The 72,089-nt window shown below is 40.7% G+C and overlaps 2 protein-coding genes across 3 annotated transcripts in view; both read left to right on the top strand.

Moving 5' to 3' along the window:
• The first annotated feature begins 1,344 nt into the window (after positions 1-1,344).
• Positions 1,345-57,785, top strand: MRTFB (myocardin related transcription factor B). Its single transcript, XM_070955330.1, has 16 exons — positions 1,345-1,498; positions 30,268-30,333; positions 31,896-31,951; positions 33,238-33,313; positions 34,251-34,412; positions 35,807-36,002; positions 37,716-37,839; positions 39,407-39,654; positions 40,034-40,187; positions 43,064-44,086; positions 44,854-44,997; positions 45,695-45,850; positions 47,503-47,640; positions 50,053-50,113; positions 52,334-52,924; positions 56,221-57,785. The coding sequence occupies exons 1-15, from the start codon at positions 1,345-1,347 to the stop codon at positions 52,864-52,866; spliced, it is 3,291 nt and encodes a 1,096-aa protein (XP_070811431.1). The 3' UTR covers positions 52,867-52,924; positions 56,221-57,785.
• Positions 57,786-70,000: 12,215 nt separating this feature from the next.
• LOC139325179 (WW domain-binding protein 2-like) overlaps positions 70,001-72,089 on the top strand; it is a 17,531-nt gene continuing 15,442 nt past the window's right edge. For both annotated transcript variants that reach the window (XM_070954950.1, XM_070954951.1), the window contains exons 1-2: positions 70,001-70,321; positions 71,508-71,616. In XM_070954950.1, the coding sequence (XP_070811051.1) occupies positions 70,257-70,321; positions 71,508-71,616 (174 nt within the window). In that variant the 5' untranslated portion in view covers positions 70,001-70,256. The remainder of the gene's footprint in view (positions 70,322-71,507; positions 71,617-72,089) is intronic.

The raw sequence follows: 72,089 nt of genomic DNA on the forward strand, positions 1-72,089 counted from the left end.
TGCAAAGCATTTTGGAAACAACACTTTTGTGTTATTGTATTTTTCTGGCTATAGCAAGATTTTCCCCATAGAATCAAAGCTGTGCTCAAATTTATCCTGAAATGAAGGAATATCATGTATGAGAGGTTTCCCCCCCTTCTCTCTCTCTCTCTCTCTCTCTCTCTCTCTCTCTCTCTCTCTCTCTCTCTCTCTCTCTCTCTCTCTCTCTCACACACACACACACACACACACACACTTTTAATTTTGGGCAGCAGAAGGATTCTGGGATTTTTATTCCAATCCAATGCCCCTTTTTGCTAAGCTACATTCTTTCAACAGATTCCTAACCTCGGCCTTATAACCAACATGGTTTGTTTTTAATTAGTCACAATTTAGCAAAAGCCAAGAACTCGGTGTTCTGTCAAGGCTGAATTATCTGTATTATGTTTATAGGAGGTCCTTTGACTGGATTGAAGAGGAAGTATGCTGACAAAGCTGCTAAAGAAAAATTATAGTACCGATGTTCCGTAGATACATATAGTATTATTCATCAAGAGATGATAATTAAACACAATTTATTTTCAGCTGCGCTATTTGACTATTTGTGCATTGTTGGTTATTTTTATTATAAAATGGAAGAAGATGCAATACTGTATATGTTGCACATTGGACTAATCTGAAGTAATCTGCTAGCAGGATCCACATGACAGAATTTACTTGTTTTGGGGATAGTTTGGTACCTATCCTCACCTTTGGTTTGTATATCATGATTGATAGTGCATTAATCCAGCCAACTGTGTCTTAATCAGACCATGGTTTAGTGCAAGGAAACAAACCATTCGCTTACTGGAAGGTGTGTTTAACAGATAAGTCCATGTGAAAGAATAATTTTAATTAACTGATTTGAAGAGATAAATCACATGTTATTAAAAGATAATAAATTCATCACAGAAATGGATTCTCCTACCCATTAAGATTGTAAGCCTCAAAAAACTGAAACCCATAGCCACAAACATGGAGTTTGGGGATAGAGTTTGTCCACATGTACAAGCAAGGCAGAGGACATGGGCTAGCATCCACAGGATTGATTTTAGTCATAAAAATGAGCGGAGCATTTTCGAAGCAAGAACATATTTTTAAGTGGCTGAGATTGTTTGAGCTGGAGAAACAGAATTTACAGCCATTTACTATCTGCATACAAGAGTAGAAAAATACATGGTGCAAATCATGAAGAGTGCTGGCTCTTAAACTGAAGAGATTCTCCTGGATCTGGTTGAAGTAGCTGAATATTTGTAATTATTCTTTGTGAACAGCTTTGCCAATAAGTCATTTTCTGTTGTCACTATCTCTAGTTGCTAGACCACAATGGAACATAAGGGGACAGTGGACCCGGAAGATGATTTGACATTATTACCACGCCTTGCGCCTAGTCCTCACAGTGAAGCAGTGGCCCACGAATTTCAAGAACTCTCTTTGCAACCAAACCAATATTTACCTCCTCTCAATGAAAGGAAGAGTGGTAAGTACGCCGTGTGGCTGATGCCATGCTTAATATTTTGATCTAAGTCAGCCATTCTTTGGGTTTATGCCCATTTCCAAGATCAATGGCTCAGTGTTCTATAATGTTGCAGAAAATGGGTCACATTACTCTGTCATAAACATGGGGGGATTTCCAGATGCAGCGATCCTCCAGTGCTTATATATAATGTATTAATTACTCATGTAGGCAACACTCAGCTAATGAACACTCCCTATATTTTAATATCCAGTTTTGGAATGTTCGTTTCATTGGTCATTTATAGAACTTAACGGATGTTTGTTTTCATGTCTTCCTTCACTGTTTCTTTTGGCAAGAAAAACAGGAGGTTTAATCAGGGCATGTCTAGTCTGAAAACTCAACATGTTTCCATTTGGTGTGGTCTTCATTCTTCGCATCTGTTTGGGAAAACACACACTTGCATATGTGGTCTTTTACTGTTGCATGCTTATCTGGTGATTTCCTATGAAATATCAGGGTTTGTATTGGAAATCTCCATGACATCAGATCTTCCAACTTTGCCTATTCCTAATAGTGAATTTAATTCTGTTTAACTACCTTTTTAATGTATCTCATGGAGGTAGCTGTGGAGGGAATTTCCAGGGAATTGGAAATGATGTGTTAAAGAGGAGTAATAAACTTCAGTTTCTGTATCAGCTCAACAGTGGTGAGACAGTAGTCTGCACCAGTGTGGCTGATGCTTTCATTAAAGTCAGATAGCAGTAGTGCATGTAATGTAGTAACTGTTTTAGATTGTGGGACCATGATTTTATTTATGTCCCATTGAAAACATTTTAATGCAGTCCTCATTCAGACAGTTATCTTCATCTTCTCAGATAACACCAAAGATAATATAGTTCTAGAGCCTGTTTTTAAGGAGTCAATATTTACTTGAGAATGAACCATTAAAACAATAGTCCTGCATAACTTATTGGGAAGTCTAACTAAGCAGAGGGAACCAATTTGCTTATAACTGCAGTATTTCTAATATTCCTTGGCTTTGTCCTCTTCCAGCAAAGGGAAATTGGCTTTGCTCAAAGAAGTTCTAACAAGTCCATTCAGATCTTGAAAATGTTTGCTTAGAATGTATAGCTTATAATTGGCAATGTATCCTAAACTCTCTGGATTTCTTCCAATAAGCTTTTCATCCTAGTTTTCAAGCAGGTTTTATTATAATCTCTTTTGCAGCCTGAAATGGATTATTCATCCTTTGCTTGTTGTGACTTGATTTTTCACTTCATATTAAGAATCAACAGTTTATTATTGGGGGAGAGGGGCGGTGACAAAAAACCAAAAAAACCCTCAAAGCCATTCTTTATAATGTTGGCAGAATTGCTTGTGTACAAAAATTTTGATTAAAAACTACAGGTCAAATAGTGACAGGTTCCATTTTTTTTAAAAAAAATCATTTTTTATACTCAATATTTACTTCTTTCATTTCAGTCTTCCTATTTGACTGAAAATCTATTCTGACAGGAATCTCTTTATGTCTTTAACAATACAAATAGAAATGGGCAAGAAATGGAGGTAGTGACAGATTTTATTTTCCTGGGCTCCAAGATCACTGCAGATGGGGACTGCAGCCAAGAAATTAAAAGATGTTTGCTCCTGGGGAGGAAAGCTATGGCAATGTCAGACAGCATACTAAAAAGCAGAGACATCACCCTGCCAACAAAAGTGTGTATAGTCAAGGCTATGGTTTTCCCAGTTGCAATGTATGGCTGTGAAAGTTGGACCATAAGAAAGGCTGAGCGCCAAAGAATTGAGGCCTTTGAACTATGGTGCTGGAGAAGACTCCTACAAGTCCCTTGGACTGCAAGGCCATCAAATCTGTCAGTCCTAGAGGAGATCAACCCTGACTGCTCTTTAGAAGGCCAGATCCTGAAGAGGAAACTCAAATACTTTGGCCACCTAATGAGAAGGAAGGACTCACTGGAGAAGAACCTAATGCTGGGAACGATGGAGGGCAAAAGAAGAAGGGGATGACAGAGAATGAGGTGGCTGGATGGAGTCACTGAAGCAGTTGGCATGAGCTTAAATGGACTCCAGAGGATGGTAGAGGACAGGAAGACCTGGAGGAACGTTGTCCATGGGATCGTGATGGGTCGGGCACAACTACGCAACTAACAACAAAAGTATCAGATGGAATACATTGTGTGAAGCCCAGCTCTTTTTTTTTTTTGGACCTGATTTTAATACATCACCTATTATTGCAGCAACTCATTGATCAGCTCTGTCCTTTGGGCTTCTTTAATGGAGGTTGATCCAATGTATTTTTTTCCATTGCTGCCTTACTTTGAAATACAGAGTGTGAAAACAATGTTGTATATCTTGCCAACGGGAATTCATTGTGTCATGAGGCATTGCCTTGTTTTTGTCATAAAAACGCAGGCTTCAAGTTCATTTATCTTCTCAGCATGAACTTAGGAAATGCAGTATGTTAAGTTATCCAGAGTCCATAGGGAATTCTGCACAAATTAGAAGTGGTCTAAAAGGAAGTATGACATTTTCTGGCCTCTGAGCTAGTTGTTGTTTTATATAGTTGAGTACAAATCAACTGTTGGTGAGGCCAGTCTTCCAAAAATATAATTCCTCTAAAGTCTTTCATCAAAAAGCTTTTAGTACTGATCCGAGATTTTGATTTTGAAAGTGGCTTTGCTTACAGTTAGTCTTCAAATTCTTTACTCTCCAGCTTTCATTTTAAAAATCACTGTTTTTAACCTTTATAATCCCAAATCCACAGAGACGCAGTTCTTCCCATGGTCTTTAAATGTGGAAAACAAAAATTGTTGCAAACAAATTGATAACCTGATACGCAAGGCTATCTTTTAAATCCAGTTCTGTTGTTTTTAAAGTTTTGATTTTTTTTAAATTATTGTTATTTAAGCCATACTTCTTTGATCAATGCTGTTCCATGATATAAATACAAAATCGCAACATGTAGTGAAATTCACTGTAAATTAAATTCACTTGGGGTCCAGTATGGTAAAAATCGACGGGAAGGAAACTGTGACGTGTGAATCATTTTGTCAATTTGTGTCTTTTATCTAAGCAATGACGTCTCTTAGCTTATAAGAAATGTGGAGGCAGATCTTGTATGTACTATTTCCCATTTAGCCTGTCATTGTCCTCAGGACTGCCAGTTCCCACAATTCCAGCATTCCCTAGGCATCTGTCAGTGTCTGCAAGGAACAAATTTCAAATATTAAAGCATGTGAAAAGACCCACAGGCCAAGCTCCAGTGGTCTCCAGAGAACTGACCTCTAAAATCAACTCTCTGCTGACATTTTCACAGGCTTCTTAAAAGAATTTCTGTAGAGTCATTCCTTTTGGTAAACACTTAAGCTAAATCTCTGTCACTTTTAGTGAGATTTATTATGGACTCTGTCCCTTTGCTTTAACAAAATAACTAGAAATGCAATTTGATGTCCAAATTTTAACAGTAAAAAAGAAAAGAAAAAATTATATGGATATTAATATTCAATCTTCATGTAAATTTCCAGACCTTTTTTGTGTGTGGATAAAAACATTGTTTATTTGGAGATCAGTTTAGCATTTCCCCAAAGGATATCTCTCAATTCAGGATGTTCCTTTTCCTGAAGTATTAAAAAAAAAAGCTTGAGTGTAGCGATTGGATGAATGAAGTTTCAAACATTTTCTGTAAAATGGCTTTTAAGAATGCCATGATATCCTATAAATGACCTAACAGAAAACAGTAACAGGAAATAAACTTCCAATGAGTTGGATTGTTTTTACTTCATGTGAAAAATGGGTTGCAACTTAATATATTTAACCGAGGCAAGTAAATAAAACGCAGAAATAAAATAGGGCTGTGAATAAACTTGTCATGAAGATTGCTGGATATTTATGATTGGGCAGAATGGAGAAGCTTGACGTTATGTTCGGTAAGCAAATGTGAGGTATATGGTTTGTTTGTAAAACACTTATGGGGAAAGCCCATTTAAATGCGACATCAAAGTGAGAGTGGCAGTAGATTTTTTAGACATTTGTCTCACACCATGAGGTCATTGGAATATCATCTTCCTTAGGGCAAATAGCAGCCTGGAGGAGGGAAGATTTTAAACAAGAACTCTGTGTGTGTGTGTGAGAGAGAGAGAGAGAGAGAGGGAAAGAAAGAGAAAGAGAGAGATTCCTTCTGCCCACAGAACAGGTCTGATTTGTCCTATCTATATGTTATGTTTACTGCTTTGGAAGGAAAGCGGGATATTGAACTAACGCCTAGGTACAATAAGCTTTGAAGCCATTGTACTCTTAGTTAATAAAACTAAAATGTTAATTTTTAAAAGCTGAATATTTTTGGTTTCTATCACTCAGTCAAACCAAGAATCTTTTTAGGTTACATTCGTAAGACTTGTCAGAGAAATATTTTTAGAATGTCCCTCTTCCTCATCCCCAATTGAGGAAAGGATGCTGGGTTTTTTTTCATATCGGCCTTGTAAAACTTGTGAGTAATATTGTTTCCTTGATAGAAAGTCCCATAATTGGTTAAAAGAGAGAGAGAGAGAGAAATTGATAAGCTTATCTGTTTGGAAAAGAACTTCAAGTATCGGTTTATGGATTCTGTCTAGGATCAGCAGTAAGGTTTGTGTCCTAAGAAGTGGAGCTAATTAACTCACAATCAAGAGGTATATAAATCTCCTGTCTGCTGTGTCATCTTTAGCTTTAATTTCATTTAAAAGAGTCTTCTATCAGAATCTTTAAAGCGCTGCTCAAAAGTTGGGAAGTCAGTTTGAGCAATCCTGAGTAATCTCTTTATCTGGAAGGACTCAGTTAGTAGTTTTCCAGCAAATGTCATAGTTGCTCAACCAGTTTCAGCATCTCCGGATGGAATAATAGGTTTCTTTCACGCAGCAGGGTAATCTCTCTTTAGATTGTATGCCTCCAAATAAATTCTATTATTAACAGACCGAAGCTCTTCTTTGCATGATGTAATCTTCATTTCTGCATTCTATGAAGCTGAGCTGTGTGATCTGATGGCATTGCAAAAACATTTTACTAGCCTATTATCTAGCAGCTATGTAAATGTTTTAAATGAACAAATAAATCTTGAACAGATAGGAGATTAGTGGCATGTCAAGATGAATACTGTATTAATAAGCTTCTAGGACAGACAAGCATTGGATATAGTAGGATGTGATATAGCAGTGACGAAGTTTGGATACAATGCATTTTAGAAACATGTTTTAAAGTATTTTTGCCACCACAGAGCAAGCAAGAGCCTTGGTAGTACAGTGGTCTAAGGCATCCTGTTATTAAGCTGGTTATTAAGACCAGCTGCCTGCAATTACTGCAGGTTCGAATCTCACCAAGGCTCAAGGTTGACTCAGCCTTCCATCCTTTCTAAGGTAGGTAAATTGAGGACCCAGTTGTGGGGGCAATAAGCTGACTTTGTATAAATATACAAAAGGATATTGCTGAGCACATTGTAAGCCGCCCTGAGTCTCCGGAGAAGGGCGGCATAGAAATCAAATTTAAAAAAAAAAAGATAAGAATCTAAGATGATACCAGGGCAATTGAAAAGCCTTTCCCAACACTTGGTATCCTACAGTGGCCACTGACATAAATCCAGGAAGCATGGAAATTATTGCCATTTCTCCCCAGTTGGTTCCACACAACAAATAATTAAGAAATTTTTTTTATTATGGAAACATTATTGTAATCACCACTGATAGCCCTATTTTCTATCAAATGAGCATCTATAATCACCTTTGGTGGCATGAGATTCTCCTTATAATTTAGTTTGGGGGGGGGGATTTTGAAGAAGAGAGACAGGAAATCCATGTAAATACGTGTTATGTGTCATACATGGTTCTGTACAATTCTAGCATATTTCCTTCCTTCTTTCTAAGCAAAAAAACCCCAGCATTTAATTGTGAGGGAACTCGATTCAAAACGGAAAGGGGGAATGAGTAGCTGTTTAAACAAACATGATGCTGTTGTTCGTAGGAAAGCAGAAATCCTGGGGAATTTTGCGTTTCTGCTCTCGCTGTCTCTATTTTTTAGAATTCTACATAAAAATCTAGTGTTTGTGATTGAGCTAGGTAGCATAAGAGTATTATAAGTAAATAAATAGAAGCCCTCCAACAAGTATGATAGAGAAATAATATGTGTCAGTGCTATAAGAACAAGTACAAATATTGGTAAAAGACTTTATTCAAGACCTAAACCTGCAATAAACACATTTGATTGGTCACAATTATGTTTAGTTCCTATTTTTTTGTTTGCTTTCTTTTTAAAACCCACCAATTTGAAACATTGTTCCTCAGTGAACCTGAAAATTCAATAGTGTACATATCGTCAGTCTTTTTCAGATACTTTCTTAACTTTTTCCATAAAGCTGTCCTTATTTACTTAACTGCATATTTATATCACCCCTTTCCCTCGGGGAGTTCAAGGCAGCCTACCAACCAGAATGACTTTTCGTGTGCGATGGGCAGCATATAAATTTAATAAATAATTAAATAAATAACAAAATCATGTCCTCTTCCAATTTTTCAATTACCCTTTGAAGTCAGATGGACTGTGAGTGACTTGCCCAGAATTACCCAGGATGCTTTCATCAAGGGAGAACTTCAATCTGCGTCCTTTTCTTTGCCTCCAAAACTACTATATCACAGCGGTCCTCACTTGTCTCTCATCTTCAGCTGCAAAAACAGATAAGGCTTGGCCAAAGAAAAACCCTACAGTTGTGAGAATGAATGATGCTTAGAGCCTTTGCTCTGAAGAGTGATGCTGCTAGAAATATCTCTTTAATTGTTGTTAGTTGCGAAGTCCTATCCGACCCATCGGGACCCCATGGACAACGTTCCTTCAGGCCTTCCTGTTCTCTACCATCCTCTGGAGTCCATTGAAGCTCATGCCGACTGCTTCAGTGACTCCATCCAGCCACCTCGTTCTCCCCTTCTTCTTTTGCCCTCAATCGTTCCCAGCATTAGGCTCTTCTCCAGTGAGTGAGTCCTTCCTTCCTTCTCATTAGGTTGCCAAAGTATCTGAGTTTCCTCTTCAGGATCTAGCCTTCTAAAGAGCAGTCAGGGTTGATATCTCTTTAATACTTACATTTATTATGGCCTGCTGTTTCTAATAGATCTCTGTTCTCCTTGCCCAGCAGTTAAAGAGTTAAATAAACCATTTTAATTGGAAGGTTTAATTTCATTTTAATTGGAAGGTTCCAGGGCTTGACTTTAAACTTGAGTGGCCCTTCAATGATGCCTTTTTTTTTCATGGGAGAATTTCTCTGTGGCTGGACAGACAATATTGTCTGTATCTTAACATTCTGAGCAAAGACAGAATTGATCATTATTTTCTAAATTGCATCATCCTGGTATATTCAGAATGATTCATCGGGTTCGAGGTATCTGCTGTTTATTTAAAACGCTTTGAATTCCATTATTTCTCTTCTCCATAGTTTTTGTGCTTCTCAGCGTCTACATACTTTGAAAGTATGTCATTATCCCTGTAAGTAAAATCTCCAGGCTTCTTTCCTCTCCCAGATAAATTCCACTTTCATTTTCGTGGTTAAAAAAAAAGAGAGAGCAAAACTTGTCTTTATTTTAGGACACCTGATGGAAACTCATTTTACAATTTCTTCTTTAAAATGTATTTGAAAAGATACTTCATGTTTTTTTTGGGGGGGGAGGGGGGAAGGTCAATTTTGAAATGGCAGCATCTCTTTGCACTAAGCAAGCAGTCAAAAGAAAACTCTTCGGCTGTTGCAATTATGCCAGCATTTCCATTAAGGCAGGAATAACTTCATTTGCGCGAATGCCAAGCCTTCTGTCAAACTGTGCTGTTAATGTTACTTGATAAAATGTTCTTGCTTTGAAACGGTGTGGTGAAAATTGGCATGCCTGGGGTCTTTTCAAAAGACGGCCTTCTTCCTTTAAACATGTCTTCTGTAGGGTGGTTTTTTTTAAAAAAAAAATACCTGTACACTGGAATACTTAATGAAATTAGCAATAGCAATAGCCCTTAAACTTATATACCGCTTCACAGTGCTTTACACAGCCCTTTCTCTAAGCTATGTACAGAGTCAGTATATTGCCTCCAGCAATCTGGGTCCTAATTTTATGGACCTTGGAAGGATGGAAGGCTGAGTCAATGGCAACAGCAGTAGTACTTAGACTTATATACCGCTTCACAGTGCTTTACAACCCTTTCTCTAAGCGGTTTACAGAGTCAATATATTGCCTCCAGCAATCTGGGTCCTAATTTTATGGACCTCGGAAGGATGGAAGGCTAAGGCCAGAGCTGGTTGAAACCCTTTGCTACATGTGGCATTCTTTTTTCTTAGATTTTTTTCAGTGTAATAAAATATACAAAACAAACAAAAGCAAAGACAGAAAATAAGAAATAGAGAGAGAAAAAAAGTTTTTATTTAAAGGGGGGGGGGAATCCATACAATCATGCTTTCCATCCTTCTTTCTATCAAATAAATATCATTTTAAACCTTTCCTCAACCTCTTTATCCATATACGGATTCCAGTCTTTTTTTTTTTTTTAAGTCTATCCTTTTTTTTTTCTCTGACCAAATCAGCTTCACTATTTCTGCAAGCTCGGTTAATTTTTACAAATGTGACATTCCTAACATGGTAACAAATGTATTGCATTTAATATATTTAATTATCATCTTATTCTGTATTTTTTTCAAGAGGACATTAAATGTGAAGGAGAATTTAGATCTAACTATGTCCTGCACTGAACCAGGCGCTCTTTTGGTGATAACTGCCTATGTTTGTCTGTCCTGTGCTTGAATATATACAGAAGAGTTTCATAGCAGGAAAATAATCTTGTTTCCATGGAGACTTTGAACTGTTCTTCTGCAAATTCTGTTGCAATCATTCTGTGAATTTTACTTCAGATTTCCTTTATTTATAGTGTTTTGCTCAATTGTCTGATTTGTTTATAATTGCTAAGATTTAAATTATAACTCTTGAGTGTCTAATGTTGATTTCCCAATGATTATAAGATTTTTTTTTACTGAAGAATTTGTTTGCAAGTTATCATTGTATATAAATGCACTTGTGGGTTGGAAGCAAGAGGCTGAATTGAAAAATCAATGCATTATGATGTATTTAATGACTAACAGAGTCTAAAGGAACTCACCTATATATTGAGAAAGCTAAGAGAGGTGGATCTAATCAGAATATTGGCTAGACTTGTAGTGAAGCATGCATAGTCATTAGTGGTCTTATGTATGCATATTTTGGTAAGTGCCAGCCTCTGATCCCAATTCAATTCTAATTTTATTTGTAGAAATGAGAAGCTGGCATTGTTTTTATTAACATGAAAGGATCTATACTTACGTATTTTTAGAAAATTGAACATGGGTGCATGACTGCCACCCAAAACTGTAGAATAAGGATCTGGTAATATCTCTCTGATTCAGAAACTCATTGTTTTGGAAATTCTGAGTTAAACCCTGAGTTAAAGAATACTAGGACTTTCACATAAGCTAATTTAAGCTTTCTGCTGTTAAATATAACATATTTCCTCTGAAAAATATTTTTTGCTGTTGGTGCTCTGTACTTTTTATTGCGAAACAAATAAATAAACCACTTTATGTAGTTGGAGACTTAGCCAGTGATGATGAGTTATCGTGGACTTAAGAGTTTTATTCTGGAATTGATTCTCTTGGAGGAGCCTTTCTTATTAATATGCATTGGTTGTGATGTCATTTTATGGTTCATAAATTATTGTCTCGTCTGCCTTCAGTCAATGAAATAGGCCGTCTACAAACAACTAATAACTAAATTCCAGGTGACTTCAGGGCATTGCTGTCAATCTACAAAATGACCTATTTACAATATACAGTACGAAGAGTTGAATTAATTTGTTGCTAGTGAGCTATGTCTTGCTTGTAGAAGCCCAAACATGTCTGAAAATCTCTTTAGCTCCCAAAATTACTGACTTAACAGTTTTTACAGAAAAGAGTTGTTTGTTTTGCCAGTAAGAAGTTAGCTAAAACAAGCTTCTTCTAAGAACAAGACATCTCAACTCAACCAGCAGCTACTCAATTGTAGCCTCGTAGTGTTTACCTCATGGATGATTATATGATTTTAATAAAATATCTGTCCATAAATTCATCTGGTATTTATTGACATTCCTTCTGGGAAGCCTTAGAAAAGACAATAAAAAATGAACGCGCGATTAAAGGATTGTCACTGTTGCTTCAGTTTTGGAATGGCTTCATAAAGGGATCTTCATTTTGATCTTACTATTTATACCCACTTTGAAAAACATTTCTCTTGTGTTTCCTGTTTCACTTTAAATTGTTCTGGCAAAGCTTGATGGTAACTCCATTGGGATAAAAATAGCATTAGCTAATTTGTAGGTGATGACCTTGGTTAGAAGAAAGTAATTATTTCTAAGTTTGTAAAAAAAAAGCTCTCTGAAAAGAAATAGCTACATTGAAAGATATGTGTGTAAAACTGCAATTCCTTTTCAACATTCCTTGTATCAGTCCCAAGGCTTTCCAGTCAGTACATTCAGATAATACATACTTTATCTTAATATGCTAAAAATCTTGAAACCAGAATAGCTAATGTAGATGTAAAAAGAGATTTAAGATAATGCTAGATTTAAATTTGTCCTACTAATCCAAAAATGTCTGTTATAGTTTATTTGGGGGGGGGGGGGACTGTATGGAGAATAATTACTTTAGTTTTTCTAGAGAAAATAATGGTTAAGGCTGACTTTTAAAAAATTCAGTGTTCGCTCCGATTAACTCTTTAAGAATGGGCTTAAATGTAAATATACAATTTATTATAGTGATCCATACAACACTGATTTATTAGTTGAATTAAAATTTGAACCCAGAACATAGGTGTAGTTGCTTATTGTATACTACTATAATTTTTTTTACATAACTCAAAAGTATATAAAGACTTGCATCAGAGTTTACTTTAATAATTTCTATGTCTTTGATGATGGGACATTAAAATCTAGAAAATGCAATGGAATTTTTTTAAAAAAAGTGTTTCCTTCTTCCCTTCCCTTCCCTTCTTAAAACATGTTAAGAACCCAAGTTTCTGTTACATTACCAAATTGTTATTTTTATCTGTTGAAGATAGGCAAAGCAGATACGTTACTTAAAATCAACACTATATGCATATCTCTTGCAATTAAATATCTGGGCCAACAAATGCTTTCCTTAAAAAATGAACTTGTAAAAATAATCATTTGGAGTAATTGTCTCAGCATTACACTGATCCTGCCAAATTTGATAGAGGTCCCTGGGGTATTTGTTTGTTTGTTTGTTTTACTGCAATTGCCAGGAAGACTTTTATTTAGGTCTATTTCTAACTTCTCAGCAGTGAGACTTGTTCTTCTCAAGCTCTAGTGAAGTAATGGGAAAGCGAAGTTGATTTATATACCAAAAGTGTTTTTGATGAGTAAGAAATCACCCTACGGTATACAAAAGAGTGTTTGTGCACTGATTCATCCCTTTAGGGTAGAAAGATGAGATCATCTCAGACACATATACTTGGTCAACATACGTTGTTCATGTTGCTAAAGGGGAGAATGAGTTCAAAATATATGACATGCATATTCCATATAGATCTATCAAGGCATTGTTCACAGTGATGTATGACCATTTCTGTCATGATAACCATAATTAAAGCAAATTCATATTTTAGAAATGCAGTATTTGAAATCCAAATTAATGCTCAGTGGAAAAATCTCTTGAATTTGTGCAGATGTTATATATATATACACACACAGAGAGAGACAGTAGAGGAAAACCCTGTAAATCCATAGTGGAAGTGTTGTGGCAGAGAATACTGAACTTAATTTTGAGGGTCTGGGGATATTTTGTATTATAAAAGTTGCCCATTTTTGCATGTTTTCAAAAAATATCTCTCTCTCTCTCTCTCTCTCTCTCTCTCTCTCTCTATCTATCTATCTCTATCTATCTATCTATATATATACACACACACACACACACACACACACACACACACACACACACACACACCTGTTTTCTCCAAAATAAGACATCCCCTGATAATAAGCCCAATTGGGCTTTTGAGCGCATGGCAATAAGGCCAAGCACTTATTTCAGGGTTCAAAAAAATATAAGACAGGGCCTTATTTTCGGGGAAACATGGTATATATGTCACACACACACACACACGTGTGTGTGTGTAAAATTAGTTACTCTCAAATTATTTGTTGTCTGATGGACATCATTTACTATTATTGACCATCTGTTAAACTCTTGAGTTGTTATGAGCCCGAGTCACTTTTTTTTTGTTTTTTTTTTGTTATCCAAATTTTCATTTGCCTCTAGTTTTTCAAAGTACAGGTAGTCCTTGAATTACGGCCGCAATTGAGGCCCAAATTTCTGTTGCTAAGTGCAACATTTGTTAAGTGAGTTTTGCTCCATTTTACGACCTTCTTGCCAGTGTTGTTATATGGGAACGACAGCAATCGTTAAGCTAGCAACACAGTTGTTAAATATATCTGGCTTCCCCATTGACTTTGCTTGTCAGAAGGCTGCAAAAGTGGATCACATGACCCCAGAACACTACAACCGTCATAAATATGAGACAGTTGTAAATCATCTGAATGTAAATCGCGTGACCATGGGGATGCTGCAGCGGTCGTAAGTGTAAAAAACGGTCATAAATTTCTTTTTTTCAGTGCCGTTGTAACTTTGAACGATCACTAAATGAACTGTTGTAAGTCGAGGACTACCTGTGTTAAGTCCTTCCCCAATGACTCTTGATTTCACAAGAGATCTGGAGGGCCCCGAGCCTGTTAACCTATTGGAAAGCTTTGAAGGGGCCGGGCTTTTAATGGTGCCTAACATGTTTGGGATTCTGATACAGTTTTAAGTGCCTGGGTTCCATTGAAATTGTAAGGGGGTATGGAAATTCCCTTATGCAGGAGCTCTTAAAGGACTGAAACGCAGACAAAAAGGCGAAAGTGTGAGGAACCAACTCAAAACAACCCTGCCTTGATTCTGTTTATTGTTTACTTATTTATTTATTGGTTCGATTTGTATGCCGCCCTTCTCCGGAGACTCAGGGTGGCTTACAATGCGTTAAGAAACAGCCTTCATACTTTCGTATATACCTGCTTAGTAGGGCTTTTGGCCCCCCCTAAGTGGTGTTCTTTTTATACAAAGTCAGCTTATTGCCCCCCCAATCCGGGTCCTCATTTTATCTACCTCGGAAGGATGGAAGGCTGAGTCAACCTTGAGCCTGGTGAGATTTGAACTTGCAGTAATTGCAGGCAGCTGGCAGCTAAGTGCTACTTAACAGCGCTTTAGTCTGCTGCGCCACCAAGGCTCCTTTTGATATAAGAGGGGCAAAGGGAAACTCTAGCAGGCTTTCAAGTTTCTGTTATTGTATCCAGAACAATAAAGAAATATTTTTGTGATTCTTGCGCTTTCTTTTTCCTGCTCCAGTTTATCTTGAAAAGCTAATAGAAATATTTTCTGAGTTACCCATAGCGTTCTCAGGAGTTTTCTCCAACATCAAAGTTCAAAAGCATTGATACTTTTCTCTCCAGCTCTCCAAAGATCATAATTTACATTTACTAATTATAACTGGATTGATTAACTTGTACGGAGAAGAAACCATGAATTTACTAAAGGGATTGGATCAACGTGTAGCATATTATATTGCTCCCAAAGTAGCAATAAAAATTAGCTGGCAGTAGAGCAAAAAAAAAAATAATTAAAAAAAATCATTTCCTTTTCTCTCAAAAATTGGTTTTGGTTGTACCACAATAATAATAAATTCCAGGGACCCATTAAGGAAAACTGTTTTCGCTGATTGGATGGCTTATTTTGGAAACTGCTTTTGATTACTAACTGAAAAGATTAAAAGGATGCTTACACTGAAAATAAGAGATTAAAAAGCCCAAAGAGGGGGAGGAGGTAGTTCTCTGGAGTGATTTAATGAGGATAAGTGCTGCAGCACAAAGAAAGTATTAGAATTTTTCTGCTTAAGAAATGTCATACAAAATTTTTTTTTAAAAAAAGAATAGAGGCACCATGAAGCTCATCCTAGAAGAGAGTTGCAAACCGTTTTATGTTACTTAGATGTCATTCAAATGTTGGAATTGCCTATTAATTCCTGGTCAACAAGATGGATTTTCGGCTAAATTAAATAATACCTTCCTTCCTCTTTATTATTTGTTTAATTTATATCTCGACTTTCAATACGGTGCTCAAGATTGTGTGTGTGTGTGTGTGTAAATACATACATAAATGCATAAATACATAGATATAGATATACTTATAGAGATGGATGGATGGAGAGAGAGAGAATGAATATATCCCCTAATTCTACTTTTCCCCACAATAAATCTGTAAGATAGATTGGTTATTGAGAGATGTCTATGGAGATTCTTCATTGTCCAGGTCATGATTGTCCCAAAGGTGCTTTTCCAAAAGACAACTGGACTTCCTTGTTTTTTTTTCCTTGAAAACTGAAGAAGCTTCTTGGATGGGAAGCAAAACCTTTTTAAGGAAAAAAAGAAAAACTAAGGAAGTCCAGTGGCCTTTTGGAAAAGCATCTTTGGATCATTGAGAGAAGAGAGCAACCTGCCCACGGGTGGGCTTCAAAATCTTTAGCAAGGGGTTCTCTGCCTGGTTGCAGGGTGGGCATGGCCTAGTCGGCCTCCTGTACCATGGGGGGGGGCGTTTTTGTCCTCCCCAGGCTCTGGAGGCTTTCCTCGAGCCTCTGGGAAGGCGAAAATGGCCTCCCCAAGCTCCAGAGGCCCTCTGGAGGCTGGAAACGAGCCCATTTCCAGCCTTCCCGAACTTCCAGTAGGCCCGTTTTTTGCCCTCCCTGAGCCTCAGTGCATGCCCTGCACTTACCTGCATCCAAAACGGGCATGGGGACTCCTGGGAGGGGCGGGGTGGGAGGGGCCAGCCAAGAGTGGGATTTGGGGGTTTTCCGAACTGCACAGAATCTTAGCTAGAGGTTCTCCCGAACCCCTGCGAACCCCCAGCAGCCCACCCCTGAACCCGCCCAAATTTACCCAGGGAGCTTGTGTGGCTGAGCTTAAAGGCTTCCTACTCCTTCCCCAGTACAGCATAACAGCTCTCCTCCTTTTATTTCTCTAAATCGCCTTTTCCCACCTGATCTAATGTTCCCGTGGCTTGCAACTGGTTCCTCTGCCTCCTCTGCAATTGGTGGTCCCCGTCTTATCCATAGCTCCATTTCCTCCTTTATTTTCCTTAATTTTTTTTTTTTTGCTTCTCCCAGTGGTGGGTTGATCCCTGTTCGGTCCGGTTCTAAAGAACCGGTAGTAAAACCGGCGGGAGGCTCCACCCACCTGTCACGACATCATCATGGGTGATCTGCGCATGCGCAAAAGCGCACACGTGCTCCTGCTGCAAACTGGTAGTACAGGTAAGTGGAACCCACCCCTGGCTTCTTCCATATTTTCTTTCCTAGGTCGGCTGTATCCTTTCCCCTCAGCTTTATGTTTTGCTTGGCTAAAGTCTGGATCTGTTGTTTTCTTGCGGACATTTCATTACCTGACTAGGTAACATCATCAGGGCTAGAAGGGAGTGGTGTTTGTTCTCTGTTGATATATAAGTGGCTTGCCCTCTCCGTGTTGGTGGGAGTGTTCTTGATGGTTGCTTGTTTAGACTGTTTGTTTGTTTGAATTGGTGGTTCCTTGATTGGGTGGTTGGTAGTTCCTTGGATTTATAGGTGTACAGAATGACTGTTGAAACAGAAAAAAAAATGGTCAGTGCTTGTACAATGAGCAAACCTCTGGGGTGGTAGCATATCTCTGTAGTGGTTTTTTTTTTTTTGTCTTTCAATATATTTCTATTCTAAGTTATATCACTTGAATCTGTATCCATACCGGAGCAGCTGTTTTGTTTTGCTTTGCTTTGCCTCTGAATAACAACGTGGAGCTTTTTTTGTTGCACAAGGGACATTGAAATGAACCAGGGTTGTGCGGGAGGAAATCTGTTTGTTGTTCTTGAGGGTCCCTACACGTGCCTATATTTCCTACTGACCGTTTTGAGGTGTGTTGATTGAGTGGGATGGTTGTCTACTCTCCAGGGAGGTTTGTAGAAAAAGGACTGTTTTTGCACAAAGGTGGTGAAGATTTTATTCCCATGTTGCTTTAAACAAGGGTGTGCGTGCGTGTGTGTGTGCATGTGCGGCTTCTTTCATTCTTTTTTGAGATTATTCCAGATTGCTCAGGCATTTTCTTTCCCCTGGTCCAGGTCAGCAAAATAGACCAGGAAAAAATGACCGGTAGATAGGTAAACACACAACATGTTAATACTCTATAATTGGCTAATCAGAGCTCACAGATCTGTGTCAATATAGTTTTAACTTATAACTGTTTTGGCTTATGTACAACCCTCTTTTCTATTAGAATACGTACAAGTCCTTTTTCTATTAGAATATTAATATTAGTCATCAATATTAGAAATCAAAGAAAGAACGCAACGCACCAGGCAGCCGAAAGTGTTTCCAAAAAAACCTTCCAAAAGAAGAGTCCCCAGTAGGAGTTTGTCATCTTAGGTGCAGCTTCGCCAAATGTTGCTCCTTCTGCAACAAGGCTGGGATTTATTTTTAACTGCTTGACTCAGTGTTTGTCAGATGATTCTGACCATCAAACTGCATATTGAATGCAAAGCAACCGGGAGAAGAACCAGGGTGGCTGAAAAGGGGAGGGATCCAGAGCAGTTGCCTGGGAAAGGAAGGTGGGGTTTGGGAGCTCAAGCCTTCCGCCCTCTCCAAGTGCTTTTAGTCATTTGAATATACTTTCGGGTCAAGCTGGGAAGCAAAGGCTAATGGCTGCTTTCAGATGCTCTAAAGACATAATTGCTCAATTATTGCCAAACTGACTGAAAGGAGCAGCATAATACCACCGGCTGGCTGGCTGGTAGATTGGTTTCTTTCCTTCGCTAGATGCTGCCTTTCTGAAGGAATCCCATCATGATCGATAGCTCCAAGAAGCAGCAGCAGCAGAGTTTCCCAGGGATTTTACCTTTTGAAGATATCGAATCCTTAAAGGGAAAGGAATGCCTTGACCCAGACATCCCGAAGTGTCTTAAGGAAGGTCAGTTCTGGGGGACGAGGAAGAAAAATACCCCGCATTAAATACTGCTTTATTTTTGAGGGGAGGCGTGTATCGATAAGCAGTTATGGAATTAATCTCTGCAAACCAGTAGTTATACAGTAAATGTGAAGAGGGGGGTGGAGGCATGGCTGTTCTCCAGTTCCAATTTTTGAAGCACAATTAATCTTTCAATGATGTACTTGCAGGGGTTTTGATTTGGTTTTACAGCCGAGACCATCCAGAGCAAATAGAACTTGAAGTATTTTTGTGGTATTGTGGCTGTTGATTTCTATTATAGCAGCTCCTGTTTTGATATAGCTTGGTCTTTTTGTCCGTGTATTATGCAGTTAAATTTTGTGATGCTTAGAGCCTTCTTACGTTATACGATTACAATAAAAATTACCAAGTAGGAAGATCTATAAATATTCAGTGATGCCATCTGAGCTAATGAGAACTGATGTGCAATAGTTTCAGGAGTAGGAAAATGTATTTTCATTCCCCAAATCAACATGTGCATGCGTTATATTTTGCAAGCTAAAGCATTTTTAGACGGTGGCAGAATTATTTTATCAAGTATTGGTCTTTCAGTATTGAATGCGAGCTACCTTGGTCTTCCATTTGTAATGCAAAGTTCTGATATACCTTTTCTCCTCCTCATATTTCCTCCAATACAGCTTCCTTTACAAATCTCAGTCTAGTTTTCCCTTTTGGAAAGGGCTGTGAAGTATTTGGTAGTGAGCCAGAGAACAGTGTTTGTTTCCTTTGATATACAATTGGCGCTTCCCTCAAACCAGATAATGTTTTTTTTCTTTCCTTCTAATCATACAAATATAGAAAATAACTCTGGCAAACATTGAGGAAACAGCAGCTGTGTTGTGGTCCATACTAGGCAGAAATATATATCTTAATGTTAAATTTTGCAATTGCATCCATTCCAATATTGAAAATTGTCTTCTATTTTTCATTGTCATCTTCCTTCAACATTTTTCTCGTATGAGCGGAAAGCAATACAAAAACAGGATGTCTGGAATATCCATAATTTAGTTCAAGACAATAGCTCTGCCTTACCATAGAAAGACATAATACTGTAGTTAATAAAAATATCAAGAGGAAACCTGCACTGGGAAAGTTGGAAGTAGTTTTTACTGGTTTTAAGACTTCTCTTACTGTTACCTTATATCTCTTCCTTATTATTACAATGGGGTATTTACTGGTATTCCTAAAATTTTCCTGCTAGAAAACCCAATGGACAGAGAAATAATTTGATTCGTCTCAATTTTTTTTTCCTTTTCTGTGACTACTGGTTATAGATAGATTGTGGAGATGATAATTAGATTGCAGCTGTCATTTCTTCCTGTCTGTTCTTGATAATCACCATAGCATCTCATTCTTTGTCCAAAGAGTTCAGAGTAGTATATTTTTCATGCAGTAGGTTAGACTGAGATGGGCTGATTGACCAAAAGTTACTTGTTGAGCTTCAAGATTGACCAAAACTTAATGCTGTGATATGGTATGTTAACACCCAACATAACAGAGCAAATAACAGAGCATTTCTCCCTTCAAACCATGAATGCTAGTTGACTGACAGTTCTTGTTTCAGGCTAAGTGGCAGGCGCTTCTTGAAAGATTTGCTGAGTAGCTGTAATAGCTTTCTGTCTTTGAGGTAAAATTGAATGTGTTGGCATTCGCAAATAATTTTTTTTTATTGTTTTGGGAGGTATGCAAAGATTAATGCATGCATTCTTCTACTAAGAGAGAATTTCATTCCCTAGATGTCATTTCTCTACCATCTTCTTTGTAGGATTCAGACAGCCCATCTTAGGATACCATGACTTTACTCACACATTATGTGAAGTCAGGTTGTTTGAATTTGTTTTATTGAAAAAAATAACTGGCTCAGTTCACGCAAGAGAACATGGCAATAAAACACAGGGAATAGGTTCATGCAACGCCTTGAACCAAAATCAGTAATTGTACAGGTTAGTGCAGTGTATAACTGTACTCACTGCTTTTCATAGTTAGATAATTTTAATCTCTTATTAACTATTTTACAACTGTTTTTAAAGGACTGTGTTAGTCATACTTCAATGCAATGACAGCTAATCTGTAGCTTCCATGCATTTCCATGTGTTTGCTTTGATTCTTAAAATAATCTGTGTGTGTGTGTGTGTGTGTGTGTGTGTGTGTGTATGAATTCTTGTTGCAAAACAGCAACAAGATTCTGGAGCCACAAAATCTAAGGGGAAAAAAAAGATTCAAATGATTGTCGCATTTCATATTTTGTATCCGTTTGGAGCTGAGTATTTCTTAATAGCTCATGTCAGGATTGTTTTCATTTAAATATTTTTCTTGCAACAATTCTGCTTTGAGAGTAACAAAATCAATCCAACCTATCAGCTTTCTGTGGCTTGTCATTTACTTCAATTGTGTAAACATTTAGCAGATTTCTTCCAGTACCTTTGTAACACGGTTCCATCGTGGTCCGTTAGCTTTGGCAACAAGTTACCGACTGCATATTCCTCCCCTACTTTTACGACATTTCATCTTCCTTTTCTTTTAGGCACCAGAGTAGAATAGCTAACATTTAATAAAGGATTTATGCGCTCTTACCATTCTTTGCAGTACATAGGAGGCTTTTTTAAAAAAAAAAAAAAAAATCTGTTGCTAAAAAAAATTGGGAAATAATTCTATTTGCATATTTTATAATGGGGCTAATAAGGGAGTGCAGAATAGTAGGCGGAGAGTTTTCTGAATTTCTTTGCTGCCAGTTTCATGATCAGCTGGATGCAAGGCAACCCAGAAGGCTTGTTCTCGATTCCCACTGTTTGTCCTGCTGCTGAAACATTTGAATCTGTTTCAAGCTTGTTTTGGACGAATCATGAAGCACTGAATCAGGGCAAACTTCATTCATCCTATAGAATTTCAGCCAGCCCAGAATAGGTTGATGGAACCTTTAGAGCTCAGTGTTTTGTTTTGAGCTTGAAAGAAAACGTTTGTGCACAACTCTAGTTATCCCAGTGGTGCTTTTTCAACAGTCTATAATTCTCTGACTCTGCATCAGAATTTCATAACATTCTCTATCCAATATAATTTAGTGATTTAAAAAAAAAAACCTATTGGTTTTAGAGAAGAACATATTCATTCTTCATTCAACTGCCAGAAAGCTGGGAGCAAAGAATGGTATCTTATCAGATATGTTTGTCACATCCTATGTAGTAAGTATGTAAAGGACGCGGTGGCTCAGTGGCTAAGACGTTGAGCTTGTTGATTGAAAGGTTGGCAGTTCAGCGGTTCGAGTGCCGCGTAACGGGGTGAGCTCCCATTACTTGTCCCATTGGTTGTCCCAGCTTCTGCCAACCTAGCAGTTCGAAAGCACATAAAAAATGCAAGTAAAAAAAAATAGGGACCACCTTTGGTGGGAAGGGAACAGCGTTCCGTGCGCCTTTGGTGTTGAGTCATGCCGGCCACATGACCACAGAGACGTCTTCGGACAATGCTGGCTCTTCGGCTTTGAAACGAAGATGAGCACCGCCCCCTAGAGTCGGGAACGACTAGCACATATGTGCGAGGGGAACCTTTACCTCTACCTTTATGTAGTAAGTAGAGTTAACTAGAGTTATGTCTATGGTGATTCTCAGCCATCCAGGTCATGGTTGTCCCAAAGGTGCTTTTTCAAACTGGACTTTTCTTTATTTTTCCTTGAAGACATTCTTGGATGAGAAGTGAAATGTCTTCAAGGAAAAAAACAAAGAAAAGTCCTGTTTGAAAAAGCACCTTTGGGACAACCATGACCTGGATGGCTGAGAATCTCCATAGACATCAACTCTAGTTACTACATACTGGGTGACAAACATATCTGATAAGATACCATTCTTCGCTCCCAGTCTCTTAGCTTTCTGGCGGTTGAATGAAGAATGAATATGTTCTTCTCTTAAACCAATAGTTTTTTTTTTAAAAAAATAACCAAATTATATTGGATAGAGAATAAGTTGTGAAATTCTGATGCAGAGTCAGGGAATTATAGACTGTTAACAAAAAAAAGGTTATGTGCTTGGAAAGTAGAAACTGTGAGAAAGAAATTCAAGGTAACTCTGTCTTTACTGAGTTAGCTATTAATTGAAGTAGAGAGGAGGTTTGAGAGGTTTTCAGGATTCTGTTGCAGTACGTCTTACTACGATATCTGTTAATTCCTATTTCCTGATTTTATCTACTTCAAAAGGCTGGCAAGAACCATACAGTGCAAATAATAAATTTGAGGTAAATAAAAACAAATCGTAAGGTGTTAGAATGCAAAAGCAGAATTTATCACTTTAATTTTTTTTTTATAATTTCAGATACATATCGAGAATAGAATGTTAATGGGCAGGTGGCCATTTTTGTCAGCCTTCTGGGTATGGTAGAAAACAACAGACTGAGGAGGATTGGATGAAAATGTAAAAAAATATAAAAAGTAGTTTCACTGTCTGGCGCCTGGTTAAATATATAAAGATGGTAATTTGGTTGAGTATCTTACAAAACTGCGAATGTCTTTTAAATGTTTGGGTAATTTATAACTGCATCTACCAGTGTTTATACTGAATCTGTTACAGCAGCCTTTTCTCCAGCTATATGAATGATTTTTAAATATAACAGTAATCCAATAATTATTTTCAATTTATTGCTACCAATATTTGCAATATTTCCTCAATAAAATTTGTTCTAATATTAAAAATGAAAGCCACCGACAGTAGGAAGAAGAGTATGTTCTAGAGTCCAAATACAGAATCTGTTTTGCTTCTGAATTAAAGATAACCCATTACAATAATATTTTGTACATTTTAAAGTAAAAATACAAAACATACAATTCAATCCCTTGTATATTTTATTAGTATCAGAAAATCCATGATAGCAATTAAAAGACCCCTGTTTACCCAGCTTTTGAATAATATGGGTAGATGTTCCCCATTCCATCTAGGTGAAAGCGACAGTTGTAATTCATTTTATAAATCAGAATAACCATGTCTGGTATCTTTTGAAAGTTAGTCAAGGTGATTGGATGTTCCCTTTTGAATGCTACTATTCCTTTCAACCAGTGGTGAAATCCAAATTATTTTTATTACGGGTTCTGTGGGCGTGGCTTGGTGGATGTGGTGTGGCTTGGTGGGCGTGGCTTGGTGGGTGTGGCAGGGGAAGGATACTGCAAAATCTCCATTCCCACCCCACTTTTGGGCCAGCCAGAGTGGTATTTGACAGTTCTCTGAACTACTTAAAATTTCCGCTGCTGGTTTTCTGAACTGCTCAAAATTTCCGCTACCGGTTCCCCAGAACCTGCTGGATGTCACCCCTGCTTTCAACAATAGTCAAAATATTGTGTTTGTTGTGTGCGATGTAGCTGGAGAAAGATGACATCTTGGCAATTATAAAGATACAGTAATTGTTTGGAAAGCATTTAAAAATGACATTTCAGTATATTTCAGTATAAATCTGTTATATCATATGGCAGAATAAGGTGCTTTTTCGTTGCAAGAATAAGTAAGTGTCATTAATCTAGAAGCAATAAATTGTTTGGGGGATAATGTATGTACAGTTTTTGGAATGGATAACAGAGTACCACTTCTGTCTCAGATCAGATTTGAACCTCATCCTTAGAGAAAAGTCATCTCCACTCCCTCCCCAAAAGAACCTAGGCAAGGAAGGAAATTAGCTTATGTTATTATGAAATAAAATGAAATTAGGTGGCAGCATGTACAGGTAGTCCTCGACTTAAAACCATTCGTTTAGCGATCATTTGAAGTTACAATGGCACTGAAAAAAGTGACGTATGACCATTTTTACACTTACAGTCGTTGCAGCATCCCCGTGGTCATGTGATCGAAATTCAGATGTTTGACAACTGGTTCATATTTACGGCAGTTGCAGTGTCCTGGGGTCATGCAATCGCCTTTTGCAACCTTCTGACAAATAAAATCAATGAAGAAGCCAGATTCACTTAACAACCGTATTACCGATTTAGCAACTGAAATGATTCACTTAGCAATGGAAAGGTCATAAAATAAAACTCAATTTAAGAACGGTCTCGCTTTGCAGAAATTTTGGGCTCAGTTGTGGTTGTAAGTCAAGAACTACCTGTATGTTCTTGTGAGGGTGGCAAAAAGGACAAAGCCTGATGGAGCCTTCTCTGCCCAGAGAGTTTGAAGGTGCTATTGTGGGGGCTGAAGTGTTGGGTTGGGACAGCTGGCAGTTGATGGGTACAGCGGCTAAGGTTCTAACTGGAGACGGTTCCATCCTGTTCTGACCTAGGCTTCCTTAGAAAGTATAAAGCACAATCTTAGTCCCACAAAACCTCTTTTATTTATATGACTGTAAATTACTTCCTTTACAGTCTGCAAGGCTTGATAAACAGTCTTTCAGAGGAAGGTTATCAACACCCACCTATCTCACCTGGAACGCTGCCAGAGAGCTAATTTCCAGACTCAGGGCAAGGCCAAACTTGGCACAGAGTCACAAACAGAATTTTCAAATCTTGAATCGGCCAGATGAACTAATTGCTTCCTGCAAAAGCTCACGTCCCGTTCTCCATAGTATCAACAGGAGAGTCCAGGATGGGTTGCTCTAGTCTCATAGCTCTATTGACTGAGTTGAATTTCTGAGGACATGCCTCCCTGGTAATGGTCCCCAGTTTTTCAACTCAGTCTCAGCTCTGTAGGATGCTCATTTCAGCTCCCAGACCTTCTGAGGAGAAAATAGTGTATTTTGCTTATAGATTCCCTGGTTTTCTTAATTGTTCTTGTCATCTGGCAGCTCTGTGCATGCACAGTTGTCAGACTCTGGAGGCTGCACATAAGTATCAGATAGCCTTGACCCCCTCTCTGCCTCCGATGCAGAGCCCTCGTCCGAGCTCTCCCCAGCCCCCAGGACTGGCCCAAGTTCCTCCCCAACCTCCTCACTGTCCGACTCTGCTGCCAGTTCTGCCACAAAACATCCCTGCTGCAAGTCTTCTCAGGATGTTCTGGCAAGTAGGTTGGGCTTCAGTTGTTGGCATTGTTAGATTGAATACCAGGGTGTGGATTCCTGCTTAGATTGCCGTGCTCTGGAGCTCATGTTGTGTTTGGTTTACCTGTGTGAGATATGAGGTTAGATGATGTGTGACCTTGCAGAGTGAGAAGTTCCATCTTTCATCCTTCTGGACGCTTAGTGAAGAGGGGACCTAGAGAATAGGATTTGGTTAATAGAAGGGAATAACAGAATATCAGAGTTGGAAGGGACCTTGGAGGTCTTCTAGTGCAACCCTCTGCTTAAGCAGGAGATCCCTCTACCATTTCAGACAAACTGTTGTCCAATATCTTCTTAAAAACCTCCACTGAGGGAGCGAAGTGACAGAACAGTGTTTGGAAGGTTTATGTCCAGCTGAGTGGCTTGTGTCAGATTACTGGCCTACTGGGGTTGACTGGTGGTAAGATTGTAAGGGGTTGGTGTGGGTAACCTAACATCTGGGGATGCCATTTGGGGCCAAGAAAGGAATGTCAGGAGAAAAAGGATCAACAATCTGAGGCAAGTTTTATCTCCTGGCTTGATTGTCTCAGTTAGCAATTGGAATTTTATCTCTTGACTTGTTCAAAAGGGGCACCTGAAGGAATGAATACTACTCCTTTTGATTTTCTTTATACTTTCAGTTCAATTTGATGCAACTAATTGAATTGGACTGCATATCATTACAGGGATTCTAGAATTCTTTAATGAATGTGTTTCTGTTAATCATCATGGAAATTATTAGCAGAAACGCTCACTCAACCAATTGGGGTAATTAGCATAACATTCCTTTAGATGTTGAAATGCAACGAGAATCAATTAGTGAAATAATATAAATATTATTTATATTATAAATAATATAAATATAAATCAAATTTAAAAAAAAAGGGTTACCCAAATAATTTACTTTACAAATATGAAAGGTATCATGTCTTTTGCAGTACTTCAGATAACTAAAATGTTTTAGAAGTTGCTGAAGTTTGGATTAAATACTATTAAAATATTCAGATATGTAATTATGATAGATAGCTATGATAAGAGTGTATTATCATTAAAGGTGTATTATCACCCCTGGAGGGCTGCGATGTCATCACTGGGGATCCACGAAGGCTTGAAGAAATGTTATGATTTAAATCTTGAGTTAAGTCTTGGGGGTCCTTGACAGCAAAAGATATGTAAAGGGGGTCCATAGTGAAGAAAAGGTTGAGAACCACTGTCTTCATATATATATATATTATATAATATATATAAATTTATATATAATATATATGTGTGTGCGTACGCCAGATCTAAATCCAAGATTAAATGTTTATTTTGTGATTCCCTGAATACTAATTCAAAATTGAACTACTGAAGATGGTTAACACAGGCAAAAACCATAACAAAAAAAAAAAAGAAACAAATTAAAAGCTAACTGTATCATCTTTTCCAATAATGTAATTATATTTTAATACAACCGTACAGCAAATCTTGTTTGGTTATCGATCATACGTTTTATGAGATTGAAAATGTCAAGGCTCCCTGACCAATTGGAAAGAATTATACAGAGGCATAATCCCTATTAAATTTACTGCAAGACACTGATTGTGATGATTTGATAAAACATTTTTATTGTTTTTCCTTTGGCGAAAACAACCCGGTGTGGTGAAATGACATCATGATATTGTGTGGGCCTGGTTCTTCCAGTGGAGTTTACCCATGGCTTAGCTTGCATTGGGTTTCTGGCAGTGGTAAATATTTTGGTAATCCATGTAACAAATAGGATTTCTGCTCAGCTAATGTCATTTGTACTTTTGGCAGCAGTTGTTTTTACAATTGCTAGGGGTTTTTTGCTTTTTGCTGAAATCGAGTCAAGATATCCAACACTTTTTATACTTTTTTGAGTCTATACAAAGAGTACGAAACCTCCAGTGACTTTCTCATTACCTTAAACGGGGTAGATTTCACAACGTTGTGCTGGATGCAGATGTTTGGCATTGTAACATGGTTGAACTCTTCGACATAATTATAACTTAAATAGTTGATGTTCAAAGTTTTTAAAAAGATTAGTTACAGTTTCCTAATAATTTGTTTTTGTTCTTCCTACTTGACCTCTGCAGGAGTGGACAGAGTTACAATCTAAGCTCTGTTCAAGTTATTTTCTTTGTTTCCAAAGAGAAATTAGCCCAGCAAACAAAAGGCTTTGAAAAAAATAAGGAAATGAGTCGCCTTTCCTTATATTAAAAGATTGGCTTCTGTTTAGACTGTTTTTTTTTATCCTAATTGTAGCTATAATGATGAGGTTTTTCCTTGAAAAAACACTTTTCTTGCTGTGTCTTAATATAATAGCATAGCTGCAGGTAGAAATTCTCCAGTAATGCATTCAATCCCCACATGTGGGTTTTTAAAAATTTATTTATTTATTTAAAAAATTATATAGCTGTCCAACTCACATTTAGTTGACTCCAAGAGCTTACATTTTTTTTAATCCATATGTAAAAAAAAGTCTTTGCTGATAGAGATATACTAGCTAATTTTGAGTTGAAAAATAAATTTGTATACTTATAGGTAGATAGATATCGTGCATTTCTTATTTTTGGATAAAGGTTAGAAAGTTTAGCTTTTTCATTTTTCCCCCAGAAGAAAATATTTTTCTTCTAAATTTGCTTTCTTATTACTTATTCAACTGTTTAATCTCATTAGGGAATCTACATCACTTTTTGCGTGGCGCAATAACTTGGTTGATTTGGGAAACTAACTTGTTACTAGTTTCATGTCTAAGAATAATGTATTATGCGATATTTTACTTTTTTTCCCCCATAAAGACATTTTGCCCTTTCTACCAGCATTTAGATTTTATTTTGCTCTGCTATAAACTAATGATTTCTGGCTATGAAAAACAACTGTAATGCTTTTTTAAAAAATATAAAAGATACATTGCGTATTAAAATCATTAGCCTTTAAAAATATTTATATTTTTCTGTCTGGAAAAAAGACAATACCATTATTGAGGATTATTGTTTAATATATTTTAGCAGCAAGATTACTTGTTTTGTTAATTAGAGGCTTTTGTTTTCAATACCTTAATATTGCTTTGATTTTAATGTACTGTGCTCTCAGGAAGAGAATAAAGGTATTTTACATTGATTCCCATTTCAAAGTATTTTAAAACCATTGCTGAGAGAAAGATAAAGACTAGCTTACAAAATTCTATTTTCCTATTTTAAATCAGATCCAGGGGTAAACAAGAACAAATAATTGGAAACAGATAAAACATAGATTGCACAGCAAATAAAACTCTCCCTTCTGTTGATCTTCTGGAACGCTTATAAAATTGTGGATGCTATAAACATGTAGTTCTCCCTTACTCCTCTTTTCCCCATGTCCCTGATTCACCCCATAGGTGTGGTAGAGAATAGCGCCTTCCCAGAGGTTCCAAGTTTTGAACTGGAGAATTGCCAGCTTGTATTCTTGTCCAATTTCCAGGTTGAGTTCTAAGTGCTGTTGCAGAGAACATTGGTGGCTGAGATTGCCTCTGGCCTGTGATGCCTTCGCAAGTATTAATAGCACCAAGACAAGAGCATCTGCAAAAATTATGTTAGTTGGGTTTTACTGATGTGTTCGTGTACATATATATCTCTATCTATCTATCTATCTATCTATCATCTATCTATCTATCTACCTGTTGATCAGAACGATACCTTCTCTCTACATTGGTTTTAATATTTGTGATGCTGAGCTATGTGATAGTAGGAAAATAATGCCAACCTAAGCATTGTCTATTATTGAACATGATTGTATGAAGCTGTGCTGTAAAGATTGTATCAGGGGTGAAATCCAGCAGGTTCTGACAGGTTCTGGAGAACTGGTAGCAGAAATTTTGAGTAGTTCGGAGAACCGGCAAATACCACCTCGGGCTGGCCCCAGAGTGGGGTGGGAATGGAAATTTTGCACTATCCTTTACTTGCCACACCTACCAAGCCACACCATGCCCACCAAGCCACGCCCACAGAACCGGTAATAAAAAAAAGTATTCCCCATAAAAGCATTTGTATCTTAGAGATTCACTTTCCATAATCATTAAATATCAGATGATATTGGCTGTGTTGTGTACACCCACTACAGGTGCTCCTTGACTTATGGCTACAATTGAACCCAGAATTTCCATTGCGAAGCAAGACAATTGTGAAATGAGTTTTGCCCCATTGTACGTCCTTTCTTGCCACAGTTGCTAAATGAATCACTGCAATTGTAAAGCTAATAACAAAAGTAAAGTGAATCTGGTTTCCCCGTTGACTTTGCTTGTTGGAAGGTTGCAAAAGGGGATCACGTAACACCCACCCCCACCCTCACGGCACTGCAACCAGCATAAATACATGCCAGTTGCCAAGCATCTGAATTTTGATCGCATGAACGTGGGGATGGTGCCACGGTCGCAAGTGTGTAAAACGGTCCTAAGTCAATTTTTTTCAGTGCCGTTGTCACTTCAAACGGTTGTGATGAATGGCTGTAAGCCGAGGGCTGCCTGTACACAATCTCACTATCTGAGCAGTGAATGTACCCTGGATCCAATTAAACACTTAATGTTAAGGATTTACGCCAGCTAGTATTTAGTTCTCAAAAGAATGCAGCGTTTTTTAATTGTGAGATAGAGTTCCTTCTTGTCAAGTAATAAATCCCTTTTTCTCCGTTGCTAGTTCTTCAGCTGAAGCTACAGCAAAGGCGAACGAGAGAACAGCTGGTGGACCAGGGAATCATGCCACGTAAGACTAATTTCATTTTCTGCGGCTTGTGTAACATTGAGTGCTTAGATGTCTTATTAAAGATGAAAGGAAATAGATGATAATATTTAGTATTTATCAAGATTTAAAGGGAGGATGACAATTCTGTAAATATTACTTCTACTAACATCTGAAAATTAAAGGAAATTGATGGGAAATACATTACTGTATTAAACCTGGAATTCATTACAATTAAATTATGACCAATTGGAAATTAAATAAGGGGGAAATGATTTATAATAATTTGATCTGGTATGCAGAAACGAGACTCGTTATTTTTTTGTGTCTGGATGAATCAAGAGGACCAAGCCATTGAGAGATTAAAAACAAGCCATGGATTTGTTTTCTAGTGTCTGTCCTTTTGAATGGAGATTCCCTCTTCTTATACCCTAAAAGTTGGTGAACTAAGTTTCCTGTGGCAGCACTTTCCTCCAAACATATTCTGAAAGGGTATGCACTATACAGATATGCTTGTCACTCAGCTTTTAATATGATTTAGGGCAAGGATTCACTATCTTTCATTAGCCAGAGTCCCACTTATTAATTTGTGGATACTGAGGATTGCAAAGCAGACATAGTTGTGTTTCTTTGTTTTCCGTGTGTCATGCAAACACCATCTTGTTACCTGGCACAGCTGAGATTTGCCTGAGAAAAATATTGCTGCAGTGTTAACAGATCCATGAACATGTCATGCTATACACCATGGCATTAAACGAGTTGCACTAATTTGCTTCCCAGCTCATTTTGGACCCTGAGTTGAAAAAGATGTCAAAGAAAGTACTTTTGGGCAAGGGTGTCCAACCTTGGCAACTTTAGGACTTGTGGACTTCAACTCCCAAAATTCATGGCTGGCTGGGGAATTCTGGGTGTTGAAGTCCACAGGTCTTAAAGTTGGCAAGGTTGGACACCCCTGCTTTAGAAACTTCAGCAACCACATTACGCGGAAAATTTGTATTACTGGGATTGTTAGTTCATTATTTTAGGGCCTCCTTGCATTCTGCCAGGTGGGTGGAGTTACTCACAGTGGCCTTAGGATCCCATCATTGTCTGTCGTGCTCTTTGTTTATATGGTGTAACTGTATTACTGTTTTGTTTTGTTTCCAGCCTAAATCATAAAGGAAATGCAATACTGATTTTTAAAAGAAATAGTAAGCAGAGTACAGAATATGAAAAGAGTGACTGAAGAAAGTATGCCAGCGTTAATTATCCCTGCTTATTTGACACCAGGCTCCTGATGCAATGCAAATTTTTTACTACTACTATTATAGCTGTTACATAATTGGTCTACATATGCTGTGTTAAGAGTAGTGCGAAAAGCCCATTTTCTGCTCATGGTCTTTTAGCTATTACTCCATTTATGAAGTTAATCGGAGTGTCTGGAATCCAATACATAGCAGGCAGAGTGATTTTATTACAGCCAATCATTATGTACAGGTCAGTTTGCGTCCTACTAAGTCAGCTGAAACAAACCTGCTTTCATGTAAGATATTCATATACACCTTTGTGATATCTTGGCTTCATAACTCTTTTTCGTTTCCTTTTAGCTTTGAAGAGCCCAGCTGCGTTTCATGAGCAAATAAAAAGTTTGGAAAGAGCCAGGGTGAGAAATCAAGTTTGAACATGATGTTTCATTCTTTGGGTATGATTGTCTTGGGAGAAGTGCTATACGAAGGACTTTTGGAAACAAGGAGAAATTGTTACAGATTTTTAGAAATGAAACCTGAGTTTGTTCTGTAATGAAATTGCGGGAGAACTAATTTAAACAATTCAGACATCAGCAACAACTTGATTAACCACACAGACCTACAGCCACTTACAAAATTAGTTAAACTAATCCTTGCGAAGTAAGGTGTGCTTCATACCTGGCCATTGAAGTATTATGTTTGGAAGCCAATAATTATTCATGATCTATTTAGTTATTAACTCTCAGAATTCTTTTGGGCAAAGGTTGTTTTAGTAATTCTTCTTCAACCTAAAGATAAATAATTGAAATTATTTGTTAAACAATTAAAACCTGGCCATCTTCTCTCCTAGTTCTAAACTTGAGAAGGCAAAAGTAAATGTTTAAATTATCACCTGAATTTTCAAAACTTACTGATGAGGAAACAAAAGTGCTATACAATTATTTTCACTTTTTTTCCTCCTTGAAAAGCAGTCTCTTTATTACATTTGCTTAGAAACTAAGAGAAACTAGGGAAATAGCTTGGTGATTTATTATTAGAAACAATTTTAAAAACACTCACAGTTACAGGGACATTTTTAATGTTCATAACATTTTATATTATGTTTAGTACATGAGACTATAATATATTGTAAGCTTTCATGAACAAATAATGCAAGTTTATGGAAAAACAACTCACATTTCCTTTGATAGATATATTAATGCAGCTTAAAGTGCTCAATATAAACACTCAGAAAAACAAACTACATTATAAGGAATAATGACAATTGTTTTAAAATTCAAAGTCTATTCAATAACACTCCTCATTTACTGATTGCACCTGTTGCACATTTGCTAAGAATTTTAGATTTTATAGACTAATTAGCTTTGTATTTCTATATAAAGATAGAATTCTATTTGTGTTATTGCTTTGAAGAATAGAAGCATGCCATCTGTAAGAATAAGTTTCTTATTCTTGAATGCACTGAAACTTGGAGCATAAAACTTGAAGTGGTTCAGTTTGCATTTTACACCTTGCTGAATGAATTACCAAGAATCTGAATTTTTAAATGATTTAAAAATTAATATTAAACTTAGTTTTATAATATCAGGCAACATCTTGCAAAGCATTGTCAGATAAAAACATTGCTGATAGTGCTTTGCAGTTTCTGTCAATTTCAGTAAAACGACTATTTTGTGCTTATTACCACTTAATTTTTTTTCAGACTGAAAACTTTCTGAAGCATAAAATACGCAGTAGACCTGATCGATCAGAATTAGTCAGGATGCATATTCTTGAAGGTGAGAATCTCCCTGCTTTGATTTCCTATTTCCTGATTAAATTTCTGAATAGATAAGTGAAACCTTCTCAGCAAAAAATGTAAGGCTGTATCTTTACCATGTATTTCCAACCCCAACAACAGGTTTTAAAAGGGGTGACTTTCTATACTAACTAAATGGCAGTGGGTATATTCAAGCATAATATGGTTTGTTTTAATTTGGTTTAATATGTCGTGTATGTGAATCTAATTATTACAGTTTATAAACTGAAGTTTATGCTTCACCTTATTGTGAGAACCAAGCTCAGCAAACGAGAACTGGATTTAAAACCCAGGTTTAAAACGATTTCTTACCTTGATCTGTGATGCAAAATTTTACAAGTTTAACTAAGTAGGACTAACACTTAATTCATTGGAGCTGTTATTTTTATAAAGAAAGTGTCTCATTTCAGATATTAGGGTTCCAAGTAACACCCCCAACGAAAGAAAACTCCGAGGCATGAGTTTCCTCAAAGTTCCATTTTATTAGAGATGCCAAGTTGGCATCTCTGAGAAAACCCGAATCTGAAAGCTTCCGGGTTTTCCCACCCAAAAGAAAGTCCAAGTCCCTGCCCCATCACCCACATGTCCATCAGGTTATCCAATCAACGCATCGTCCCATGTAGAGATGCCTCCCAGTCACACCCATCCATGTGCAGGGTAGAGTGACCTTGACTCTTGGAGAAAAGCATGTTATTTTGACTACACATTGCCCAGCTCCCTATAATCCCCCCTCCCAGTTTCTCACAGTAGTAAATGCGGCAGGCCTGAATCTCCAAGGCCCAAAGCTGGCTGAGGAATTCTGGGAGTTGAAGTCCACAAGTCTTAAAGTTGCTAAGGTTGGAGTACTAAATAGTGAAGGTGGTGTTTATATAGCATTGCAGAGTTTTTAACCATGATAGTTCTTTCCCCACCCCCAGAAACGTTTGCAGAACCCTCTCTCCAGGCCACTCAGATGAAGTTAAAGAGGGCGCGACTGGCAGATGACCTGAATGAGAAGATTGCTCAGAGGCCGGGCCCTATGGAACTCGTGGAGAAGAATATTCTCCCTGTAGACTCCAGCGTCAAAGAAGCAATTATAGGCAAGTAGGATTGCAAGGTCTGTGGTTACCGAGAATCTCGTAGATTGTGAAAATCTGAAGCGTGAAGTGTTGCAATACCGATCATAAATGTGCCTTGGTGTTATTGTGACACTTCCTCAAGAGAGCATTCTTGGTTTGTCACTCTGAAAGTAGTGTGTTAAGACTGGAAACATAAATAAAAACAGACAAAAGAAAAGGAAAAAAGAATTCACACACACACACACACACACACACACACACACACACACACACACAAAAGCCGTCTGTCTGTCTGTCTGTCTAACATATTTTTTTTTTGTATTTCAACAAAGTATTAATTTTGAGTTTATGGAATAATATTGTTCAGCCTTTCAATGGAAATGATTCTATGATTTTAAATCATAATGCAGTGAGTGAACACATACCATCAGTCCAGCTTTGGCCGTCTGGATGGTTCTCCCCCATAAAAGAATCATCTTCTACTCCATCCCCTGCTTGATAAAGCCATTGTCCTTTTCTTAAAAGAGAAAAAAAAAATTGGAAACAATCCATATGTTAAGATCTATGGATTAGAATACAAATGATTGGGAACATACCTCCGGTTGGTGCATTCACTGTACCAGTAATTCTCCACTTAAAAAAACATTTATTTGATAAAATAAATGTTTTTTAAAAACATTTAAAAAGAGCCTTGGTGGCGCAGCGGACTAAAGTGCTGTTAAATAGCACTTAGCTGCCAGCTGCCTGCAATTATTGCGAGTTCAAATCTCACCAGACTCAAGGTTGACTCAGCCTTCCATCCTTCTGAGGTAGGTAAAATGAGGACCCAGATTGTGGGGGCAACAAACTGACTTTGTATAAAAAAGAACACTGCATAGGAGGGGCCAAAAGCCCTACTAAGCAGATATATACAAAAGTATGAAGGCTATTGCTTAATGCATTGTAAGACGCCCTGAGTCTCCAGAGAAGGGTGGCATATAAATCGAACCAATAAAATAAAATAAATAAATTTAGTAACCATTCAAGGTTACAACGGCACTGAAAAAAGTGACCATCCTCACACTTAACAACCGTCACAGCATCCTCATGGTCACCTGATCAAAATTCAGGCCCTTGGCAATATATGATAGCTGCACCACTCTTGGTTCAACGTGATTGCCATTTGCACCTTCCCAGTTCGCTTCTTGACAAGCAGCATCAATGAGAGAAGCTGGATTCTGTGGTAATTCACTTAAAATCCATGGCAAGGAAGTTCATAAAATTGGGCTAATCTTACTTAACAACCTTCTCACTCAGCAACAAAAATTGTGGTCCCGACTGCGATCGTAAGTTCAAGGACCACCTGTACTTGCCAATGTCTCCTCTCTCTATTATGACTTAGCTAAAAGAAGCATCCTTCTGGGTTTTTTTCTTAGGGGTTGGTCAGGAGAACTATCCTCAAACACTGGATGAATTCTCATTTGATGAAGACAGCAGCGATGCTTTATCTCCAGACCAGCCTGGTAGTCAGGAGTCCCAGGGGTCAACCGCTTCCCCCGGAGAGCCCAAAACAAAAGAAACACCCTCGCCGGTGACTCCAGCTTCCTCAGCCACACAGGTACCCTGCCTGCCATTTGAAATGTTGCTGTCTCCTGATGTAAACCAAGCGGTTTCTCTTTCGCTAATATCGTGTTTCTCCAAAAAAGAAGGCCGGGTCTTATTTTCTTTTGACCCCCCCCCCCCAAAAACGGCTAGGCCTTCTTTTTGGAGGGTTCTAATTATTGACTCACCTAGCGGATGTGGCACCGACAGCCCCGCCCAGCAGGAGCCCGCTGCTGGCCCACTTCTTCTGCGGCCGCTTGCCGCCACTCACACGCATTGCCCCGGCCTCCATTTCGCCTTCAGATGCCTGCCGGATCAATCCGGAGCTCTGTTATTGGCTGCAGATGCCTTCCGGCAGGTATCTGAAGGGAAAACGGAGGCCAGGGCGATGCGTGCGAGTGGCAGCAAGCGGCCGCAGAACAAGCAGCCACAGAAGAAGGCGAGGCAGGTGTCGGGGTGTGGTAAGTAGGGCAGCTCTACCACCCCCATCCCCACCCTAGCTTATTTTTTACCTGCGTGCCTCGCCCCACCCCCTGCACCCTGGGTGGGCTGGGTCTTAATTAGGGCTAATTTTGTGGGTGAGGCTTAATTTGATCACATGGGCTCAAAAACTTGATAGGGTTTCTTTTCAAGGTGGGTCGTCTTTTTGGAGAAACACGGTAGCGACGTCTTTCCAGCTTCAGATTCAAATGTTGCCCCTTTTTATGTCCTTATATCCCCCCCTCCAGGGAAAAGTCAGAAGTCCAGTTTGACTCTTCATCACAAATAAGAAAAGAGCTAATAAAATAAGACAGATGGCTTGGTGTTTATGGTTGAGCGTAATTAGTCTTCCAACCTATGTAGGAACAGCGTCCAATATGCTGTTATGCCAGTTGTTGAAACAGGCTCTTGTCTGATGATAAAGCCTGAGTGGAAAAGCTGAAATTTTTCTCCCCATTCTGTCATAACTGCTTCCTTAATGTTGAGGATAAAATACCTTTCCAATCATCATTTCTTTGTTCTTTAAAATTATATAGAGGACTTTTTTTACCTAGCATTGAAGCAGTGCATAGGAAGCAATGCAGCTGTTGGCTGTGAATGGAAAGGTTATTTAGGCATGATAGCTGACTGTATATTTAATATTTCTTTGAAGTGTATTGTCAGGTAGCTAGCAAAGAAAAGAAATTAACTGTCACAGAGTTACAAGTAAATAAGCATTTCCCCTTCAAAATTATGATTAAACTGAGAGGTCTTTCTGAGTTTACAGTCATTGTTTTCTTGCAGATGTTTCATTACTACAAACTGGATAACATCATCAGTGCTAGAAGAGAGTGGGGTTAGCACTGATGATGTTACCTACTTGGGTCATGAAACATCTTCAAGAAAGCAATCAAACTCAGAGAGCACCATTTCAACCCTGAGCTACAAATATTCTCCTTTATTGGTATGATCAAACTTTTATATGACTTTCAAGATTAAAAACCGAGATAAGGCATACAGATGTTCCTAAACTTATTTTAAGGAAAAGAAAAGCTTGTTGCACACACATTTCATAATTCTGTTTGGATTATTATTGAATAATCGTAATAATTTTCCTTTCATTGCTTTTCGTGAGAAATTCAGAATTTCATTAGTCTGATTTCAGGGGAATCCAGATATTATGAAATATCATGAAATCTCTTTGAAAAGGTGACACCTACTGTATCAATAGCTTTTTCTCGTTTTCTCCTCTTCTCAGTATCCCCCCTTAGCAATACCAGGAACTGACTTTTTGAAGCCACCTGTCACAGATCAGCATGCCACACGCACAACAACAACAACTGCTGCTCCTCTTACCACAAATTCTATGACTGCCACAAAACACTGCAGTGGGCCAACACTAATAAAGGTAAGACAGAACAAAACCAGTGGGTGTTGGTTTAATTATACTGCTTTCCTCAACAAAAATGAACATTTTTTACCAGGAATAATAACATATATAATTAGTTGGGTCAAGAGCATTTTAAAACTTTAGAGGAAAAACCCACATGTATGCATTGGCAAGCAAGCATGAAATCTTCATCACCATCCAGCTCTGCAGTAACTATTAATCATTTTCCTCAAATAAATATTTTTTAACCTCGGTTATTGATATTGTAAATATAGTAATTGTACTTTTCAGTATGTCGCCAACTGGATTAGCGGTTTTGCAAATGAATGAAAGAAAGGAGTTACATCTGCCAGTTTCTATAACATTGTTTTTATAAGATATCGCACTGAATCGAGTAGACAAAAGGATGACATCACTTTTAAGTTATGCCGACTTTTGCTAGAGTCCTTAGCTTGTAACACTAAGCTTTAACACTTAAATAGGAATTTAAGAGACGCTGTCCTAAATTTTAGGATAATAATTTCTGACTGATGAGGCGAAGCTACAATTCTGGCAGCCTACATTATTAATGTACTAATATTTCTGTCTCAATAATTAATATTTTTCTCTCAGTAAGATTGTGTTTGGTCTGCTTTTGGGGAAGGGAGGGGGCTAGTTAAGTGAAATAGTTCAGAGCAGCTGCTAAAGTGAAAAGAATTTGCTAAAGCAGCTCCAAAGATAATCATCTTCTGGATTATAGTCAGATACTGAATTCAATTCCAGAATTCTTACTGTTGAATCTATAAATATACTTCTTTTCCAGATCCAGTGAAGTATAACAATTTGTATACCGGTAGTCCTCTACTTACAAACTGTTTGAAGTTACAACAGAGCTCAGAAAAATAAACTTACAACTGGTCCTAACACTTAACAACCATGGCAGCATCCTCACCGTCATGTGATCAGAATTCAGGCATCTGGCAATCAGCATGTGTTTACGATGGTTGCCGGGTCCTACAAATATGTGATTTTCAATCTTTCTAGCTGGCTTCCGGTGAGCAAAGTCAATGGGAGAGGCCCGATTTTAACAACTGCATGGTTCACTTAGCAACTGCACTGATTTGCTTAACAACCATGGCAAAAAAGGGTTATAAAAATTGGGCACAGTCGCCTTCCTTAGCAACAGAAATTCAGATCTTCCCTTGTAGTTGTAAGTCAAGGACTACCTGTATTAGTCAAATCCATGTGCAGCCATGAGCCACTCACTCAATGGTTTCGGGCCAATCATTACTCTTTCTTATATACTTGTAGTTGGAATGATATTGGAGGGCCTCTTGAGTTTCTGGAGAAAAGAAACATCCATGTAACGCAAGTCTTCAAACTTGGCAACTTAAGATTTGTGGACTTCAATTCCCAGAATTCCCTAGTCATAATGGGGGATTCTGGGAGTTGAAGTCCACAAGTCTTAAAGTTGCCAGGTTTGGAAGCCTCCGATCTAGCAAACAAAGAAATGAATAAAATCTCTACCGTAGCACAGAATAAGAGTTTTGGATTTAGCGTCAGTTCTGGATCAAACCGCAGCTTTGTATTTTCTCTCTGCAAATAGCAACCTCACCCCAAGAACCCCAGTGACAGACCCCGGAGCAAGAAATCCAAAGAACCAAAGCCCAGAGTGAAGAAACTGAAGTACCACCAGTATATCCCCCCCGATCAGAAATTAGAGAAAAACGAGCCCCCCATGGACTCCAACTATGCTCGTTTGCTGCAGCAACAACAATTATTTTTGCAACTGCAAATCTTGAGCCAACAGCAACAACATTACAATTACCAGACAATTCTTCCTGCACCACTCAAGTAGGTGAACCTTGGACAGTTTTGGACTTCTTTGGTTTTCTCATCTCCCCCTCCCCCCCCTTTTTTTTTTTTGCCCCTGGAAAAAAGGGAGTAATTAATTTTAAAAAAGCCTGTGTGATGAACGCTGGTCTAACTGTTTCCTCATTGCAAGTTTAGTCTGGGACGTTACATGAACGGAATAAATAATTCTTCAAAGCTAAACAAGATTATTTTGAAGCTTTAAAATTAACATTTCTGTACGCCAACCCAATTAAAATAGATAAAATGCTTGACAGCTGAAGAGGAAAAAATTCGGCAGTCATGTTGAAAAAAATGGATAGGAAAGATAAATTTGGTTTTGAAGGTTGATTTCATCTTTTTTTTCTTTTTTCCTTTGAAGGCAAATAAATGACAAACAGGGTAACACTGGGAATGTACCACTCAATGCTTTGAACAACAGCATCTCTTCAGTACCTGTCAGCACACCCAGACCAAACACTAATATTTCAAATAGAAAGCCAGGACCTCTTCCTCCTAGCTTGGATGATTTGAAGGTAAAAATAAATAAATAAAAATTAATAAGTGCAGCGTGAAATGTCTTCCAAGGGTCCTAAAAATGGTGTTACCCCAACTCATCCGCCTTTCGAATCATTTTATTTTTTGCCAGTTCATCCCGCTGTCAGGTGCCAATTCACCAGCTTCAGCACCGAAAATAGTCAAAATGTGGTACTGTTTTCAGTTTACAAAAAAATGTAGCTCTAGATTTAGAGCAGGGGTGTCAAACTCAGGGCCGGATTTGGCCCAAGTGGTGCTTAGATCTGGGCCGCGGGACCGCCCCGGAAACAACGAAGGACCAGCCTGCAATGCCTCTGCCAGCAAAAATGGAGCTCTGTTTTTGCTGGCAGAGGGTTGCTGGAGGCCGTCGCAGTTGAAAACAGAGCTAAATCTAAATACTCTAAGGCCGTGATGGCGAACCTATGGCCCAAAGTGGCACGCGAAGCCATGTCGCCCGGCACGCACAGCCTTGCCTGTTTGTCTTCCGGGTTTCTGGTGTGCGCGTGACGATCAGCTGTCCTTTGCGCACGCGGAAGTGACGAAAACCGATGTGCACTGGCCAGCTGATCGTCGGGTGTGCATGGGCATCAGAACCCGGAAGTTCGGCTTTTCCGGAGCACGATCCCTTTGTGAACGTGGCAGTGCTGTGCTTTAAAAGCAATAAGACAAGGGCGCAGACGTAAGAGAAGTTAATAGAATTATTCACAATGTAGAGAAGGTAGATCAAAGTGGATCCTGTAAATTACAGGTACGAACCAGAGTTAAAATGACAAAATGACAGAGGAGATCGCTCTATACATATAGACTTCAAAGATCCGGTCGCAATCTTTTAGCTTATCTTGTCTGAAGGGGTTATTAAGTGGATAAATAGGATCGGATAGCAGAACACAAAGGAGGTTAACCCGAATGGTTTAGAAAAGCAGGCAGGTGGATAATTTTAGCATTCTGCCTTCAAGTACTGGCCTATTAATAGTCCTGCTCCATGCAGCCGAGAAACGAAATTGCAGCTGTTAGCAGTTAACGTTTCAAAAAGAATAAGAGGGTTAATCCCTAAGATGCAATTAGACTCACTCTTTTTGGTATTCACTTATTCAGCTATAACCAGAAATATTTTCCGTACCCTTTTAGCACGGAAGAAACTTTCGGTGCAGAGATTCTTAAATTATGGATCAGGGTTCTGGGGGTCATAAGCAGTTCGGGGATGGGGGTGGGAGATGTCCCATTGTTTGGGTTTGTTTTTTAACTTGATCAGGCTTGCCCAGGCTGAGTGAGCATTATCAGAAGTCTCTACAGGCTTCGTGCCTTGCTTTGCCTTCACAGGTCTTGTGGCTGGTTGCAGAGCCACAAAGTGTGAGAACCCCCAGCATAAACAGGTTAAAATTTACCGTATTATTCGGAGTATAAGACGTGCCTAAATTTAGAAGAGGAAAACAACAAAAAAAATGTTTTGACCTCCACGCACCCAATTTTGGCCCTTTTTTCGGCCCATTTTCAAGGCTTTTTTCAGCCCGTTTTTGATGCTTTTTTCAGCTCATTTTTTGGCCTTTTTTGAGGCTTTTTTCGTCTTGTTTTCAAGGCTTTTTTCATCCCATTTCTGAAGCTTTTTTTGGCCTGTTTTTTTTCCCAAAAAAAAAAAGGGCTGAAAAAAGCCTAAAAAAATAGGCCAAAAAAAAAAAGGCCAGAAAAAGGCCCGGAAACAGAGTGCGCAGAGGCCAAAAAACAGCTGGGGGCTTTGGCAATATTCGGTCTATAAGATGCACAGACATTTTCACCCCCTTTTGGAAGACAAAAAAGTGCGTCTTATAGTCTGAAAAATACAGTAATTATTAAAAGTAAATGGTATTTTTATTTCTAGCCCAGCCATAACCCCAAAGAAATAATTAATTTTATTCGTGTGGCTTTACACAAATCCATTGTTTGTTTTAGAAGGATCTGGTATCCTGCTCGAATTAATTACAGCAGAAAGAAGTGAAGCTAATGGACTGTAGGCTTTTGCAGAAGTGCTAAAGCATAAAAAGATTGCCATTTTTTTTATATTTCTACTCCATCTTTAACATATAGCTGAAATCCCACAACTGTGAACGCATCCAGTTAACACCGTAAATAAGCAAACTGCAAGGACTGTCTATAGGGCTACTACATTATCTACAGAAGTCTTTGGGCAACTGCACAAATTAACGCTGTTGTCTGCATGGCTGCCTCTTCTCTCGACTGCAGAGATTATATTTATAATGATATTTTCAGCAGCTGACGGGAATTCTGGGAGCTGAAGTCCACACAACGTCAGGTTGCCAAGGTTCAGAAACAAAGTCTTATCCTTTGCCTGCATGACTCCTTCCTTCCTTCCTCCCTCCCTTCCCTCCCTCCCTCCCTCCCTCCCTCCCTCCCTCCCTAACTATTCAACCAAGAATTACCTGTTTTTCTTCTTGGCTTCCAAATATATGCAGAGTTGAAGGTACTTTATTTCAAAATGCAATGAAAATTAAACATTATCCAGCCCAGAACTCAAGAGCTCTGCAGGCAACTTACTGTACCAGCTTGTCCATCAGCATGATTGTAGGATGTATACAGAGGCAGAGATATACAGATGTAGATGCGTGGAAGTCTCAAACTTCCATGAGTTTGAGTTTGAATATTTTGTTTAGGCAGGATCCACAAGGCTCCATTGCTTCTAGTAATTTTAATATTTCATGCCCATTATTCAGGGCACATTATACTTTCCGGTTTTATTCTGCAGGATTTAAGCAAATAATACATTGCTGGTGTTTTTGCATCTGATGGTGGCAGTTCCTTCATTGGATTGCTTCATTCGAGCGACTTCATTTCTATTTTAAAAATCACTGTCTCCTCCCCCCTTCCCTCCCCTCCACTTCAGGTAGCTGAACTGAAAATGGAATTAAAGCTAAGAGGATTGCCTGTGTCTGGAACTAAAATGGATCTCATTGAGCGTCTGAAACCCTATCAAGATCTTAACAATAATTCCGTTGGCACAAGTAATACAGTGGCCGGAACTGCTTCCAGTAATGGAACCAATAAACCTGGAGAAGGCACTACACCGTTCCCTGCTGCACCATTAAATAAGCCAGCAGTTAATTCTGCTCCCAATACCTCTTCAGAAACAGCACCTGTTGTTGGAACTGGCAGCAAAATAGGACCCCTGGAACACTTGGGTTCCCCTCTGCCCATTTCCCCTTCTCCTTCGGAACAGTCCAGTCTCGGAACGGACGATGCCAACATGGCTGATACTTTGACGGAAATCATGACCATGATGTCTCCATCGCAGTTCCCAAGCGCTTCCCCTCTTCGAGCAGCCGCACACGAAGACGGCGGGAACGCATCCGGCATGGACCTGGACGCCACGGAGAAGGACCGCAAGCTTCAAGAGAAAGAGAAGCAGATCGAAGAGCTCAAAAGAAAACTGGAACAAGAACAGAAGCTGGTGGAAGTGCTGAAGATGCAACTGGAGGTCGAGAAGAGGAGTCATCATCATCAGCAGCAGCAGGCCCAACCTTCTGCTTCTAATACGCCAATGACTTTGAATCCTCAGCGCAATAGCTCTTCTGTGAAAGAAGAAAGCACTATGGCAGACAGTGCTGAAGCAAGGCACTTGGTCTCTGATGCCAGCCATGCTTTAGGGCAGCCCAGCTCAGCAGAGATCCAAAATCTAATTGCCAAAAAGGCCGTGGTTATCAAGCAAGAGTTACCTTTGGCCCAAGCTGAGCCGCAGAACGTCATATCTCAGTTCTATGTAAGTTCACAGAGACAGCCCCAAACGGCGGTCGTTGCCCATCCTCAAGCTCTGCTGGCTGCCTCGGGGGCTGCCCAGCTACTCCTGCCGCTCTCCCTCCAGGGTCCAAATTCAGCCACTTCAGTGCAACTGCCTGTGAGCAACATCCAGGTAACATCTGCCGTCAACCTTAATCCGATGGCCACTGCTAGTCGAGGAGACATTTGTGAATGCAACTTGAAATAATGCTATAGCTTTTACTCCCCAGGTTACATACATGGATGAAGCTGGAAGCTTCCTGCTATGTTTTGTGAAAAACAGATCGAGGGGTTTGGGATTCTAGTTCCGAAGGCAAATTAATCATGCTTTAATATAGCAGCAATATCAGGAGCATTTAGACTTATACATACCGCTTCACAGTGCTTTTTACAGCCCTCTCTAAACTGTTTTACAGAGTCAGCCTATTGCCCCCCAACAATCCCACTCCTGGCTGGCCCCGCCCATCCCCCCCAGGAGTCCCCACGCAGCCTCTTTTGGATGCAGGTAAGTGCAGGCGCGCAAGGAGGCTCCGGGAAGGCAGAAAACGGGCCTACCGGAGGCTTGTTTCCAGCCTCTAGAGCCCAATAAGGCTGTTTTCGCCCTCCTGGAGGCTCAGGGAAAGTCTCTGGAGCCTGGGGAGGGCAAAAATGCCCCCCCCCCCGCCATGGTGCAGGAGGCCGACTAAGCCATGCCAACCATGACCACGCCCACCCAGCAACCGGGCAGAGAGCCCCTTGCTAAAATTTTTGAAGCCCACCCCTGTAGAACTCCTGCATTTTTTTTTTTCATTTAAAATAGACTGAGTTTGGAAAATAATGCATCTTGGTTGCCTTGATGTTATTGCAGTTGTCTTCTGCATTCAGCAAATTGAATTGAAGCCATTTCTTTTTATCCTCTAGGTTCAAACACAAGCTGGTATTCCAACCATCACACAAGTATCTACTTCTAGTTTGGTCCCCAAAGTACCACAGATGCACATGTCAGCCCCCAAACAAAATGCTTCCCCACAGCATGCAGCTGGCCAAACCTCAGAGAACAGAAAGGTTGGTGAAGGTTTACGTACAAAGGGATTATATCCTGTAGCTAAAGTTCTGTATTCTATTACTTGCGTGGGCTTGTACAGTCGCTCTTCAATAAAACAAGATCCACGATGGAATAATAAACATGTAGATTTAGCACTTAGACTCATAAACGGCTTCACAGTGCTTCATAGCCCTCTCTGAGCCATTTACAGTGTCAGCCTCTTGCCCCCAACAAGCTGGGTCCTCATTGTACCCACCTTAGAAGGATGAAATGCTGAGTCAACCTTGAGCCAGTCAGGATCAAACTGCTGGTTGTTGGCAGAGTTAGCCTGCAATTCTGCATTCTAACCACTGCACACCATGGAAGGAAGGGAGGGAGGGTAACAGCAATAAGACTTAGATACTGCTTCACAGTGCATGGTTGTCCCAAAGGTGCTTTTTCAAGAGGCAGCTGGGCTTCCTTGTTTTTCTTTGAAGACGTTTTGCTTCTCATCCAAGAAGCTTCTTCAGCTCTGATTGGATTTCCATTTTTCTATTCCCCACCATCCACCTTTGGGACTTCTTAAGGAAAGTACTTGGATTCTTTTCTGGATTGATTGAACTCAATTTAAGTTTTATTATTATGCTACAAATATTAGCGGTTGCTAATCAACCCTGCATATTTTAGTTTAAAGATTTTAATATAGGGTTTGTTCAACATTGCATTTTGTTTTTACAGGTATTCCCTCCTACCTCACCTAACACAGTATTTTCCTATCAGAATCCGCCTGCTACAAACCTTCAGCAACCTTTGTTTAAGCCAGCATCAAATACGACTCCTCACTCAGGGAACCAAGCACCCTTAGTGCATAATGGACCAAATCCTCTTCAGAAGGTAAAGCTTGTTCTCCATTGCAGAGGCCTGTCCCACCAAAAGAGCATTGCTCGAAGGCTTGAGACAGCCCATCTAGGATGATCACAGCACACCTCTTCGGAGTGTTGGTGATTATCCCTTAAGCCCAGGGGATGCATCTTGTTCTAGCTCACGTTGTAGGGACCATGTGCTAGAGGTAGGCATTGTTACAGACCTCAAAGCTCTCCCATGTACATACAAGTATTTTGCACTCTTAGAATAGCAATAGCAATTAGACTTATATACCGCTTTACAGCCCTCTCTAAGGGGTTTACAGAGTCGGCATATTGCCCCCAACCCATCTGCGTCCTCATTTTACCGACCTCGGAAGGATGGAAGGCTGAGTCAACCTTGAGCTTGGTCAGGATCGAACTGCAGATTATGAACAGAGTTAGCCTGCGATACTGCATTCTAGCCACTGCGCCACCACGTCTCTCTTAATAGTTGGGAAAAGCTGCTGTGGGTTCTATTCTTAATGTCTAACGTAGGACATATAAGAGACTGTTTGGTGTTGATATTAAAGTGTTGAAGCAAGAACAGGGAATCCTGGCTTAATCCACTGGCTATTTTGGACCAGTCGTGCCCTCTCAGCCCTAGGAAAGAGGCAATGGCAAAACACTTCAGAGAAATATTGCAAGAGAACCACAGGGACTTGTTCCTCTAGTGTGCCAGGAGTCGAGAGTGACTCGAAAGCAGAAAGGTGGGTAGGACAGCAGATAATTTGAAGCCTTTGCAGTGCTTGGGGAAGGAGGAGTTAACTTGCCAGTTAAATCGTCCTCCGCATAGCATTCAGGTTTGGAGAGAAAAAAAACACCTTCCTTTTGAGAATGTTGCAGTCAGGGGTGGGCTCCTGGGGGTTCGGCAGGGTTCGGGCAAACCTCTAGCCAAGGATCACTGGGGTTCGACGAACCCCCAAATGCTACCCCTGGCTGGCCACGCCCACCCCTCACCTCACCTCCCAGGAGTCTCCACGCGGCTCGTTCATCATTCCAGGTAAGTGCAGGGGCCGTGCAGAGGGTCTGAGAGGGCAAAAAACGGGCCGCCCAGAGATTCCAGAAGTCCAGAAACGGGCCTGTTTCCGGCCTCCAGACCCCGGAGGAAGCAGTTTTTGCCCTCCTGGAGGCTCAAAGAAAGCCTCCAGAGCCTGGGGAGGGCGAAAAACACCCCACCTCTCTGCTGTGGTGCAGGCGGCCGACTAGGCCATGCCCACCATGGCCACGCCTACCCAGCAACGGGGTAGCGAACCCGTTGCTAAAGGATCTGAAGCCCACCCCTGTTTGCAGTAGAAGCTGTTTTGATCAAGCCTCAGGATGGAACGGAAAGAGATTATGGTACTTATGACAAACCCCTGATGCGTTGGAATCTCCTTCCGTGTGTCTGCTTGTTGCAGATCTCATGCTTACCTTAGAAGAGAAGTAGAATATTGTGTTCCCCCCTTCACTCTTTTAATAAAATATTATAATACATTATCTCCTTGATGTGAGATAGCTTTTAATGATAAAGCAAGATAAATATGCCCTCTTATCGTTGTAAGCAAATAAAAAAGGAGAGTTGGGGGTCTCTTTAAAAAACATTATTTAAAATCTGTTTGCTGCCACATTGGTTTGTTAACTAAAATCCATTTTTTTTGGCAGCCACCTTCCCCGGCTCAGTCCCAGCAATACCTTTTGCAACAGTCCTTGTTCAACAGTTCAGGAACCAAAACGAAAGACCCTCCACGTTACGAAGAAGCCATCAAACAGACGCGCAGCCTGCAGTCTTCTCAACGAGAAGTAAGCGAACGGCAGACCCGTTTATTTATTCTAACATGTCTTATTGAGGCACCCAGCTTCATTAAGGAGTCGATAAAAGAGATGCGATGTGAGCCCTTCCATTTGCTCTAACTTCAAGTAGACATCGCTGCTCAGTCCTGGAAAAAAAACAACAACCCGCGAAGATGCGAAATTGCAATTTTCCCAAAATCTTAAAGCGAATCAGGTTTCCAGAATGTCCGCCATGTCAACATTCCCTCAGAGGGCAGGCGAAAGATAGCCATGCCAAACCATGGAATTGGGGTTTGGCTCAACTAATCCTTCATCAGGGGGGGAAAAAAAAACCCCAAAGAGTTTTCTTTGTAAGGGAGACCAAAAAATGTGTTGTGGGGGTGGGGGGAAGCAAGGTCGTTTAAGGACAGGGCATCTGTGACAAGATAAAATACCTGCTAACTCATGACTGTAGTTGATGGAATATGACTTTTTAACAGCCTCAGCCAGCCAGTTTGGCAATGGCTGTTTTAACAAGGCTGTCAAGGATCAAAGAGAATGAGGAGCTTTCTTTATAGATCAGCTAGTTGGGAGGGGAAGGAAGCCAGATATTGGTTCTACCCTGGCAGTTCATGACAGATGCTGATGTTAGGTTCAGTACAGGAGAAATTGTATTTTGTCTGACTTTGTTGATCCAACTACTTTTAAGTTTCTCCTCCTTCTCTCCTTAACGCTGGTGAAGAACCTGCCAAGTTTTGCTAAAACCACCAGCTGAGCTGGAATTATTAAATTGAGTTTGCCAGTTAAAAGAGAATTTAACTCCATTTTCTTTACGAAAGTATTTTAAAGCTTTGTACCTCTTGTTTTTCTTTTAATTGTTGTTTTTTCCTTTGCTCCCTCCTTCTGATCTTTCTGCTTAGACTAAAAATTACAAACAACCGGCTGGGCAGCTACATAACCAATTCTGAAATTAAAGGGGCTGTATGAAATAAAAAGCCAACTCAAAAAAGAAGCCCCTTTTTTTGGTACAATTAGTCTAAATATTTATTTGTTTGTTTGTTTGTTTGTTTATTGGTTTGATTTATATGCCGCCCTTCTCCAGAGACTCAGGGCGGCTTACAATGCGTTAAGCAATAGCCTTCATACTTTTGTATATACCTGCTTAGTAGGGCTTTTGTCCCCCCCCCCCCCCCCAAGTGGTGTTCTTTTTTATACAAAGTCAATTTATTGCCCCCACAATCCGGGTCCTCATTTTATGTACCTCGGAAGGATGGAAGGCTGAGTCAACTTTGAGTCAAATACTATTCTCAATTACTTTGTTCCATTAAAAGATCAGTGAAGCTTTCAGATAGGGGTGTTTTCCTGTTTGGGATACGGGTTGACTTAACGTTAAGGATGCCAGTATGAATTTACTAGCAAGATAGAGTCTTGCAGTCAATAGATATTATTGGGAACAAGCATGGATGAGAGATACTGCCTGGGAAAGCCAAGGGAAATCATCAAAACCATCAACAAGCAAAAGTTAAAATATTTTGGACATGTGATGCGACACCTGGAAAAATATGGCATACTTCACTTAATCCTCAAAGGAAAAAATTGAAGGCAAACGAGGTCCAGGCAGAAGAACAACATCATGGTTTGGACAAAACTCAGCAGCCCTTTTTTGTGCGGCTGTTGATCAAAATAGGATCGCCAAGATGATGGCCAACGTCCGATGACGGGTATGGCACAAGAAGAAGAATAGATTGAGAATGTTTCATCCATGGCATGATGATCCATGGTCATCCAGTGGTATGAACTTTCCTTCAGTAATTCCACAAGACAGAACAATATGAAAATTTGGGGCAAAGGTCAATGCACCTGGACATCCACTGCAGAAAAGCAGCTTACCTGTGTAACTAGCTAGCAGGGGAAATGCTTTGCTGCTCTTTTTCTGTATAACAAATGCTGTGATGAACATGCATTTGAACAGATGTTCCTCTCTGTTTCCTTTTATTTTGATTTCTACTACCTGTTATATAGCACACCTCTTTTGTACACTATCAGACCGATTTTTCTCAGAAAGTCTGTTTTGCAAACATATTTCTCAGAAATGTGTTTTGTGAACGTATTTCATGTTTACTCCAATTGAATTCAGTGAGGCCTATTTCTAATTAAATCTGTATTTGGACTTCAGCTTTAACAGAAAGAATTCTTAGCAATTAATCTTGAATCGGCAATATCTCCCTGGCTGTCTAATACATTAATATAGATACGTACGTATCAGATTGTTAATTCTTCAGGAGTTAGTGGGATTTTCTGTATATTTATAGCTTAAATACAAACATAGAATACACTACTATGTTTTTTTATGATCCCAACCTATCCTAGAATACCAATCATGTTTGTCCTTTGGGAAATGATATGGTAAAATAAACAATATTTTTTTCCCTTCGTTAACAGATTTCCAGTGCCCACAGCCAGCAGATGGATGATCTTTTTGATATCCTCATTAAAAGCGGAGGTAAGATGCACCGAAATAGAACACGTGACTCAACTTACAACAGTTCATTTAATGACCATTCAAAGTTACAAGGGCACTGAAAAAAGTGACTTATGACCGTTTTTCACACGACCACTGTGGCATCCCCGCGGTGGTCAAAATTCAGACACATAGCAACCAACTCGTATTTATGACGGTTGCAGTTTCCCAAGGTCATGGGATCACCTCTTGGCATCTTCTAATGAGCAAAATTCCATGGGGAAGCCAGATTCACTTAACAACCAGGTTTCTACCTTAACAACTGCAGTCATTCACTTAACAACTGTGGCAAGAAATGTCTTAAAATGGGGGCAAAACTCATTTAACAAACGTCTCACTTATCAATAGAAATTTTGGGGTCAATTGTGTTCATAATAAGTCAAGGACCACCTGTATTTGAGGAATTGATTTTTGAACGTCTTTAATCTAGATCAGGGGTCTCCAGCCTTGGCAACTTTAAGAAACCAAAGCTGGCTGAGGAATTCTGGGAGTTGAAGTCCACAGGTCTTAAAAGTTGCCAAGGTTGGAGACCCCTGATCTAGAGGACCACCTTAGGAGTGTTCTAAGGAATAAGAAATGGAACCTATTGCTATTATTTTAATGGTGGAACAACTTTTATTTGTTAGTGGACAGAATTTATAGAAGTGCAAAATTAATCCAGGAACAGAACATTGTTCCCTCTGGACCATGCCAAATCTCCTCCTAAATCATATCGTTCCAGGGGCATTTTGGCAGTTTCTGAAAGTGAATCATTTGAACTGGAAGTGGTAACCAGTGATCTAGCCAAGCCATCGTTACATTTTGAATGTAACAGGCAGGCTGAAGGCCAGAGGTTTTCAAAATGTTTCTGTGGCTGGATCGACTAGCTATGATCATCTGTAGATGGACCGTTTTGGAATCTTGCGGTGTTTTGGCTGAGTCAGAAAGATCAAACATGGCAATTCATGCTGGCCAGGAGAAGTGATTTAAGCAAGAGTATGAAACCGCCAGTCGTGGATTCATGTAACATCTGAATCGGGAACTAACCTGGATAGTTAGTTTCCTGAAAGATCAGAATCTGAAGCTGGGGATAAAACTTGTTTTTTGATTCAGCCTTGTGAGGAAAACAGCAAAATGGGCATCCTGAGTCCGTTGTAATGCTAACCAAAGGACAAACAAAGCTTCTGGTTTCTTTGGCCAGCTCTCAAAGAGTTGTATTTTAGGATTATAACAGTACCAGATTTGTTGTTTGTTATTCAACACAGAAAATCCAGTTTATTATCTCTGTGTTCATCATTGATGGTATAAGTAATAATCTCAAAACCCATCTCAGTTTGGCTTGCTCCCAATCTCTGTCATAGATCAAATGATTATTGATAATTCTTTAACCGGCAAATGGAGGGGTAATTACACTGTGTTTCCCTGATCTAGTCAATCATTTTTTTAAATCTGCTGTTCTGAGTAGAGAACTTGTGCCCATTCAGTCATTATAGTGGTCCGTGGACCTAGGCTGAAAAAAATTGAAATAATTGATTCACTGAAATGGTTATCTGTTTAATAATAAACAAAAAACCATTTTAGTTCATGGGTTACAGTCCTAGATGGTTTCCCTTGTTAGAAAAAGCTTGCCACAAAATAATAATCCCTTTTGTACTGATATTGTTGGTCTGATGTTGCCTTGTAAGTTATTTATAACAAAGCTCAGGAGCAAAAATTGACTCAGGGACTTAAAAGTAATGAAAGGTCACTGAGTCAAAAATGTATTTTGTTAAAATGTATTTTGTTAAAGCAATCCACTGAAGTGAGTTCTTTCTTTTTTATTTTATGGATTCAGTGAAATATAGAGCTGGTTTGGTCTAGTGGTTAAGGCATCAGGCTAGAAACCAGGAGACATAAGTTCTAGTTTCAACCTTGGCATGAAAACTTGCTGGATGACTTTGGGACAATCGCTAGGAGACTGTGAGTTCTAGTCCTGCCTTAGCCTGAAAACCAGCTGCGTGACTTTGGGCCAATCATCAGAAGACAATGAGTTCTAGTCTTACCTTAGGTATGAAAGTTGGTTGAATGACTTTTCAGCAAGTCCCTCTCTTTCAGCCCAGCCCACATCATAGGGTGGTTGTTGTGGAGAAAATAGGAGGAAGAAGGAGCATTAAATATTTAATAAAAACAATAAAGGCTGGATAAAAAAATAAAAAAGATAAATCTGCCGTTGTCTTTCTGCAGAGATCTCTATGCCTATGAAGGAGGAACCTTCTCTGATTTCCAAAATGAGGCCAGTGACCGCCAACATCACTACAATGCCAGTCAACACCGTAGTGTCACGTCCACCCCCACAAGTCCAAATGGCCCCTCCTCTCTCCTTAGAACCAACGAGCAATTTCTCCTTATCTCTGGAGAACCAATTGGAAGCTCTTCTGGAAGGCACTCTACCCTCAGGAAACGGGATGCCTCACCTGACAAGCAGTAACGAGGACAAAGAACCTTTCTCAGTCATTGAAGATCTACAGAATGACCTCCTTAATCATTCTGGGATACTAGATCACTCTCACTCCCCAATGGAGACCTCTGACTCGCAGTTCACCCCCAGCTCATGTTTATCCCTCGACCTCCCAGACCCAAATTTAGACAATATGGAGTGGCTAGACCTCACCATGCCAAATGCTTCATCGGGATTGACGCCGCTCAGCTCGACAGCTCCCAGCATGTTTTCAACAGATTTCCTTGATCCACAAGATCTGCAGTTGCAGTGGGATTAAACTGAAAAAGTCCGAACCGGACTCGACCACGTTTTTAAAAGCTCCACTTAACAATAAGGTCCATTGTTTCACTTTCCTTTTGTTTTCAAGCTCATCTCTATATAATTATTTTAGGGATTTAAAAAGAAAAAGAAAGAAATCGCAGAGCACAAGGTTTAAAAAAAAAAAAGATTAAGAATGTTCCAACGAGAAAAGATTGTGATTACTGTAAGCTTATGAGAATGTGTCACGAGCAACGATTCAGGTGAGTGGGCACGTTGAGAGCAAACTGTTTGGCTTAAGAACAATGCCGTAGCACCTTTCGGTCTCTGTGGACATTCTCAAACAAAGCTTTGAGTTACATGGTGAGAAAGCTTTTGACTGAGTTAAAAACCAATGGGATTTTATATAAAAGGATGAAACTAGACGCTGTTTAGATTTCTTCATGACTTAAAAAGCTCTTTTCTCTCGCTAGTCAATTCTTTTAAAAGACGAGCAGGTGTTTCCTTTTTTTGACTTGCCACGTTTATTTGTGGAGCCTGCTAAACCCTATGCATCTTTATTCAGAAATAAGTTTGCTGTTCTATTCAGAGCAGCTCTTTCTCATATAAGAATGCCTAGAATTTCAGCTTTAAACCGACCATATTACTTGAAAAAAGAAAAGTCTTTGATACATTAAAAAGGTGCTTTCGGTTAGCTTTGACATTTGTGTGTGTGTGTGTGATACAAATAATCATATAACCTGCAGACAGAAAGTGTGCCATTAGGGAAATGTTATCTTCTATTCTTTCATGTATGAAAAGGGGGACTATCTGTGTGCAGTAGCTGAAAGAAAAAATAAAGGAAGCCAGCCCCCCCCCCCCCCCCCCGACAGTTATTGGCAATGGCAAACCTTTGTAAATTGGCATCGTTATCATGTGTAATAATCAGTTAAATTCAGGGTAAAACTTTTATTTAATTTGTGCAGAGGGTATGCAGGAACAGGTGCATATTGGGAAAAATATTTCTCACACTTTCCCCGCCCCAGTGTTTGGGGGACATCAGTTGTCAGCTTAAAATATTTAAAGCACTTAAAATCAATGTTTTCTTTTTCAGTCTGGTGTTCCCATCAATTTGGTTTAGTAGGTACCCTATGGCATTAAAAATAATAAAGGTATATCTATTACAGGAGAGCTGCTCTCTTTTAAAATTTATTAAGCCCTTTTGAAAAAAAGAAACATGAACCAAGAAAATTAAGGGGCACATAAAAAGAATAGAGGAGTAACAGACAAATAATATAAATAAGAAAAAATGGGATCTAAAATGTCAGGGAGATTATGTTTTTTTTAGTATGTCATTATTTAGAAAATAATTGAAATCCCATTTTTAAAGAAAAAAAATAAAAAACACCATTAAACTTTAAATTGTAGATGACCGGTTCATACAGTAAAAAATTGCTAACTGGATTATGGAGCATTGCTCCTGATTAGGTTTTTTTTTTTTCCAGTTCATCCACCCTATGGATTATGAATTAAGTTTCACAGTTTAAAATTAATAGAATGAATATATATTCTCTATATAGAATACACACACACACACAAACCTATTTTGAAACCAGCATCATCTTTTAAGCGAAGCCTGCAATTTAAAACTGCTGTGAAAAAAAAAACATAAAGGGCAAAAATTCTGTCTGACAAAAGCAATGTCATGCCATTACAATGCAAGCCCCCATCCCTTTTGTGCATAAGTTGTGAAGTTGCACACCTATCCCAACAGAGCTTGCAATGCTCCTTTCCTAGATTTGACAAAAGCAAGCAGAGCTGTGGACTTTCGTATTCCAGTGTGTTCATTCTACCTCCGTAGTTAGGATGTTCTAAAACTTTTTAGAATTTCCTACTTATTTATTTAAATCGTATATGCATTAATGAGTGCCATCACCCATATAACAATTTGAATCAGTTCTATCCAAAATGACATCCCCTATTGCTTCCCAACAGACAGTTGCAGAACTCCAGAATTTCACAGCATGAATAGCTTGATGTCCTTTGGATACCCTATATGCAGTGGTGGGATTCAGCCGGTTAGCACCTATCCGGGAGAACCGGTTGTTGGAAGAAATCTTATTTTGTTTTTTCCCACTTTACAGGGCTAAAGGAATTACAACATTCTGGTGTAGTTTCTAGCCTAATCTTTATTGCCCTGCTTACAGAAACTGCCTCTCTGGTTAACCCTTATTACATTGTGACAGCTAAAGCGAAGCGCCCATCGACCTGAGTGATATTGAGTTGGCCATGCCCACAAAGTCACATGACCACTGAGCCACGCCCACCCAGCTGGTCATTAGGGCAGAGAACCGGTTGTTAAATTATTTGCTTCCCACCACTGCCTATATGCCAGGAATTTCTGCCTGCAAAGCATAGAGCTGGCTTGAAAAATTGACAAGGAAAAAAATCCCTTCAACATTCACTACTTTTAAACACCATCAGAGCTATTCAAAATCTTTCCCAATGTTGCACCATAGCCTATATATTTTTTCTTTCTTTCTCTCGAAGGTGGAGATTTAAAAAAAAAAATCAAACTCTGTAAACGACAGGTCTCAACTTCTGTTTGTAAAGCTCAGCTAGCTGTCTTTTTAATCATGAAGAAATTTAAAGAAAAAAAAAAATCCTTCCGCAGTAGTGTTTCCCAACCTTGGCAATTTCCAGGTATGTAGACTCCCAATCAGTCCCGGAATTCTGCAGTGAGCATCACCCTTGACAGAATTCTGTGGGGGGGCGTTGAAAGTCCATACACAAACGAAGCTGCCAAGGGGGAAGCACTTCCACGAGATTGCTCAATCGGATTTTTTCAAGGCAAAGTTCTCTTTTCATTCCACAGAACCAGATGAATTCGATTTTTGGGAAAAACAGAACCTGGTCAGAATTTGGATCATTTCTCGTTAGAACAGTACTTAGTTCTGCAGGGGAACTTGGTTCTTTTTTTTTTTGCTTGTGCTCTTAGGAATCCCATAGAATTGTCATTGATTCAAGGAGAACTAATCCGGCCCCGTCAAGCAATGTTTTGTTTTAGTGTTTATTATCCAATAGACAATATTTTGAGCCGGCTGTGTATTTGCAGTGCATATTTTGCCGTTTTGTTTTCTCCTGAAAGCCATAACTGTGAAGATGCCAATTCGGGTTGGCTTCATTGTCGAGGCGAGCTTTGATATTTTAGGAACTGTTTGCTGGTGTCAAGGTAGCGCCAGGCCAAAACCAAAAACATCAACAACTTCCCCCTAAACGTCAGTTTGGGATCCTTGTTTGGAACAATTATTCTTGTGCCATTTTGCATTTTTATTTTAGAGCTATCATATGCTGTTATTCAAACAACTACACTAAACTTTCTTTGTGATTTTAGCCTAGAGCTAGGAGTGTTTTCAGCCAGACAGTATGAAATGACTTTGAGAGAAAGTAAGTATTTTCACCTTTACCATTCCATTTCCCCATCCTTTGAGGGAGAATAATCTTCCACTAAATATATTTTTCTCCCACATACCGTATTTTTCGGAGTATAAGATGCACCTTTTCCCCCCCAAAAAGAGGGAGAAAATCTGGGTGCGTCTTATACTCCGAATGTAGCCCCGCCCAGCTTCTCAAACGGAGGTTTCAGAGGCTGAAAAAAGCATCAGAAACGAAGCTTCAGAAAAGAAGCCCCCAAACAGAGCTTCAGAGGCTTTTTTTTTCTGAAGCTGATTCGGAGGCTTTCAGAGGCAAGAAAAAAAGTTTTTTCTGAAACAGAGTTTCAGAAGTTTCAGAGGCAGAAAAAAAAGCAAAAAAAAAAGCAAGGCACAGAGCTCACAACCAAGGAACCTGTTGCTAAAATGCACCTTTGGGAACAGCTGATTGGGGGTATTCAGGGAGGCCAATCCACCTGCCAATCAGCTTTTTTCTTATTTTCCTCCCCAAAAACTAAGGTGCGTTTTATACTCTGGTGCGTCTTATACTCCGAAAAATACGGTATATCAGTTTGAAATAAGATATTTAATACTCTGTCCTGGCTTCAGTAGAGACACCTATGAGATATGAGTTCTATATTGCTGAAAATTAGAATAATTTCCATAGATGCATCATATATGATGTTTTAATCCAAAGAAGAGCGGATCTCTTGACTGTATCTTTATGCTTCAATATGGATCCTTAGCTAATCTGACTTTCCATCTCCAACTACCATTGGATTTAAGGGACAGTTTGCCTTTTCAGCAAGATGTGCTTATCTATATATACCTCTCTCTTTTGAATTCTACCCCAGAGCAAACAGAGAACAACCATGGAGTTTCTAAAAACGTGTCCCCAGCCTGGTTTTAACAAAGCCTCTCCCGGGAATGCGGGTGTGCGTCTCTCACTGTGTAATCCAGCTGGAACCTACCAGGATCTGTCTATGGAGCCTGATTCACACAGTTTGAGAAGTACTTTCTTATAGCTTGTAAGCAATAGTTCGTGCTTTTGGCTTAGAAGGGGCCACAATCATCAGTTAGTTTGTAGGAAGCTTTTTTTTTTTTTTTTTTGGTCCTCTTACTGACTGGGCTGCCATTGCAGAGAGCATGTACATAGAGCTTAATTTTTTAAAAAAATAGTATTGTGTGATGGCGTGCTACACAAATGCCCTCATGCGTAGTGTGCTACCCAAGCCATACCGGAGCATGCACGACAGAGAATGCAAACCCAGCCTGGAATAAAACCAGGCAGCCAAGTGTGGTAAGCAGTGTGAAGCTTCATTCTAGGAAGAAAAACAAACAAACAAACAAACAAACATTAAGGGATCATGAACATTTATAACGGAATCTTATTTATTTTTAGGTTAAGAGCGTGTGTTGTTTTTCTGTGCATTTCGAAGCAGAACTTTAACATGAAACATATCTAGGTTTGCTTTTAATCGGACAACCTGAGATATGCGATCTTTACCAACTGTATGTGAACCTGATATTTGTGAACAGTTTCTTTATATTTATATACATATATACATATATATATATATATATATACAGACATATATATTATTGCTTGGGTAATTTCTGTACACTTGATATATATATATTTTTTTTGGTAAGATGAACATTTGGCTCCTTATCTTTGATTACCAATTGCACTGCTAGCCTCGCCTTTCTCTGCACAAAAAAAAAAAACACTTGGAATTTGTTTAGTAGTACTAAGCATGCCTTCTGAGTAAATATCAATTTTACTGCAGCTACGTGCTTCTCATTTGCTTAGTATTGCCTGCTTTTTTCTTCTTCTTCTTTTTCTGTTTTTTTTTTTTTTTTCATTTATGAGATCGGTCCACACTCACGGGAGTTTCAGGATCATCCCCACCTGCAGTTACACCATCTGGAAGATCATATTTTGGAGAGTAGCTAAAATGAAAACCTACTTGTTGCCTACTATTGCTTCTCTCTAGGACAGTGAAAGAAGAGAGTAGCAAAGATTATTGCAGGAGAATCAATCTAAGTCTCTTTGCCAGCTGTTCTTCTGTGTCCAGAATATACATGCTTGCAATGTAGTGTCAAACATGATTGCTCAGAAGTCCAATGGGGATGACGAAGTTGTAAGTTTAAGATAGGGCTATGGCACCGTTCTCCATAATGCAAATTAATTCACTATAGAGGCATAGCTAGATTTGCTGTTTGCAGGTATGCAAACCCCAGGGAAAAAAATATCTTTATCAGGGAGATTTATCTGTTTATCCCAGTCTCACTTTCCTGTGCTAGATGAAGTTGTGACAAAAAAAAAACCCAACAGTTATCTATTTTCTGGAATTCATTTCTGGTTATATTTTCCTTGATGTTTGAAAAGAGAGAGAGAGAGAGAACAAATAAGCAGAATGAGGTACTTTAGTACCAGTTTCTGCTGTAAGGATATAGATTTCTTCAATCTCCTCCAATATAGAGATATTTCAAGATGGCATAACATTTAAAAATGGGTTGACAGCAGTGGTGGGTTTCAAATTTTTTTACTACCAGTTCTGTGGGTGTGGCTTGGTGGGCGTGGCATGGCTTGGTGGGCATGGCTTGGTGGGCATGGCAGGGGAAGGATACTCCATTCCCTCCCCACTCCAGGGGACGGTTACTGTAAAATCCCCAATTCCTCCCAATCAACTGGGACTTGGGAGGCAGAGAATAGATGGGGGCGGGGCCAGTCAGTATTTTTACTATCGGTTCTCCGAACTACTCAAAATTTCCATTACCGGTTGTCCAGAACTGGTCAGAACCTGCTGAAACCCACCTCTGGTTGACAGTCTTGGGTCCTTTGACTAAGAAAATAAATTCTGTTATTTTATTGGCACTGACTTCTGAGTAAACCTGCTTTGCTTTCCACTGCAGGCATATATGTTGTACACACAAACATGACTCAAATAACCATAGCTATAACTCCAGAACCAATTAGTGAATCGGTTTATATTTAATGGCTCACTCTCCAAAACCTGTTCTTTTAGACCGCTTTCAAACCGCTTTTTGTTGTGAAAAGCAGAAAATCGTCAAGGATTTCTGTCATACTTCTGGACAAAATAAGTTAGTAGTTAGTAGACCCACGAATTACGATAAAGCCAAAGTACTTTTAAGTCTCCAGGTAATCCACGGGATTCTAAAGTGTTTTTATTTTGACTGGATTATACCTCACTTACAATAGTCGGTGGAACTATTCCTAACACGCTGCATTGGAATTGAGTTGCTCTCAAATTCGAATCGTCGTAAAGTTCTGTTGGAACTGGAATACGGAAATGCGATTGCACCTGTTTCTGGATGAGCAAACTACGTAGTTAGGCAAAGCTAATGTATGGTTGTATTGACTTTTGCATTTTGATAAATTTAGACTGCTTGTCCTTTTGATAAGAAATCACAATCATTGGCAGCTCTTGACCTCTCCATGGCCCCATTGTACAGTGAATTATAGTCTATGTTACCAGGACATGTATGATTTCTTCATAATTATAAAAACCGGGAGGAAAAAATAACCTTGTAAAAACGGAAGTGATTTGTTTCGTGAATCACGTTTGCAATCTCCAAACAAATTGTGTAGCGCCGCGTCGAAGAAGAACCTAAGAGGGGTTTTCAAATATATGGACATCTAATTTGAGCTCGGAAAGTCTCTTAGCTCTGTGTTGCCTACAGCCGAGGCCAGAATGTATCTAAACTAATACATAGTCCTAGCCTAAAAAAATAAATAAAATAAAAAAATATCTGGCAAGTGCCATCACAACCGAAGGCTTCTTGTTGCGCCTTCGTTGTTTTTGATAACGCAAACCGAGAAACCAGCATTTTGTATCTTTATTTTTTTTCTTCTCAGTTTCTGCATGACGTTGCAGGTTCAGAAATCCAGAGCCTTAAAGAAGTGGTCATAGGAAAATTGCCCAGGAAAAAACCAAAGCGTTTCCACTTCTCTCGCCAAGGCCCACACACCCCTCTAATTATTATTCTTTTTTAAATCTACCAGGAAAAAAAAAGAAAGAAAGAAATACAGAAGTTTTTCTGCACTGTCCTCCAAATGTTACCTGTGGGGGGTGCGGGATCTTTATTTTATATTGAAGATGTAGATATTTCTGAGGTTGCTTCTGTCTTAGTGTCGAATAATAGGAATACTCCTCCTTTCTGCCCCCCCCTTTTTTTTTTTAAATTGTGAAATTGAATTAAGACATGAGCACAGATCTCTGTGATCAGACCTTTCTTATTCCACTGTATTGCTTGCTTGGTAAACATCGTGCTTCGCATGACGAGTGTTTCTCTTCTTCTTTTCATACTCCCAATTATGTCTTAGCATCTCACTTTATGAAAAGAAGGAGATCGATACCAGTCTGTACAGGTTGCCTCGTTAAAACGGCTTATTTTAAAGGGAAAGAAAAACTCAAGCTGGCGAGCCGAGCATCCGGTGGTTTATTGCCTTTGTAAAAGAGACCACGATGCCTTTGTATTTGCTGTTTGCACCTCCTACGATCGATTCCATACGTCGACTTTTGCCATGTTTTGCACATTGTACTGTATATACGTAATGCATATTGTATTTTTTATATGTGTAGTACATTTATCATATATTTTGTACATAGTGGCAAGATTGTAGCTAAGGGGAAAAAAAAATATCTCAGCAATTTTTGCAAGTCGTGTGTCAAATAAAACAAGTTAATAGATGTGCTGGTTATTTGTGATGTTTGTTTAACAACTCCTGTCTCTTAAAAGGTGATATTCTAATCCCATGGAAAAGTGGATGGGCCTTACATCCATGTCCAAAGAAACGTATAAGCTATCTAAGTATTGTATTATACTATTATAAGTCGTATTTAATTTCTCTAAAGGAGCATGAATGATGGGTGGGGATGAGCGACTGAACAGACAGAAGAAAGTTTCTGAACCTCCATATATACAATGCGGAATCCAGACTTAGCCCTACATTTAGCGGGCACGTTGAAATTAACAAATTCAATTAGCCATTACCAAATTAAGTCCTGCCGATTTCATTGAAACTATTCTAAACCTGACAGTTGTATTGATCTCATCATTTTCATTTTGTGTTTTGCTTAAAGGTTGAAGAGTTGCTCATGTACTGTTAGGTTATTGTGAGGAAGGAAAAGAAGGAAGGAAGGAAGGAAGGAAACTGTGCACACAACTCTTGTAAGCAAATGATGGAACAAAAAGATGGTCATGTGTTTAAAAAAATGAATGTCCTAATAGAACTAAGAAAACTTTGTATTGCCAGAAAAAAGGAATGGGAACAGAGCATTGGTGGTTTCACTTACCTTTGCTATCGGTTCGCTCTGCTTGCACAGAGCGTATTTGATGACGTCTTGACGGGTGGGTGGAGCCTCCCGCCGCCGCTACTGATTCACCCGAACCGGTAGCAACCCACCACTGGAACAGAGTATAAATCTATCCCTATGGAAGCAATTCCTCAGAGAAAGAAAGGGATGTATACAGAGGTGGGCAGCACATGAAGTAACAACCGGTTCGCCCAGCACCAAAAATGTGAGCGGCCTTCCACGCATGTGCTTAGCTCAGACATGTGGCTTGCACGCATGCGCCCGGCTTAAAAAGCACTGCTAAATAGGATGGCATAGCGCCGGGGCGGGTGGGCGGCAGGTCACCACTACCGGTTCGCTCGAACTGGTCCAAACCGGCAGCAGCCCACCACTGGATATATAGCAACCCCAATTTCAACTGAAAGTCAAGGGCTGTTACCTCACCTGCTGACATCACAGAGATACTGACATGATCCAGATATTTCTCTTTGTTTCCAGTGCTCCTCATCTGAAGGGAGAGTTTGAGTATCGGAGAAAGAAAAAGGGACTTCTCTCTCAATATGGAGGTGACTCGATATCAGTTCTCTAGGTCAGCCAACAATTCTGAGGAAAGGTAAATTAAATACATCCAAAATAGTAGGGACAAAGACCGACTCAGGAGTTACTGGGGGCAGGGAACACATTTAATCTCGTTCAAATGTGGAAATATCTAGAATTGCTCAAGATTTTGTTCTCAATATTTAATGTGAGATTAGGCTCAGGGGTGGGCTTCAAAAATCTTAACAAGGGGTTCTCTGCCCGGTTGCTGGGTGGGCGTGGCCATGGTGAGCGTGGCCTAGTCAACTTCCTACACCACAGCGGGGGGGGTAGTTTTTGCCCTCCCCAGGCTCCAGAGGCTTTTCTCGAGCCTCTGGAAGGGCAAAAATGGCTTCCCCAGGCTCGGGAGGCCCTCTGGAGGCCAGAAACAGTCCCATTTCCGGTCTTCCCAAACTTCCGGTAGCCCGTTTTTTGCCCTCAGCCTCTGCGCATGCCTTGCACTTACCTGCATCCAAAACGGGCCGTGTGGGGACTCTTAGGAGGGGAGGGGCCAGCCAGGAGTGGGATTTGGAGGTTCTCTGAACTGCACAGAATCTTAGCTAGAGGTTCTCCTGAACCCCCAGCAGCCCACCCCTGATTAGGCTGTATTAAAATAGGTTGAAGACTAAAAGCTAGAAACCATAAGATTAGGTAAGATAAGGAGAGAGATTCAGTATTATTAAAGGGGGAAAAAAACGGCACTTGTTTATGCACTAGGAAAAACAAATATTTTGTGGAGCACAATGAAGGAGTGAATTACCCTTTTTAATATATATATATCCCGACACTGTTTAACAAAATATTTAGGAAATATTTAGAATGTTAAGTAGATACAAGCATGAAGGGTGACGATGATGAACAATTTATATTATGCACAGTATACTGTTCTAAGGAATAGTAAACAAGAATTACACATTTTGTTCTGGTTAGTTATATGAAACAAGTAAATCTAAACATAAACCTCTAAACATAAATCAGAAGAAAATATTTGAACTGGTTATTATACTAGCAGAAAAGAAGCACAGATGGTGGGACAAAATAAATACTTGAACTGCATTTTGAATAACAGATATAAAAGTAGCATAGAAAAATGGAACCGGACTGAACAGAGGAGAGTAGCTTTTAAAATAAATAAGTGTGCATGTTTGCTATTGGGCTTAAAATTGGAACTGGGTTGTATATCTGGACTCAAAGTCCTTGGTGCGCTTTGAGTTTGGTTGTTTTCTTGCAGACGTTGCATTGCCCAACTAGGTAATATTATCAGTGCTAATAACCAAACTCAGAGAGCACCAAAGGAAGGCCCCCGCAGTTCATTCCGGAGCTAGAAAAACAATGTAGAGATTGCTACATTGAAAGAAATACATGAAGATTGCTTTGAAAAAAATATTCCAAAGTTGTTACCAAAAAAGCAAGGCAAAAGCATTTCTTAAGTCCCAGAAAAGGAGATAATATTAGGAAGACACATCGTGGTGACTCTTTACTGGGATAGAAGAGAGAAGGGAGGAAAACCACAAACTTTCAAGATCCTTCTACTGTAATCTATCTCAGTAAAGTTAAGCAGTGGTGAAATTCAAATTTTTTTACTACCAGTTCTATGGGCGTGGCTTGGTGGGCGTGGCTTGGTGGGCATGGTAGGGGAAGGATACTGCAAAATCACCATTCCTTCCCCACTCCTGGGGGAAGGATATTGCAAAATCTCCATTCCCACCCCACTCTGGGACTAACCAGAGGTGCTATTTGCCAGTTCGCCGAACTACTCAAAATTTCCACTACCGTTTCTCCAGAACCTGTTAGAACCCTTTGGGAGAACCATGACCTGAATGATGGAGAATCTCCATAGATATTTATTCGGAAATTATATTACACGATGGCAGTGCAATAATGCTTAATTCCCCACCTTGTCCCGAAGGTGCTTTTTCAAGAGGCAACTGAAATTTCTGGTTTTTCTTTGAAGACGTTTCACTTCTCCATTGAGAGTGGAGACAGCAGCCAGGATGGGTAGCAGCAGCCAATCAGCATGAAGGACTGAGTCTATCAATCACATCAAGTCCCGCCCTTGTTGCCGGGTAGACCCGCTTTAGACTCAGTCCTTCAGCTTGATCTGGCGTGTGGGTCTTTAGCTCTACCTCATTTCTGGCTATTTAGCTTATTTGGATGTTTTTCTCTGGCTTTTTGACTTCGGACTTCTAGACTACGATTTTCCGCTTTTTCCCCTTAACGGTTGGATCGACTCCCGGACTTCTAACAACTTTGTGGTATCGTTTAGCCCTTTACTGCCCTTCTAGATAGGACACTATTTCTAACTGTAGCACCCCTGGGGGGGGGCGCTTGTCTTCCTGGTTGGATTGCCTGGGCTGGGAGGCTTCCCAGAGGGACTGGCTCTACTCGACGGCCGTTTTAGCCTCTGTTGCAATTTGGGCGGCAAATTGCTTGTATCGGCAGGTCACGCCGGCCATTTTATTTTCCCTTGCTCGCCCTCTGCAATTTTACATCGTCGGAGCCTGCGGCGGCCATTTTGATTGCCCTCAGTAGGTCTTGGCTTCTGAGTCAGGGCGGCGGCCATTTTTGTTTGCTCCTTTCCCTCCTGACGTCTCCTTGCCAGCAGAGGGTTTAGCTTCGGAGTCAGGGCGGCGGCCATTTTGTTTGCTTCTCTCCACATTGAATGCTGCTTGCCAGCAGGAAGTTTGGCTTCGAAGTGAGGGCGGCGGCCATTTTGACTGCTAATTTCGTCGTTTCTGGCCTCAATTTGACAAGAATCTCCCTTTATTCTGCTCTGCCTCTGTTTGACTATTAAAGTTACTGGACTTGTTGGATCTCAACTATAGTGCACCTGCTGATTCCACTTAGTGGCCTTACTGTTTGGACTTCCTTTGTACTTTCTACCTAGCTGTTATTGCCTCATCAAGTGCCACTTTGGACTAAAATTTGCCCATTACTACTAGCCTTTGTGGAGCTCTCGCGCCCCCTGGCTCTTTTATACTGTGACCTTGCAGACGTTTATTAGAGGGGTTTGTCCACGCCCCCCCTTATTGTCTTGGCCTGCTCACATTGACTTTGTGACCTTGTGCAGTTTCCTACGCTCCCCTTGCTATTGCACGTGAGCCCCTTGCCAGCCATTATGCCTAAGGCGCTGTCAAAATCAAAACACGGCCGTAGGGCCGGGGCTAATGGAAGTGAGCGTTCAGGCCCTCAGTCTGCTGATCAGCCTTTAACTCGGGAGGCCTCTCAGGAGCCATCCCCAGTTTTACACGAGCCTCATGCCCATCACAGACCTGATAAACAGGTCTTGATGTCCAGAGCTGAAAAAAGGAGGGACAAAGTGTTGAAAAAATTATGTGACAAGGCCAGCGCTGATCTTACCTGCACTGTCTCTCAGCCTCCTGCAGTAAGGGTGACCTCAGCACCCTCAATGCCTTCTCGCCCGGACACTCCGGATCAGATGTCACTCCAGGATTGTCCAGTGACCATCTCTACCATAAATCTCTGGGGCGCTGAGTCCTCTGGTCAGCCTGCATCCTCGGATCCGGATCCTGCGCAGGTCTCTTCTCTGTCTCCTCCTCCGACTGCCTCTGATCCTGATCCTGGGCCTGTTCATCCCACTGGCCAGCTGTCTCCGGAGCAGATACAACGCATGATTGATGCGGCGGTGCAGAGGTCTCTAGCCGCCCATTCCTGCCTTTCCAGCCGTGCGGGTTCCATGAGGTCAGCATCGCCCGTTTCTCCGGAACGGCCAACTCCTGAAAAGAGGCAATGCAGGGCTCCTGGTTCTCCATCCTGCTCTCATTCTACTCAGCCCTCAACCTTGGCGGATGCTGAGTATAGCGACTCCGGTCTCTCAGATGATGAGAATCTTCCTCCGGACCAGCCCTCCTTTACGGGGTTGTTTCCGCAATCATTGTTCAAGTCGCTTCTGTTTAAAGCTGTTTCTACGGCTCGTTTGTCCTCTCCAGTCGTTGATCCTGTGCCCGCTTCTCCAGCTGACTCATTGGATCCCATGTTTGTCGAACCTGCCAGACCAACTACATCTGTGCCAACCCCACCGCTCTTTTTGGACACAGTGAAGCGGCAGTGGTCTTCTCCTACTTCAGCTGTCCTGCCCTCGGCCAATGACCGAAGGAACTTCCAGGTGGCTTCAGAATTGGACTCCATCCTTCAAATCCCTTCTGTCGACGCGCCCATCGTCTCTTTACTGCCTAATGTCAACGTTCCAGGGGATCCTGACGAGGCACTTCGCCCAGACGAACGTAGATCGGACTTAGTCCTTCAACGGGCTCACCAAGGATCCGCCTGGGCTATTAGAGCTGCGACCTCAGCTTCATTCTTTAACCGGACTACCCTGCTCTGGTTGCGACAGCTGCAGGAAAAGTTGTCACCTGATGATTTACGTATCAAACAGGACCTTAACAAAATTGTTGCAGCTCTGCAGTTCTCAGCTGACTCTTCCTTGATTGCCGCCCGCTTCGCTTCTAAAGCTCTTGCTTCCTCCGTGGCTGCCCGCCGCTTAGTATGGTTGCGTCATTGGCAAGCGGACACTAGACACAAATGGCGCTTAGCCTCGGTTCCCTTTGGGGGTACCAGGTTGTTTGGAGATGCCTTGGAGCCGTTTCTCACTGAAACGAGAGACAAAAAGAAGATCTTAGCTCCTATTTTCCGCAGGGGGGAGTCCCGTTTTTCCCCTTACACCCCTCGTTCTCAGTTTAGAGGTAACGATGTGGGTGGGTCTTCCTCATTTGGTTTTTCTAGGCCCCCTACTAACTTTACTAGATTCCGTGGCTCTCAGGATAGGTCTGTTCGTGGTAGGCCCTTCGTATCTAAACGGCCCTTTCGGGGGGGAGGAGGTCGTTCCTACCGACGCCGTCGCTAAGTGCATCTCCGGTCCTCCCATAGGCGGCAGATTGGCCCTCTTTACCGCCTCTTGGGAGAGATCTATTTCCGATCAATGGGTCCTGGCCACGTTAAAATCTGGGTTGGCCATTGAATTCCTTTCCCCTCCTCCGAGTGTCTTTGTTTGCTGTCCGATTTCTCGTAATCCGGAAAAACGTGTCCTTATGGACGCTGCGGTACAGCATCTCCTTTCCATCAGGGCTATCCAACCTGTCCCTCCTGATCAACGGGGTACGGGTTTCTATTCCCGGGTTTTTCTGGTGCCTAAGTCCTCGGGGGGGTGGAGACCCATTCTGGACCTTAAACGGTTGAATCGGTATGTAGTATACCGAAAGTTTAAGATGCAGTCCTTAAAGTCCATCCTTGACGGCGTTAGGAGGGGCGATCTCCTTTCTTCGATAGATCTCACTGAGGCCTATCTGCATATTCCGATTTGTCATTCCCATAGGCGTTATTTGCGATTTTCTTACGGGGGGGTCCACTATCAATACAGGGCCCTTCCCTTTGGCCTCTCCTCTGCTCCCCGCACCTTTACTAAGGTGCTAGCAGCCTTAGCTGCTTCCCTCAGGGTTCGTTCAGTTCGGCTTCTCTGCTATCTGGACGATATTCTTGTTCTGTCCTCATCCCTACAACAGGCTACTCGAGATCTTCGGCTTACTCTAGAGACCTTGGCCTCTCATGGCTTTTCGATTAATCTTGAGAAAAGCCACTTAATCCCTTGTACTTCCCTGGTCCATTTGGGGGCCCTCATTGACTCTGTCCAGGGGAGGGTTTTTCTTTCTACAGAAAGACAGGACAGTCTGCGAGGGTTGATATCTAGGATTGAAAGGTGTCGGGCTGTTTCACCTTACGTCCTTTCCCAACTCCTGGGGAAGATGATTTCGGCCATAACCATTGTTCCCTGGGCTCAGCTCCACTCCCGGGAGCTTCAATGGTTCCTTTTACCTTTTCAGAAGGCGGGCAGAGCCACATCAAGCAGGCCGATTCCTGTTCCCTCAGCTGTTCGCAGGTCCTTCAGATGGTGGACATCGCCAGCTCTGTCGGCCGGCTCCCTCTTCCTCGAGCCTCAACGAGTGGTGGTCACCTCAGATGCCAGTCTTCTCGGCTGGGGAGCTCATTGCCAGGGGCAGATAGCTCAAGGAACTTGGACTGTCCGAGAAGCCGCCCGTCCAATCAACTGGCTGGAATTGCAGGCTGTTTTCCTTGCCCTCCGAGCCTTCCATCACCTGGTGTCCGGTGCTCACGTTCTGGTACTAACGGACAATGTCACTGCCAAGGCACACCTCAACAAATTGGGGGGCACCAGGTCGAAGTCCCTGCTTTCTGTGGCGCTGAAGTTAGGTCTCTGGGCGGAGCGCCATCTCAGCTCCCTTCGCGCAGAACACATCTCTGGAACCAGCAACACTCAGGCGGATTGGCTGAGTCGACAACATGTGGACAATGCGGAGTGGCAGCTTCATCCTCGCATGTTTCAAGGTCTGATTCAGCGATTCGGCGTTCCGGTGATCGATCTCTTTGCCACGCATCTGAATGCTCAGCTACCTCTCTTCTTCGCCCGATACCCGGAGTCTCAGGCTGTTGCCACGGATGCTCTGCGATCCCCTTGGCCGCGGGGCCTATTGTATGCCTTTCCTCCAACCGGGCTGATTCCCAGGGTCATTCGCAAAATCCTGACAGAGCGGGCGGAGGTGATATTGTTGGCTCCCCACTGGCCTCGGAGGCCTTGGTTTGCGGACCTGGTGTCTCTTTCAGTCGCCCCTCCTTGGCGCCTTCCACACGATCAGGACGTTCTCATTCAAGGTGCCTTGTACCATCCGGATCCGTCTTGGCTCAATCTGACCGCCTGGCGGTTGAGCGGCGCTGTCTGAGTGATGCGAACATTCCAGGCGACGTGATTCAGATTATTCAAGCCTCTCGCCGCCCTTCCACAGAGCGAGTTTACTCGGCTACTTGGCGGGCCTTCTGCTCGTATTGTGCCAGTCATGGTGTGTCGCCCCTTCAGGCTTCTATTGTGGACGTGTTGGTGTTCCTTCAGAAGGGTTTCTCGAAAGGCCTTTCTCCTAACACTTTGAGGCGCCAGGTAGCGGCTATCTCATCAGTCCTTCGCTGTGGTTCCCTCTCATCCTTGGCCCAACATCCTCTCATTCGCCGCTTCCTCCGGGGTGCTTCGAACATGTCTCCCCCGGTGTTACACCGCTACCCAACCTGGGATTTGCCGTTGGTTTTGAACTCGCTTATGGGTCCTCCTTATGAACCGTTGCGGACAACGAGCCTCCGATTGTTATCCTGCAAGGTCGCCTTCTTGGTGGCCATAACTTCGGCCCGCCGTATTTCAGAGATTGCCGCCTTGTCAATTCGCTCTGATCTATGTGTGTTTCATGCTGACCGTGTGGTTCTCCGCCTGGACCCCACCTTCATCCCGAAGGTCAATTCGGTGTTTCATCGCTCCCAGGAGTTGATCTTACCTAATTTCTGTCCCAGACCGACTCATCCTCGAGAACGCCGTTGGCGCACTTTGGACGTTAGACGAGCTCTGCGGATTTACCTGAAGAGAACAGCTGGGGTTCGCCGTTCGGAATCGATGTTCGTATCCTTCTTGCCTGTTTCCCTGGGCCTTCGCGTGACTTCATCTACAATCGGCCGCTGGATCCGGCAAACCATTGCTTCGGCATACGACCTCCGTTCTCTTCCGCGACCGGCACGTATAACAGCGCACTCCACCCGCAGTGCTTCTACGTCGGCTACCTGGTCTACTCAGGCTTCATTGCTCGAGATTTGTCGTGCGGCGACATGGGTTTCGCCTGTTCCCTTTATTCGCCACTATAAAATTGACTCCTTTGCTTCGGCGGAGGCTGCATTTGGTAGACAGGTGTTACAACAGGTCGTTTCTGGGGAGGATGTTTTGCACCAGTCTGGTCCCACCCCGGCTTCGGGACAGTGAACTGGGGTATGTCCCATCCTGGCTGCTGTCTCCACTCTCAATGGAGAAGGGGCGTTGGTCCTACCTGATACGCTCCTTCTCGTTGAGTGGAGACAGCAGCCAGACCCTCCCTTTAAGTGTTTTTCTTCAGTCTGGTGCTTTCAACCTTGTTTTTTCTTCTGGACTCTGTTCTTCTTTTCCCACACGCCGAGTCTATCTCTTCAGTTCTTCGCCTAAAGCGGGTCTACCCGGCAACAAGGGCGGGACTTGATGTGATTGATAGACTCAGTCCTTCATGCTGATTGGCTGCTGCTACCCATCCTGGCTGCTGTCTCCACTCAACGAGAAGGAGCGTATCAGGTAGGACCAACGCCCCTTCTCATCCAAGAAGCTTCTTTAGCTCTGAGAAGCAAAGTTTCTTGGATGAGAAGCGAAACATCTTCAGAGAAAAACCAGAAAGTCCAGTTGCCTCTTGAAAAATAAGCGTCTTTGGGACAACCAGGACTGGATGATGGAGAAACTCCATAGATTCTGAAACATGAAGATACAGAAACACCATGCATTGAAGGTGTCCTCCAAAACAGGGCAGTGGTGAATACTATCTAGAAATGAACAATTAAAATATGATCAATTAATTTTACGAGAAAAATTTCAAGGCACATACAACACTGGAAAATGAAGCCTATCCAGAAAAATCTCAAGTGTGCGATTTGGCAAAAATACAGTGTTCTTATCTCAAGCAATAACATCAGAAGAATCAAGAGTATTGAGTATCTTCTTTAGACAAGAAGAAGAAGGGGAGAAGAAATTTCTTGTAAATTTCTATATCAAACTCCTAATTCATATCATATTTGGACAAGTTGTGGCATGCGGTTGCAATGGTGATGGCACCAGCACAGTAGAACAGTCTCAATCTGGAAAACTTGAAGAGACATGGACTTCAATTCCCAGAATTCCCTAGAGCAGTGATGGAGAACCTTTTTAGCACCGAGTGGCGAAAAAGTTGTGTGGAAACGTTGTGCGTGTGCGCACGCACTCATCGGGGCTGCGCTCCGGAGAAGCCAAACTTCTGAGTTCTAGGGCACATGCACACCCGACGATCAGCTGGCTGGCCCACATGTGCAGGGCGGTTTTCGGCACTGCCGCGCATAAGAAGGGATTGTGCTCTGGAAAAGCCAAACTTCTGGGTTCTGGTGTGCATGCACACCTGATAATCAGCTTGCTGGCACGCATGTGCATGCTGATTTTTGGCACTGCTGCGTGTGCGAATGACAGCTGATCATCGCGCATGCATGCGTGTCAGAAACCTGGAACACAATCAGGCAAGGCCGCACGTGCTGGAGGACACGGCTTCGTGTGCCACTTTAGGCACGCGTGCCATAGGTTCACCATCACAGCCCTAGAGAGTCCACATCTCTTCAAATGGTCCAGGTTGGGAAACACTGCAGTAGAATGATCTTTAGCCTGGCTTGTCCTTCCTATGAAGCCTCCTTCTCTTCCCCTCGAGGTGCATCTTAATCTTCTGATCCATCTGTTGTATTTTCAGGGTCCTCGCTCACTATAGTGAGGTGGTACTATTTGTGGAAGGGGAACCAGATATTCCAGAAGAACTCCAAGGTGCCAAGAAAGGGATGCTGTACCTCACTCAATACAAAGTAAGAGCTCTTGGCCCAGATGGCCGAAGAAGGCAACAGCTTCTCTTTGATAAGAAACATGACAGTCCATCTTTCATTTATGGTGGGTGAACCTGACCAGGATCATTTTCAGTCTTGAGAGAACTGAAAAGACAACTGAAAAGGGACGCGATGGCTCAGTGGCTAAGACGCTGAGCTTGTCAATTGTAAGGTTGGCAGTTCAGCGGTTCGAATCCCTAAGTGCCGCGAAACGAGGTGAGCTCCCGTTACCTGTCCCAGCTTCTGCCAACCTAGCAGTTCGAAAGCACGTAACAAAATGCAGGTAGAAAAAATAGGGACCACCTTTGGTGGGAAGGGAAGAGTGTTCCGTGTGCCTTTGGCGTGTAGTCATGCCGGCCACATGACCACGGAGACATCTTCAGACAGCGCTGGCTCTTTGGCTTTGAAACAGAGATGAGCACCGCCCCCTAGAGTCAGGAACGATTAGCACACAT

Source organism: Pituophis catenifer, unplaced genomic scaffold (genome assembly GCF_029215685.1).
Source record: "Pituophis catenifer annectens isolate HBS135680 unplaced genomic scaffold, rPitCat1.0.hap2 SCAF_16, whole genome shotgun sequence".
In the NCBI taxonomy this organism is placed as follows: domain Eukaryota; kingdom Metazoa; phylum Chordata; class Lepidosauria; order Squamata; family Colubridae; genus Pituophis; species Pituophis catenifer.

What these genes read in the sequence shown, in the direction of transcription:
- MRTFB (XM_070955330.1), top strand. Translation starts at nt 1,345, where the DNA reads ATGGAACATAAGGGGACAGTGGACCCGGAAGATGATTTGACATTATTA. An exon ending in AAACCTCAGAGAACAGAAAG is followed by an intron (nt 44,998 to 45,694) that starts GTTGGTGAAGGT and finishes TTGTTTTTACAG; the next exon opens with GTATTCCCTCCTACCTCACC. An exon ending in TATCCTCATTAAAAGCGGAG is followed by an intron (nt 50,114 to 52,333) that starts GTAAGATGCACC and finishes GTCTTTCTGCAG; the next exon opens with AGATCTCTATGCCTATGAAG.